The sequence below is a fragment of the Daktulosphaira vitifoliae genome, unplaced genomic scaffold, assembly GCF_025091365.1.
Source record: "Daktulosphaira vitifoliae isolate Bord-2020 unplaced genomic scaffold, ASM2509136v1 Scaffold_4, whole genome shotgun sequence".
NCBI classification, from domain to species: Eukaryota; Metazoa; Arthropoda; class Insecta; order Hemiptera; family Phylloxeridae; genus Daktulosphaira; species Daktulosphaira vitifoliae.
The window spans coordinates 1,467,359-1,539,447 of record NW_026099575.1 but is presented as its reverse complement, the minus strand read 5'-3'; the positions used below and the strand labels follow the sequence as shown (position 1 = coordinate 1,539,447).

Below are 72,089 nucleotides of genomic sequence, written 5' to 3'. Positions count from 1 at the left end.
TAATTAATTAAAAATTAAAAAGATATAAAAAAAAATTTATTAAAATAAAAAAAGGTTTATAATTGGAAAAATGTACATACCTTGTTTAGGAGACGATTGAGGTTTCTGGTTCATGGTTTTATTTATACGTGTAAATTATTAAATTTATTAAATAATAAATTGCAAGTTTTCAAAAAGCCAACTGCACGTCAATAGTAATTAAAAACAAATGTGACAGGATGAAAAGTGTTAAACCGGTTATATAATAAAGAATAAAATGTGTAGGCGTGAACACCACCAGTGGTGTCATTTTTATCATTCAATACATAAGACAGTCATTGTTACTGTACGGTGGTACCTTTGATGTTGGAAATATGCTTACCTAAGCGTCTGGTAGCAGATGATAAAATTCTTAGAAATTGTAGCTGTACATTTGATGTTGGAAATATGATCACCTAGGAGTCTGATAGCCGACAATAAAATTCTAAGAAATGATTTGTACATTTAATATTAATAGTAGACAGACAGCGCCACAATTGTTTTCTTGTAAAATTACAGACGCTTATGAGCGATATAATATAATGATACCTTTGATGTTGGAAATATGCTTACCTAAGCGTCTGGTAGTCGAAGATAAAATTCTTAGAAAACGTTTACGTTGGGTTTCATCTTCTCCCTCCCCCGCCATTAGGTTATTTTACGTTGTATTTCGTCGTCGTCCCTTCCATTGCATTAGGTTAGTTTACATTGGGTTTATCCCTCCACCCTTCCTCCACCTCCACGGATAGGAAGGTAGGCGAGGGAGGGAACCAGCTCTCTCTATATTACCCTATTAATATAAAATATCAGAACCTATAATATAAGGGATGTACAACGGGTCGCTTTACTCGATAGACGGCAAATATACGAATAAATTGTAAACATGTATACATAATAGGCTGCATTGAGTAAAACAACATAATCGAGAAAAGAATGTGTCTCTTTTGACCTTGTACTATACTAACATAAGTAAAAATACATTAAACTATTATTTTAAATTATATATCTGTACCCAGTGTGTTGTTTAATAATATCAACACTCTCCCTTATACAATACACCCGTATATAGTTAATTAAAACAAAATTATAAATCTATATTTCTAATTCTTGTTATGGTTCTGAGTTTTTGAAATTTTGTTCGTGATGACAGCTTTGCCCAGATGTCAGGTAACTGCTCTTTACTGGTCAGTGGTCACACACTTCAGTGAAAATATCTTTGCATTGAACTTCTCACGAATATAATGATAACAAATATCTATATGTTTAGTTCGTTTATGGAATTCTGGATTCTTCACAAGGAGAGTGGGTGAGACGGGGGGAACCATCTTTCTCTATATTACCCTACTTATATTATATACTATTATTAACGAATAATTTCTTAATCATTTAAATAAAAACCTATTCCATCTAATAATAATATTAAAAGCTACCATTTTATGTTGCCATGTTCGGAATGTTCTCGATTGCGTGTTTTTCCGATAAATTTCAAATTTTAGTTCCCCTTCTACTCTTTTAATTAATAAATACAAAAAAATGCCATTTTCCTTCTACTTCCTGTTCATATATAAATTATATATATACAGAGTGTTAAGTAAGTAAGGAAACAGGCTAATTTTTATAAACAATAAGAACAATAGAAACCAGTTTCCTCACTTACTGAACACACTCTCTCTCTATGTATATATATATATCTGTACCTTATAATTTTGTTTGGTCAGTGGATTGGACTAAGTCTACCATCAAAAATAAGGTTGAATCTCTTCAAAATATATATTTTTTAAATTTTAATGTTTGCATATTTAATTTTTATTTTTAATGTAAGTGGGAATGCTTAACATTATTTAATAAAATCTATAAATTATATGAGGCTGTAATAGCAACATAATTTTGTTTATCAAGCTAATTATAAGTTTATTTTTCCCTCACTAATCCTGTAATCGCATAGGCCAACCGCAACTGTAGAAGTCTATTAGATAACAAGTATCTTATATAATGGTATTACACCTTTATAGATTGAATAACACCGATTTGTCTGAAAAAACCTTAAGAATTCAGTAGTATGTACTGCGCGTAGCATTTTATTATATCTGTTGTGTTATTTAATTGGTACTAGGTAAGTAAACTTAAACTTAAATCAATTTACTTTTACAAGTTTTACTTACATCTTATTTTAAAGGTAGTTATAAATAATGGCGAACTAAAAGATATTTAGCTTACTCCACTAAAAATTATTCGTCCCGCATGCTATGTTAACTGGCTCAAGAATTAACTTTATTTTGTTCCTATCAATTCAATTTTTCAATAACAATTTTACAATTTTGGGAATCACAAAGTTAAACCCCCTAATTTTTTTATAATCTGTAAGATCAATTGACTTAAATGAGCCCTATAAAACATTTTTAAATTCTTAACATAAAATATTCTAAAAAAACTAGGGTAATTTAATCTTAACATTTTTATTTGTGATAAATTATAATAAACTACTTAACCTTTTCTTTTAAAGCGAGTTCTTCCAACATTTTTTTTTTTTTTATTATTATTTCTTGAACTGTCGACAAGCTTATTAAATTTAATAAAATATCATCTTTAATGAATTGTACCTTGCAAAACGGTATCACACTATAGTTTTCATTCTCAATGACTGATTTAAATTTTGCTAAATTCGTCTGTAATTAAATTGTATCATTCTTATTTCTTAGATAAATAATACAGAGTGATTGTTTAACCCAATTCATATAATACATATTAAATATAATATAATTTTTTATTATCGGAATTGAATAGTGTCCTACGTTATATAATTTCCAAATAATGTTTGGCCCTAAAATTTTAGTTTTTTAAATAAAAGCATATATGTTTAACTTATAAACAAACAAATTATCTATCTATAAAAATGTGCGGTTAAAAATTATTTAAAATTAAAACTTTATTGAAAATATTATTAATTTAAAACTAAAATGATTAACACATCATAGTAAAATTAATACCTTCTCAGCTTCACATCGAAACTAAAAATATTTATTTAAATAAATAATATTTTTAGTATAGTTTTAATATCCCGCTTGGGGTATACTTCACAGGATAACGGATGTGACAATCCCGCGGACCTCAGTCAGGTGGTGTAGCCCGAAGGATGCTTAGGATCGTCTCAGGTAAGTAGGTGTACACTAAGATTGACACTGAACTAAGGTGACACTGAAGCACCAACACCACCACTCAGTTGGGCCCTTCATTAATGGGGGTTGACGTTGGGCCAACCACCCAACTTGTATAACCAAAACAGGTTCCGAAACAAAACAAACCTCAGCCTCGGATACACAGTAATAAATTGGAAAAGTTGAGTTTAGGAACTTGGAACAGGCGCTTTGATGACAGTCGTTTCAGCAATAGAAACGTACAGATTAGATATAGTGGCCATTCAAGAACTGAGATGGACAGAATCAGGAAGTATAAGGTCAAATAACCTTATTAAGTACTTAATGTACTTAAGTAGTACCTTTTTCCCACATAAGAGAATACACAAACAGACATGGATATCACCAAACGGAACCACAAAAACCAGATTGACCACGTAGCGACAGATAACATAATAAAACATTGGATCCAGGATGTAAGAAGTCACAGAGAGGTTGGAGCCCATTCAGACCACTTCCTAGTTAAAACGATACTCCGATTAAAACCACCAAGATAATAGACGCGGAAGCCTAGAGATAAAACAAAATTTAACGTAGAAAACATGAAGAAGGAGAGTATAGTAAGTAAATACAAACAAACAATGATGACTCAGCTAAACACCATAGAACAGTCACAAGATATTCAAAAGAAATGGGAAAATCTAAGAACCATTATTAAAACAACAACGGATGAAACCATTGGAGTAGAGCCCAGGAGAAGACAGAATAAATGGTTCAATGATAACTGCAGAAAGGCAATAGAAGACAGAGACAAAGTAAGACTCGAAATATTGAGGTCTAATACAGAAAAAAAAGGCAAATACTAGCACAAAAACAGAGATCATTTAACAGGTAATAAGAAGGGAAAAAAAATCTGGGAAGAACAAAAAATAAAAACCATTGAAGAGGAATACCTGAATTCCCGCACCTTTTTTGGAATAACAAATGAGCTAACGAAAAAATGTAAACCAAGAACCATGATAATGAAAGATAGCAATAACGTACTGATCACAGAAGAAAAAAAATGGCGGAAGAATTCAGAGAGACGTTTAAACAGTTATTGGGAAAACCAGTGGATACAACCGAAGAGAGTACAACATACCAAACTGCATAACCTGAGGATAAAATACCAAGTAAAGAAGAAATAGAAATAGCCATTAAAATGCTTAAGAATAATAAGGCACCAGGAGAAGACTCTCGATCATGGCTGAACTCCTGAAGAACGGTGGACAAAAACTAATGCAGGAAATATGGGACCTATTAAAAGAAATATGGAAAACTGAAAGGATTCCACCAGAATTGAACCTATCGATAATATTCCCCATATATAAAAAAGGGGACCCCATGGATGTAAAGAATTATAGAGGAATATCCTTACTTAACACCGTATACAAGATTCTATCGAACATTCTACTAAACCGATTAAGACCATACGCCAATAACATCATAGGAGAATATCAGAGTGGATTCATGTCAGGCAGATCAACAATAGACCATATTTCCACGCTTAAACAAGTAATAGAAAAATACTATGAGTTCAACAGACCTTTACATTTAATCTTAATAGATTTTAAACAAGCATATGACTCCGTACAAAGAGCATCAAATATGGAAATGCTTAAAGCTGTTAGGTGTCCCATCAAAACTAATATCGATGATAAGAGTTTAAAAAACTTATAATTTTCATAAGGAATTCCTTATAATTTTTATAAGGAAGGTTCAAGATGCGCAGTCAAATTTGGTCACGAGAAATCAGAAGAATTCCAAACAACAACAGGATTAAAACAAGGTGATGCACTGTCACCAATACTATTTAACATAGTACTAGAGATGGCAGTAAGGGAAGTACAAGAAGAATATCAAGGAATTAACTGCGGCTGAAACCTTCCATTACTAGCATATGCCGACGACGTGGTAATATAAAGCGAAATTGAGCAGGATATTCAAAAAGCAAAGAAATTACTGATACGAAGTGCTAAAAAACGAGGACTCAACATTAACGAGACTAAAACAAAATACATGTGAATAGGTAGGAACAAAGATCAGATGCGAAATGCAGCTGGATTACAGGTCAGAGGATATATGTTTGAGGAAGTAGATAACTTTAAATATTTAGGCACTAACTTAAGTAGCACAAACGACAACCACGAAGAAATAAAAAAAACGCATGACATCAGGAAACAAATGTTTTTACGCCCTCTCGGGGTTGCTGGGGTCGAAGCTACTGTCGAAAAAAACAAAAGAACGACTTTACATAGTACTAGCTAGACCAGTGATAATGTATGCATGTGAGACATAGCCCATGACCCAAGGAGATGAGAATAGACTAGCTATCGTGGAGAGGAAATTCCTTAGAAGCATTTATGAACCAAAAAGAAACGAAGACCAAACATATGAAATTAGGACTAACAGAGAACTGCAGGAATTATTTGGGAAACCAGACATAATAGCGGAAATACGCCACAAGAGACTAATTTGGCTTGAACATGTACTAAGGGCTAAGTCAATAGCAAATGCGGTATTAAGATGGATTCTTTAAGGAAGGAGGCTAATTGGAAGACCGAAACAGAGATGAATGGACAAAAATAAAAAAGAACTAAATCAACTTGGGATAGACAATATTACTGAAGCGACTATGAACAGAGACAGATGGAAGGAGATTTGTTTTGCAGCAATGGGCCTTAATGGCCTTTAAAGCTGGAAGAAGAAGAAAAAGAAGAATAGTTTTAATATTTAATAATATAAGCAACAAGTGATCAATTTTTTATAATACAAAAGAACAACTTTTGATTTAGTACTTTAAAAAGTATAATTATTTCTATAACAACGCAGAAAAATTGCAGTTCATTAATGCCTCTTCTTCTTCTTCCTCGCCTTAACCCCAACTACTTGGGGTCGGCCACCCTTATCCTAAACTTCCACTTGACACGATCTCTCACATCATCTATGCTCACATCAGCTATCCTCATATCACATTCTATAGCATCCCTCCATCTCTTTTTTGGTCTTCCTCTAATTTTAGGTTCATTAATGCCTAAATATAAAAATAAACAGACCTACCTTCCACCTTCAGTTATTATATTAAAAAGTTAATAACTTCAAAAATATAGTTACAAATATTACTATCAACCTTTTTCATAGATAGAATATTTTCTAGTTTGTATGTATGTTGATTAATCATATTTTTTTTCATATAAAATACTAAGGTTGATAATATTTTAATGAGAGAAAAGAGTGGATATGTTAAATTTTCTTTTGAAAAATACAGAAAGTAAGATAATATTAACTTTTAAGTTTTAGTCAGTTCGATGGTATATTTAAATACTGCAATAAAACAAAAGAAAAAAGACAATACCGTAATACTATAAATGTTTTATAAACCATATAACGAGTATATTAAAAGTAACAGAATAAGTTAATTTTCAGTTCAGAGAAAAATATGGCCAAAGACAGTTTATAGGAACGCGTAAAGGCACGTAAGACATCTTAAACCAGAGAGAGCCTAATGTACTCGATAAAGTTGAAATTTGTCTGTCGCCCATAATATAGCGAGATACTCTGTTTCTATCGCAGCGTACCGCTTTTGCGTCTACGACAATTTTTTGCTAGCGTAAGTGATTATTTGCCTTTTTTCAGAGTGGTCGACCATTTAGAAAAATATTGCTTCGACTTCTATCTCGCTAACATTAGTTTGAAGACAAAAACTTTTTGAATAGTCAGGAGAAGATAGTTATGGCGAGTTACATATGGAATTTTTTTTCAAAGCAATCTATGCGACGGACGACCAAGACCATTTATTTCTTAAATTTAATAAATCATTCTGGGGTGCTATGGTGTTAGCACCGTTGTCTAGAAATTTACTGTACCAATTACAGGCTTTTAAAAGTTTTGCGGAGTTCTTTTACGTTTCAAGGGGATGGAGAAACACGTATGCCCTCCAGTTTTTCCGGATGCTTTTCGATCCCGTCCGCGTTTACTAAATGACCGAGGAAAATAATTTTGGGGAATCTGACTTTGTATTTTTTAACTTGGCATGTTGTCAATATCTTTTTAACCACTCGAGTACTTTTTCCAAGTGATTTAAATGATCATCCAGGCTATTTGAATATACTACTATATCATCTAAAGAGATCTGTACGAAGTTACCCAAATATGCTCTAAGTACCTCGTTCATTAGGTAGACAAAAGTCACAGGGGGGTTTTTAAGACAAAGGGTAAGATTCTAAATTGATAAAGTTCTCTTCGGGTCAAAAAGTACTAAACTTGCAGGCGTTGGAGTTAAGGGAGATCCGCCAAAATCCGCTTTTCAGATCAATCATTTTAAATATCCTACCTCCACGCTTATGCCTGATCATATCGCTGAGGTTAGGCATAGGATAAGCATCTGAAATAGTAGCCTCATTCAATTTGCTATAAACAACGCAAAGGTGAAACAAACCGTCCTTTTCCTTTGCCAATACTATGGGGTGACGAACAGGGAGGTACAAGGTTTAATTAAATCTTAAGTTTTCATGTTCATATATATATATTCTATGATCTGCTGTTATTGCAGTGGTTAAAGATATGGTTTTAAAGTGATAGAGGTTGAGATTTTTAGAAGGATATCATGCTAAATCAGTTTAGTGAGCCTTACGATATAAAGACTTCAGGGTAGCACAAAAGTGTTCGAGTCAATTGAATTTATGCATCCGGGTCACCTGTAATGTCTAATTGAGAGTGATCGGGATTAGGGGTTGTAAGGGTATGGCTAAATTTCCAACAGACTGTTCGCTTATTCGCGCCAAGTGGATGCGACGTAATCCCAAGATAATTTTTTACGCTGACAAAAAGTCATATTCTAGTAATATTTTGCAGTATAATTTATCTAAAATAGCCGCGGTAAACTGAATATCTAGTTAAGCTATTTTAGTGTTAATAGATGCGGTCCCACTATATTTTCAATAATGCTGATGTTTTGGTAATACAAGTACAAGAAACCTATGTTCCTATTAACCAAACCAACCGACTAAAAATTAATGGATTTCAGCTAGCGAATTTTTCAGATCACTCAAAACATGATATAGCAACATATTAAATCAGAACTGGCATCCTCGTCACGTATCTATTATCATAATTAATTAACACTCGATAGGAATGCGTTTCGGTAACCTAAATATTTTTAACATATAAGTGTCCATTAGAAAGCTGGTCATTACAAGTTCTTCTAAGTAGCAACCACCCAAACGTGTGTATTGGTGATATTACTTCGCATAGCACAGGGTGAGGATATAGAAATAATAATTACGATGGAGAAGAGCTATTAAACTGGGCAAATATCAATCACATGCATATTATTTACAATGACAAACAAAAAAACACTTAACTCTGGTAGGTGAGGTAGAACTACGTCTCTTGATCTATGCTTTGTCACTTAAGACCATAATAAAACACCTTTCAGTGCCCAACGCCGAATAATGAATATATTTCCCAAGAGTCAACATCGATCGATTATTCTTGATGTAAGGTTAGTTCTGCCTAGGATAAATAAACCTCCCGTTTCGCTGCGCTACAGTGTCGGTTGGATCGGGCTCTACGGGGATACGAAACGTCGGCACGAGCGCAGTTTCCCTAGCTCGGGGAATCGGGCGCGTCCTCAGATTGCGGATAGAGGAACGGCCTGCAGATATGCAGGTTAGCCGCGAAATAAGCCACTCCTAGAGTGGACGAATAAGCGGTAGCGATCGAGGGTAATTTCATAGCGGGTGGGTGGGCCCGATAGCCTGGTAAGGCGACCACCTAGGTGAAGGCAACACTGAAAACAAATCCCCTGGCGGTAGGTAAAACGCAGGGAAAGACCCGTAAAACCAAATATGGAAGGACACCATAATAAAAACACAGTTACGGCTCCAGGAATTTCGGAGACTCTAGGGCCGGCAGGGAAGAGTGTAGTTGCAGGCTCGACCCGGTCGTTATCCAGCGACTGCATCGAAACCGTGGTACTGGTAAGGAGGGTCCAGGGGGCGTTCGCGCCCAAGTTCCTGCTGGAGGATGTGGTGAGCAGGCATCCTCCGGTGGCCTTAGGACCACCGAGGTTACTGCCGGATGCGTAGACATCAATCATGAATTGGTGGAGGAGTGGTAGGGCATAAGGGCTCGTTTTACCAACGAGATTCCTATGTTCACCTCTGAGTACGAATGATGGACAGAAATCCAGCCGCGTTTGGAGAGCGAAAGGTTGGAGTTTCTACCGCACGGTGGCTTCCGGTCCCCCGGGGACTTCCGTATGTCGGTAAACTCCATCTTAAGCATGATGCGTGAGGACCTTGCTGCGGGTGGTGTGTTTAGCTCAGAACGAGTTAAACCTTACGATCCCTTAGAGGGAGTGGTGGAGAAATCGGAGAGGGCGAACCTGATGTCTCGCTGCGCTTCTGCGCTGAGGGGAAACGTCGACAACGCGACCGATTGATAGTTGCCCTCAGCGAGATCCTTTCTCGGCACAAGAGTGACCTCACTCTTGTGGCCGCAGGTATGAGTCTCAAAGACGCAGTTGAGGCATACGATTATGCCAGCTGGCTAACTAAAAATAGAGTTGGTACGGGAAACATGCCCGGGGAGGGAACTAGTCCGCCCGAGCTGGTCAGCGGTGATCTAAATGAGGATGAAACTATGAGGGGAAAAAGAAAGAAATTGTCCCAACAACGGTAGGACCGGAGGTGGTCGTCCTGGACGACACCCCCCAGACGTACCCATTCCGCTGGGGAATACACCCGGCAGGGCTCCAGGAAATAAGAAGAGAAAGTGTGGGAGCTCGCGGCCGCCGACCTCTTCCACGAGGACGGTACGCCGCGGTCTAAGCTGGACCGGGCGAGTTCGAGGTCCGTTTTCACGGCCGGTCTTGTCCTAGCGTGCAGGCAGGTACGATATTTAGAGAACGTGATTCTCGGCGTGCCTCCTCACGATCATGTGAAATCGGCTGCGAGGGACCTCATCAGGAGCGTCCGCTCCATGAATGATCTAGAACAGACTCGTACCCCGGAGGAGGACGTTCCGACCGTCGATTCGTTGACGCAGACGGACCCTCCGGAGGCTACGGCCAGTGTCGTGGACCCGGACACCGAATCCGTCGTGACGATGAGTCATAGCGCAATTGCGGCACCCGTCAACCAGCCATCCACCGCGAGGACTGGTAAATGGGTCCGTAAGAGACGGATGAGACAGCGGAGAGGGGATCCCGTTGGGGAGACTGCCCATAAACCGGTGACGGTAGTGGCTCTTTGCGCACCAGAACCGCTGCATCAAACTGCGGTAGCGGTAGTGCCAGTCACCTGGTCGGAGACCACGTCGTAGAGGCGTTGACCACTATCCTCTCAAAAATTGGAGTGATGGCACTCGTCGGTTCGGTGTCAGTCCGACTTCACGGGAGCGGCAAGGTCCGCTTTGCGTGGTGCGAAGTGCCCATTAGGGCCTCGCAACCACTGATCAGACTGGCACGACTCAGGGTGGGATGGAGCACGTGCCGGATAACGGATACCACTATGGGATCCGGCTAACGGGGGAGGCCACGTCATGTTGTGAGTTTTAATGCGACGTTGGGCGCCCTGAAGCAATACCTCACGGTAGTTCCAAAGCGTCCAACACTATGTCGACCGCGGAAAAAAAAAAAAAAAGGATAAATAAACCTTAAACGAAAATACGGAATCTTCGTAAAGCAGACTGGATTGTTTACTCAACATATGTTGAGGAGAACATAGACCGTATTAAACCGATATCAGAAAACTATTATATATTTGTGAAGTTACTAAAAACAGCTGCAGATAAATCTATGCCTAAAGGGCATAGGAAAAATTATATTCCTTGCTTTACGAAAAAATGCAAAAAACTGCATAATGAATATGAGCAAGATGTTAGTGCAGTAACAGCTAATCGTTTTTTAGCTTTACTTGATGAAGAAAAAACATAGAGGAGACAAACAGCTATGGATAAGCAAAACTTTGTTCACTCAAGTAGAAAAAGATGGGCACTGCTAAGGAAATTAGGAGCAGTACAACCAACGCGTTAGGAAAACTGTGTCAATGCAATCGCAATATCGGCTAACCTTTATAAAATCTACAACATAAAACCGTCTAAAATGGAATCAATCAGGATCATACAAAATAGCGCTTAATTCAGTTGATGAACGAATTTACTATAGATGAGAATAAACAAAATAAAAAATGGGAAGACTGTTGTAAATGATGGTATCTTACCAGAATTTCTAAAGAACTTCGGCATTAAAGATGAAACTTGGCTTGCAAATTTTTGTACGTCGATTGTTAATAAATGAAAGATCCCCAAAGAAAGGCATTAGGCTATTTAAGGATTATTACAATCCTTAAATCTAATAAACCCAGAGTTTGTTCAAACTAGAAGCTATAGGTCAATTTCACTGCTTTGAGTGTTCTACGAGGCCTTTGAAAGACTTCTTTTAAGTAGATTTATAAATAAACTAGAGAATATTATGCCAAAGGAGCAAGCTGGGCTTGTCAGAAGCAGAAGATGCAGTTAACAAGTGTTGTCATTAACCACACATATAGAGAATAGGTTTCAAAACAAGCTAAAATCAGGGGCAGTCTTCCTTGATTTATCATCTGCTGATGAAACGGGGTGAAAAAATGATCTGCTTCTTAAATTAGTGAGTCTTAAAATTAGGATATTATGATATTATCAAACAGAAATATTATTAAATAGAAATATCTGAATATTATTATTGTTAGTAATAAAACTTATTCTCTTCTAAGTTATAACGCCTATCAAAAGAATAATATTTTGCTCAGATTAAGTGAGAGTTAAAATAAAGAGTTTGTTTAAAAAAAAAATGTTTATATATTTATATTATTTAAATAAATTTCGATTGTGAAAACTAAAATAAAAAGAGTATATTAATACGCTTTATTCTCATTAAGAGATATATAGGGTATTTTATCCGATTACAAAGGATGATTACAGTATCGTCATTTTTCGTCACTACCTCCACGTTGCGCGCCTGCTGCTTTCCTTGGATGTGGTAGTCATTTCTCAGACTCCATCTCCGGAATCGAATCTTAATTCCCCTTTACCCGTTACAATCATGATATTGATAGTAACTACTATCATAACATAAAACTAAAAAGTAAACAAAAAAGTAGGTCAAATGAGAGCTGAGAAAATAAATGATAGCTACAAAAAAAAAAACCACATAGTAAAATAATATTAATATGAATTCCTTCTTACGAGAGGAGACTACAGTAATGGAATCCTTGATATTTATTGAAGTTATTGAATCTAAATGAGATAAAAATCAAATGAGTTACACATTTTTTTTTAACTCAAAAAGAAATAAAAAAAAAACCCACCACAGTGGGGTCGCGGTACAATGGGGACGTGGCATAGTTGGGTCCAGTATAGATTTAATCTGACAGTGATTAAAATCACTATCATAAAAAACGCTTCGATGAAAATCTGAAGATAGAGTTTAATTTTAAAAGATTGGTGGATAATTCCAATAGTAACATCAACTTATATTTCCTTAATTATATCCAGATTAGTAATTCTTTTACTTATATATTATATAATTTTTATAACTAATTGTTTACAAATTATTATTGATTTTAAATATGTTTAAATTAATCATTTTTAACCTACTTTTTTTTGTCCATAAAAGTGAAAATTTATAATAAAAAAAAAAAAAAATGAATTTATTACCATAACTTTTAGCTCGATTTGCAAGTTTCAAATTGACATCATTAAATAGAAGAAATGGTATTGTCAAGATTAATATGCAATCAGGAAATTTTATAATTACTAAAAATTATTTTTTTTTAGATTTATGATTTATATAGCAATATATATATATTTATATATTTTTTTTTGAAAAAAATTAGAACGTTATAGACTGGTAGTAGCACACACAAATAGAGTAAAAAAATTAATAAATATCAAAGTAAAATTATATAATATCAAATCTAATTCGACAATATATTTTAAAAATATTAGAAATTAATGATTTTAATTGTTTGTATGGATAAAGCTGGTTAAGCTAGTTGTTAGTTGATTAAGGGATTTTTTTTCAATTTTTGAGGGTAATATCTTCAACTAAATACGAATTGCAATCAAAAATTCCCTCATTTACGGGGAACGAGAGAATTTTTTTCAATTTTAAAGGGTAACAATCTCATTAAGATATGATTTGTGATCTTTTGACATATTTTCCATCAAAATCAGTCCAGTAAGAGCTGAAAAAAGTGGCATCAGACACAAAAAATAAACACATCATGGTAAAATTAATACCTTCTCAGCTTCACATAGAAGCTAAAATACAATTTTAATTTGCCGTTTATCATAAGACCCAATATTGCATCAACATTATTTCTTATAAAACACAGCTCGCCACTAAAAGTATTAAAGTTACAAAAAAATGTATAAACACTTAAATTTAGCAAATGTAATTTCAAGTAACTTTTGTGTGAAATATTTTATTATGTGACGAACAGTTGGTGGAATATTTTTATACTTAGGAAAAAAAAATTTTTAGAGTAAAAAATAAAAAAATGACTTTCTTAATTGTTACGGATAAGTATTTACTTTTTCTTTCTGTATATTTTATTTTATTGATTAATTTGACTTCATTGGCCATTTTTTATTTTATTTTGATAGTTAAATTATAATATTAAATACATTTTAATAATTGTTATACTAGGTTATAATTGTTATTTATAACCAAGGCTCGGGACTTAGCATTTGCTAGAAAATGCTTTTTTTGCTATTTTTGATGATTTTTTCAAAAAACGCTTATTTTCAGTTTTTTCTGCTTTTTCGATGATTTAATAAAAAACAAATGCTTGTTTTTTGTTTTTTCTATTTTTGTACATTAAAATAATTTCTTTATGACGCGCCTAACCAGGTTTTTTTTATCGGTTTTTGATAGATCTAATAAGGAAAATAATTCAATTGCCTTCCTTGTTTGTAGAGTTTTGTCTTTGTTATCTTATCTATTTGATAGCCAACGCCGTCCTCGGCATCGTTAACTTCTTTAGCTATGGTTGAAGTGTCATACTAGTGTGGTACTTGGTTGATTTCCTTTTTATAATGGATTTCTCGGTAAACAATATTTTTAGAACGTTATGGCATACTGGGATATCAACACAAATTTATATTTAATTTTTCAAAAAATCCATAAACAAGATATTATTTAACATTTCTTGTCATTCAACTTGAAAGTCAAAGTCAGACATCATTTTGATTCTTTCAGAGTTAATTTTTTGTATATTTTTTTTTTGTATTTTTAATTTTAATTTATAATTAAAAGAACAAATTAATTAAATATCCGTATTTTTTTTTCAATGAAATAGTTTCATTTTAATGGTATTTAATCCTAAAGTCCTAAAAAAGTATATTAAGTATATAAAGTATTAAAAGAAAATTAAGAAATTTTGGGGATTTTTTTATTAATTTTTTTATTTATAATTGCTTATTTGAGTGCTTTTTTTTATGTTTTATAGTGCTTTTTTATGCGCTTTTTTTGATGATTTTAAGTGCTATAAGTCCCGAACCCTGTTTATAACCTTTTTCCCTCTGGGATAAGGTCCAAAATCTATGGTGTTCTAGTTTTGCCTTTGGCTTGCCTCAGCTCATGGTGGACCCTCTTGGGGTTCTTCTTAAAGTTAAGCTGGTTAATTATGAGTTTAGCTTACAGAGTTAAATGGGTACTCATATCCTCTCTTATAACACTATACCGCAAGATTTAAAATACAAACATAAATAATTGAAACAAAAATAAAAAATTGTAGCAACACAAAAAATTGTGATTTTTTTGGATCATTAGAATAATACAAAAGTACAGGAAAAATTCGAAAATTTGCAACAAATACAGGTTTTTAATATACATTTCCCGTATTATTAATTTAAATTAATTAACGCTAAACTATAATACAATCTTATTTATATTAAACGAGAAAACAATAGCGTCTTTAGATTTTAATTAAACAATTGTATTAATCATTTATACAGTTCTAAACATTTAAAGAAGCACCACCAAAGACTGTGGGATACTACCATGATAGCAGATTATTGTTGAGTGTTAGGAACAATGTGAATAGATGCAAAATAATTTTAAAATTGTGATAAGTTGGATATAAATACATAATCCTATTTATAGTTAAAAAATTTATAAGATGTAATACAATCTTTGCTTTAATTATTTCAGATTATTTATACTGATAAAGTAATAGAAAAACCAGCATTTATAGTAAATTTTCAACATTTTCTTGCATATATTGTATTGACAAAAAAATGTTTACGATTTATATTCAAAATACACAAAATTAATATTAATTAAAATATTATAATGTTCTTTATTTGTTTGATATAGATTCATAATTGTAAGTTAAACCAATATTGTTACACAACGATTAAAATCTTCCGATAAATTTCTTTCTTGAAATCGCTGACATTTATGGATGATAACATCCAGGTAATCGAGAAATTTTTTCAATATTTTAGTATAATTGAAATTAAGCACACTTATTGTATAACAATATATATGTACGTGAAATCGAGCAATTGTTTAGTTGGTTAACTTCCACTATACCAGTAGTATTAATTAATTCTTGTTTTAGTTTTAGATTTTGTATTTTTTTCGATCTAATTTGTAAATGAATGTCACACACCACTCTATTGATATAATTTTTATAATCTCCATATTTTTTATATGTACTCTTTCACTCAGCCTCGACACAAAAAAGACAATAGATATTGAAATAAATGTATAAAATTTCATTGTAAAAATATATGAATATAAAAGATAACTTGTTTGAAACTAAAGAAAATTTAAAAAATGATAATATACAATTGTATAATTATTATTATTTATGATTTATAATATAAAATACCTATAAATATAAAACTATTTTTAAGACGGTAAGAATATATTGCACGCATTATAGTGAGTTTTTTTCTAATAAATTATCATGGGAATGTAAATACTATTATAATCTAAAAATTTGACTAATTTCCTCTTTGAAATTCATGCTTATAACATCAGTGGCTTACAAGACTTTTTTACTATATTATTTAATAATTTTAGAGTATGGTTAGCTAATATATTTATTGACAGTGTAATATTTTAACTGTAATTTTGTTTTCAATAATTAATTTCAATCAAGCTAAAATGCAGTTCTTCAATTTTGAAAAATGTAACATCCTGTAATTATTATTATTTGTTTTGTGTTTAAATTTATGAATTTCAATATATATGTTAAAACGTTTTTATGAATATCTATATTTCAACACGAGGAAAGAAATTTTATATATATAAAAAAATATATACAGAGTGTGTGATGCAGCTACTACTGATTTATATTTATAAACCGTTCCCATTTCATACCCACTCTATGTATTAAAATTCTTATAACTCAATAAGTATTTGTCTAAAAATTGTTTTTAACACATTAATAAATAGGTCAGTCAACAAAAAATAAAAATGGTGAAAAAATTTCTCAACCAAATTTTTTTTTTTTTTTTTAATTTGAATTAAGATATGTATAATGACATACTAAAAGTCCTCATTGATTGGAATTGAGCTTTTTTTTACAGCCTTACAAAAGTTCAAAAATATGAGCTCTTTTAATTTTCTCAAAAAATATTTAACTTACAAAAAAAAGTTTCGTACAAAAGTTGTTTAATAGACAATTATAAACAAAAAAATTATCTTATATATTTTTATTTAAACAAATATTTTTCAAGTTACATTACATTTAATATGAGTACTAAAATTTATATTCCATTTTTTTCATTTTACAATTACTTTTTATCATGTTATACTTACATTAGGCACAATGTTACAAATGTATATGGGTGTATGTGTGAGTTTATTTATTTATAGTATCATTAAAGTGTAGTGTATATTAAGATACAACCAATAGAGTAGGTAATTGATTTGACGTTATATTGTTTAAACCCAACTAAACGCTAAATTGTACACTCCCAACAACAATCATATTATGTCAATTGCCACCGGAATTTCTGGTAATATTTTTCTTTTTCTTTGCCTTAATCCCAACTACTTGGGGTCGACCACCCTTATCCTAAGCTTCCACTTGACACGATCTCCCACATCTTCTACGCTCACATCAGCTGTCCTCAAATCGCATTCAATAGCATCCCTCCATCTCTTTTTTGGTTCTTCCTCTATCTCTTCTTCCTTCAACATTCATTTCTATAACTGTTCTTACAGCTTTCGATTCTTCTTTCCTCATACCATGACTAAACAATCTAAGTCTATTTTCTGCCATCTTATTCACGATTGACGCAACACCTATACTTCCTCTTATATGCTCGTTCCTTATCCTATCTTTTCTAATCACTCCACTCATCCAACTAAGCATTCTCATCTCTGCTACACTTATTCTCTGCTCTACTTTTTTATCAACCGTCCAACACTATGAACCATACATCATAGCTGGCCTCACAATTTCATACTAAATTTAAAAACTATAATTAGTATTTATTCATATATTATATTTTAAAATCAAAGAACTACTAATCAGGATATAATTAAAGAAATAAGAGTTGATGTTGCTTTTAGAATATTCCACCAATTTTTCTAAAGGAAACACTATCTACAGATTTGCATCGAAGCGTTTCTTATGATGATTTTAATCACTGTCAGATATCATCTATACTTGTCCCATCTATGCCTCGTTCAAACTGTGCCTCAACCCCACTGTGCTACCGTTATTTTTTTTAAAGTTGATCAATACACGCCCAAATATTGTTCGAATAGAAAAATTTCTCTCGTTTCCGTTAATGAGGGAAATGTCCAAAAAAATTACAATTTTTTAAATCGCTAAATTTCGTCATTTTTTCCACTTTTTTTTCTTAAAACTGCCATAAATTTTTCAATTATTAACTAATCAAAATAATATTTTTGTATATTGAAACCTCATATATTTTCCTTTCATTTGATATCATTTTTTTGCAAATCTAACACTTATTCTACTCACAGGGGGATTTAAAATAGCAACTTTTTACAATAACTAACTTATTCAACTTAATTTTTGAAAATGATATACTGCGTCCTTTAAACATATAAAATTATAGCTTAAGTCATGTACAATAAAATGAAAAAAAAAATCCGACGACTTATCTTTTATGCGCAAATACTTGTCGTAGTTAAAAATTATGCAATTTTGGTGTTAAAATTTTCGATTTTATTTTTTCAACTTAAAATAAATTTGTGATAAATGTATGGATCAATACAATTTTTTTTTCATAACTACTTTATGTTTACTTTTTTCATATGACATACTTTTTTGGTGTGGTTTAAAAACATACGTATAAAATGTAGATCTTTTTCAATTTAACTTTTGAAAATGTTCCGGAAATATTCACAGTTTCATTTAATCTTAAATTAAAGCTTATATTATATAGTTTACTATGAAAAAAAAAATTCAAAATATGTATAGATATTATTTATTTTTATTTACATTTAAATTTATAACTATTACATTTATTTATATAATATAAAAATTATAATTATAATATTTTTATATGTAATTATTTATTTATATATTTTAATGTATGGGTCGGCCTGTTCCTAGTGAGTAGAAACGTATGTTTCGGCGCACAGGGTCCTGGGTTCAATTCCCCGGGTGCCAACGATATTTTTCTTTTTATTTTCTCGTTGATGTTGTCTAGTCTCTGGTGCAGGTCGGCCATAATATCAGTGCCGTATATCATTTGGCTAGCCGAAAACCATCTTTGACTCCCTAACGTGTAAAAGACGGCCACCACCCTCTATAGCAGTTCGTTAAGTTCGGAAATAGAAATTGATCTTATTTTTTCATTTATATAAATAAATGTAATGCCTATAAATTTTATTATTTATATGTAACATAATATAATAAATTATGTTCAATCATTATTTTTTTAATTGTATTATTTATTTTTATAATTTAAGTATACTTATTTATTCTAATTAATAAAACGTTTATCGAGCATTCATGGTTATCAAAAGTACACGTTTATTAAACTTTTACTGTTCATCGAACAATAAAATTTTTATCGTAAAATAATAGAACCCCTTTAACGATAAGTTACGTTCACGGAACAGTAGAAATTTAACCTTATATCTAATAAAACAATAGAATCCGTCCGTGACGGCCAAACGTTACAGCCGAACATGATGCCTACCGTGACCCTCAATTATCTTTTTTTTCGGACCTCTGTAAAGAAATTTCACTTCAAAAATAACATCTTCTTTTTCTTCTGCAGTATCCAATCTAATTGGTTTGCAGCAACTTCCATGTTTCTCATGTTTAATTTATGTGCAAATATAATGCGCAAACAGAAACCAATATACAATATTACACTAAATTACTTTTTTAAAGAAAACAGTCTACTATAAATTTCATAGCATATTATACTACTTAAATAAATACTGAAATTAAAGAACTCTAGTTTAAGAACAATTATCGTTGTTTTTTACCTAAGTCTAATTACCACTAATTGACTAGTAATTGTGGTGCGTACTAATTCTTAGTATATCATCTTAGTATGACATGAACATACCTTATTAAGTGAGCTGTTGTTAACGACACAATTAAGATTTCCAAGGTGAATTTGTTCAGTGAAAAACTCTATTTTATCACTAGTTTGTGCTGTTAATTATTTTATAACAAATTAATTGAATGAAATACTAGTAATACAATGATACACTTTTTAATTTACTAATTTAAAAACGATTTTACATCTGTTTTTTTAATGGGCTTATCACATCCTTTAAATTTAACCAAACAAATGTATATTTTATTTTTGGGCTAGTCTCAATTGTATACATTGAGAGTATTTACATAATCAATTAAAACAAAAAAAAACCAGCACAGTAGGGTCGGGGCATAGTTGGGTCCAGTATAGATGATACCTGACAGTGATTAAAATCACTATCATAAAAAACGCTTCGATGCAAATCTGTAGATAGTGTTTAATTAAAAAAAAAAATTTGTCAAAATAGTAGGACAAGTGAGAGCTGAGAAAATAAATTTTAACTACAAAAAAAAACCACATGGTAAAATAATATTAATATGAATTTCTTCTCACGAGAGGAGACTACAGTAATGGGATCCTTGATATTTATTGAAGATATTGAAACTAATGAGATAAAAATCAAATGAGTTAAACATTTTTTTTTAACTCAAAAAGAAAAAAATCAGTACTACATGCGTGAAAGACCCAAGTATTACCGTCTCAGAAACCATACGTCGCATACGTCATTTAATAAAAATGGAAATTTAGCTAGTTCAAATTTTAAAGTTATTTTTCTCGACTTCAAAGAAACAAAAAAATTTAAATATGTTTAACTTTTTATACTATGTTAATTAGATTGATATAATATTTATGAAAATCAGTATAATCCTCTTATAATAAAATAAAATACAAAACCAAGAATTTTAACACAAAAATAGAATATTTTTGAATACGGTTGCTATTTTCATCATGAAAACAAAATAAAGTCCAAATTTTTTTTTTTTAATATTAAAGTATATTACATAAGCTTTAATTTAAGATATCTATAAAAGTGTCAGTATTTCCGGAACACTTTCAAAAATTAAGTTGAAAAAGTTCTACTTTCTATATGTATTTTTATATTTTGAACCCCCCCCCCCTTTATTAAGGGAAATGGTCCGATTTAAAAAAAAATATGTCAAATTAAAGAGGTATATAAATATTATTTCGCATAAAAAAATTGTATTGATCCATACATTTTTCAAAAAGTTATAGCTTTATAAAGTTAAAAGTATAAAAAAGAATTTTTTTACAGAAATCGTATTTTTTTTAAAGATAACTGTGAAATCTGTTTTCACCATAAAGATAAAATTAAGTCCGAAATTTTTTTTTTCCATGATAAGGTATATTAAATTAGCTCTAATTTAAGATATATATATAAGTGTCAGTATTTCCGGAACATTTTCAAAAGTTAAGTTAAAAAAGTTAATTTTATGTGACAAAGTTGTTATTTTGAATCCCCCCCTGTGGACTGGTAAAGGGTCAAATTTATAAAAAAATACATCAAATTGTAGATAAATATATTATGCATCTATAAAAAAAAATTATATTGATTTGTTCATTTTTGAAAAAGTTATAGCAGTTTTAAGTAAAAAAAATTTAAAAAATAAGCGACTTTTAAATTTGTAATTTTTTTGGAGGTTCCCCCATTTACGGGAACGAGGGAATTTTTTTCAACTTTTGAGGATAATGTCTTTGACTGATACGATTTGTGAACTTTTGACGTATTGTTGAAAGAATCGGTTTAGTGAGAGCGAGAAAAAGTGGTAACAAACACAAAAAAGAACACATCATAGTAAAACCAATACCTTCTCAGCTTCGCATCGAAGCTAAAAATAAAATTGACACTCCTATAAGAAATAAGGGGTAACTATAAAAGATATCAAAACAACTAACTAACGAAACACAACAAAGAATTTCACAATAAAATTATTATTGAAGAGAAATCAAGAGACTAGCGTTAAAAGGATCATGTATCAATAGCATGTATCATGTATAGCAATATCTATACTCAATGGTAATATACAAAGGGTTCGTTTAATAATTCAATTATCTACAATATTTAAAATTATTAAAATATTGTAGATAATAGGAATATGTTTTTAGCTTTTTAGTTAAATTTTTAAATGTGTAAGTCACCAAATTTATTTTTCATTATTATTTAATTTGTATAAAGAACTTTCTTTCTGTTATTTGACTTAAAATTGCTAGTAATTTAATTGAGACAATTTGTTTTTGCACTATAAAAATATTCAAAAGTCTTCATTTACAATTTTTTTTTTGATTTACTCTCCTAAATAATTACTAAAACTGACATTTATTTTTGGAAAAATAGACACAAATATTTCTAAATTTATCAATTATTATATATTTTTATTTGTCCATTCCTAATACCTAATAAGTGTGTCAACATTTTTTTTTTCATAATAAATTATACTTCAGTAAATACTTCAGTCATTATTTTAAACTATTATTATATTATTAAAAAGTGTTGATAATAAGGTACTCTCGAGTGATGATGATGTGAAGAAAAAGGTGGAAAGAATATTTTGAAAAATTACTGAATGAGAAGTACCCAAAAGACACATTAGAGGATATCTCGTGGAATGAGGGACTGGTAGATTTAATTAGTGAGAAAGAGGTATGGGACGCTGTGGCATCAATGAAAAAGAATAAAGCAGTGGGGCCAGATGAAGTGTCAGTAGAAGTATGGAAAATATTAGACGGTGTTGGCATAAGGTAGTTGAAGGAAACTTTTAAATAAAATCTTATTAGAAGGGAAAATTCCAAATAAATGGAGAAATAATATTGTGGTGTCGATATTTAAAGGTAAAGGTGACGTAAAGGAGTGTGGAAATTATAGACTTAGATTATAAAATTATGAGTCACAGTATGAAAATTTGGGAAAAATAATAGATAAGAGAATAAGAAATGAGACATCGGTATCTAAAAACCAGTTTGGATTTATGCCTGGTAAGTCAACAATGGAGCCATTATTTTGAGTGAGGCAACTAATAGAAAAGTTTAGGGAAAAGAAGAATAAGCTTTGTATGGTATTTATAGATTTGGAGAAAGCGTATGATAGAGTATCGAGAGAGGTTTTAAAGTGGTCATTAATGAGAAAAGGAGTCCCGAAAAGGTACATTAATATAATAGAAGATATGTATGATGGCACTTGTACTAGGGTAAAAAGCATAAGAGGAGTAATAGAAGGTTTTCGGGTAAGAGTAGAAGTGCACCAAGATTCTGCTTTAAGTCCTTACTTATTCTCTATAGTGATGTATGAAATTACTAGAGGAATACAAGGAGAGGTGCCGTGGTACATGTTGTTTGCTGACGATATAGTGTTAATAAAAGAAAATAGGTAGGAAATTAATCAAAGGCCAGAAGTATGGAGATCAGCTCTTAATGAAAAGGGTTTAAGACTAAGTATAAGTAAAACAGAGTATATAGAGTACGAGTTTGACAAAGGAGAACACGAGGTAGGTGAAATGAGAAGGTCAGTGACAATAGGCGAGGACGTGATTGGAGAGCCGGAGAGTTTTAAGTATTTAGGGTCAGTTGTGCAAAAGAGAGGTGGTATTGACTAGGATGTAAGGCACATGATTAAATGCGAATGAGTAAAGTGGAGAGAAACGTCTGGTGTGTTATGCAATAAAAGAATTCTAATGAGACTGAAAATTAAATTCTACGATACTGTAGTGAGGGCAGCTATACGTATGGTTCATAGTGTTGGGTGGTTGATAAAAAAGTAGAGCTGAGAATGAGTGTAGCAGAGATGAGAATGATTAGATGGATGAGTGGAGTGACTAGAAAAGATAGAATAAGGAACGAGCATAAAAGAGAGAGTATAAGGTGTAGCGTCAATTGTAAATAAGATGAAAGAAAATAGACTTAGATGGTTTGGTCATGTTATGAGGAGAGAAGAATCGGAAGCTGTAAGAACAATTATAGAAATGAATGTTAAAGGAAGAAGAGATAGAGGAAGACTAAAAAAAAGAAATGGAGGGATGCTATTGAAGCGATATGAGGACAGCTAATGTGAGTGTAGAAGATGTGGGAGATCGTGTCAAGTAGAAGTTAAGGATAAGGGTGGCTGACTCCAAGTAGTTGGGATTAAGGCGAGGAAGAAGAAGAAGATTATAGACCAGTCATTTTCACAGTTATATTATTTTTATTTTATAGTCTAATTATATGTATATTTAAAAAATAGAGGTAACACGCTTGTAAAATATAAGGGATGAATTAAAAAAGTAATTTATAACTGAAAAATCAAGAAATATATGAAACTGAACTATACCAAAAGTAATATTCCTGAAATTATTATTATTTTGTAAATAATTAAGACACCCCTTATGACTTTTTCATGCAATTGATTTTTTCGTTTTAATTTTTTGTCTTTTTAATATTAAACATTTAGTTTCATTTAATAGTTCCTATTGTATTGATATCAAATCATAAATTTTGCCTGAATTACGAAATATATTATATTTGACTATTATATCTCATATTCCTGTGTAAAATTATGATTTGATATTTATTGGTAATATTTTACTCTCAATAGACACACAAAACAATAATTTATATAATAATAATAATACATGCAAAATAAAAAATAAATTAAATAATTGAGTTTATCATGAAGAAACTATGTTATTATAATTTTACAGTAAAAATGAAATAATTTTTACCCCTTTTAAATATAATCATTGATGCTAATATATTTACTTAATATTTTTTTTTTTTCTTCAATAAATATTAATATTTGTTGGTTTCTGTTCAACATCTTTTCTATTTCATTTTTCAATATGAATAAGCTCATCTTTTTTTCTTCTAACTTGTTTTTAAAAATCTCTATTAACAATAAACATAAATATATGAACACAGGGATACAATTATTTTAAATTACAATGTATAAGAGGATAAAATTTTAAATAAAATTAAAACTATACAAAAATATTTTTAATTTAAAAACTAAAAAATATTAAACTCAAAAGCCACAAAAAATTACTGAAACGTCGCGGATACGTATTTTGGAAACAATGTTACTATTATCAACGCTAAACACATACTGACACCTCGACTAGAAAAAAACTCAAGTGATCAATTTTTATTATAAATATTTTACTATAATTATATCAATATGTTGTAATGTAATAAAATAATGTTGTGTATAAAGTCACAGGTAAATATATTCAAAAAATGCGCGTTGTACATTTGTAGATTCAGTGTTACACATATACACACAGATTTTATTTAGTAAGTCAATGAATTGTTCTACAACTTATGTTTCCCTTATCCTAAATACTACTATATTTATCCACGGGCAACTAACGCTATCGCTACACTGTCCACTTCCCACTCCCAGGTGATAACAAACCGGCTTGGTAGATGGGAAATAGTATGGTTATGTTCAAAAAAAAGTACATAACTTGGTCAATATCATTATAGTCATCACGTTACTATCAACTTCTAAGATGGAGTGGGACGTTTTCAATTTGTCTTGGTAATAGTAATGTCACCGCATCAAAATCAAAATGATCTTTTAGGATACCTCAACAATTGTATAGTAATACAATATTTTTTTTTACACTATGTGCTCATTTAAAATTATTTATTTTATCTTTTATTTTGGTTAACTGACCACGTGGTCTGGTTATTATTTTGTTAGTTAATTACTATATATTTTAACTATTTTTATCTTCAGAAATGGTCAATTTCCATTATTTTTTTCCATTCCGTTTTCGTGAGCTGATAGGTCCTCTAGATCGCCTAAGAAAGGCAAATAGCACTCTGCACACCCTCTCCCAGAGCAAGACATAGGACCAGAAGCGAGAATCTTTGGAGTTCCGACTAGAGTTCACGTTCCGAGTCGGGTCCGTGGTAGACCTGATATTGGAGAGCCGGGAGACGTGGAGGCTCATCCAGGCGTTCACCGAATCTGTCCTGAAAAAGAAGGAAGAAGCAAAATGCCTGAGACAGAAGCAGCCACGCTTTCTGGCTCCATAACATCAGGTCCACTTTACTACTTTTTCCTCAAAAATTAATTTTACGACTATAATTTTCTCACTTTGCCTAACTACTTTTACTACTTTACTTTTCTTCTCCTCATTCATTATAATCCACACACCATTCTTTGTATTGGTCTTGCCTGAGTATATTATTTTATAAGCCTCACCAATTTCCCTCGTTTTCCACTTAGTTTCCTGCTCACAACAAATATCAACTTTTCACCTCTTCAATACTTGTACTAATTCTTTACCTTTATCAGTTAATGTTCCAATATTTTACGTACCTACTCTTATATGATATCAGGCAAGAGTTGAGTGATGACGTCCCTACACCGTTGACACTACAAACGTTGGGTAAGCCTGTACACATGGCTGGTGAAGCAGCTAAAACACGTTGTACGGCTGGTATCAAACGGTTTATTCTTTAGACCTTCTTCATCTCTCACTACTTTAATTTCTCTTACCTGATGACCCCGCTTATATCCAAAATGGGACCATTTGCCTAAGTTCTGTTTAAAATATAACTTTACTTTTTCGTTGATATAAAACAATAATTTACTTTATTATATAATCTCTCATAAATAACTGAGGTACACGATTCCCTGTGTCTCTTTTATGTAATTAAAACTCACGTAAGGAACTAGGGACAGTATTTGGGCAGACATCGGGTAACTTCCGATTCTTGGTTTTGACCAAGATCCACAAGTATTAAGCAAACCCTAACAATTGTCTTTACTTTTATGTTTTAAAAATATTATTAAATAATTTATTTTTTGAACATTTGATAATTTCATTTTCGTATCCTTTTGAATACCTAGTGTCTTATTATTTTTTGTAGCTTGTGAACGGCATAAAATAAAAAAAAAACTTAGGGAGCTAAAATTTTATATTCTTCTCACAAAAAGATATTTTTTATTTTACAATATATATAATTTTTGAAAAGTGTGTGAGGGGATAATGGCATTAAGGACAGAAGAAGTTAAACGTTCTAGACCCTATTTGAAGCTTTAATTCTTAATCAGCGAAAATGATGTAAACACGCCTATAATTATTACGTTTGCAAGAAAAAGGGAAATTAAGTATAAATAACTATAGTATTCATGTTAAATTATTTTATTTTATTACTTTTTTTTTCCTTTTCAAATAAAAGTCTATTTAGTTTTGACTTGTATTCAGTTATTTCTCGCTCTTTACTTTTATAATTATTGTGCACTTCATTAAGTTTGATAAACATATACTTTATTATTTTTACGATTTCATCATGTGTTAGCTTAAATAAAGAACCTAAATAACATAATTAAATTAATTATATTGTATAATAAATATTTATTAACATTTTTATTCAAAATAATTTAAAGGAAAAATAGGTAATTAAGGAAAGAAAGGTACATAAATTAAAGTTTAAAAATGTTCATTAATTATTACTAGATTAATATTCTAATTAGCATTTTGAGAGAATTCTGAATGCGCCTTGTAATTTTATCGAAGCCTACTAAAAAATTAAGAAAATTTAAACAGAAATATTTTTATTAAGGTGTAAAATTAAGTTAGATCCATCAAATATTTTATTCAAATTATTCCTATGATTATTTGTTTTACCTTATTATATGGGCTATAAAGACTAATTTGGATTATGCTATTATCCAATTGATTATATTATAATCCAATAAAGACAACTTCTGCAGATTATAAATAGGTTTCTTAACGTGTTAGTCTCTATGATGTTTGTAATGCTTATTTGCTTACTAGTTTTAAACGATTCACAGCAATTTAACTCACAAGAAATTTTTGTATATGTGAATTTGTTAGATAATTCATTGATAATATCTATAAAAAAATTTTCTTTGTAAAAAATCATGTTTAATGAAAAATGTATTTCTATAAGCTATTATATCCTCTCATTTAAATTAACACTATTTATATTTTTGTTTAATTACTATGGTTATATAAATTAAAATTGACATCAATTGTACATAACGCCTTATATGTCTTTTAATGCCTTGTATTATTTTGTATGATAGATTATGATAGAGTAATAATTCAAATACATAAAATAAAAATGGTTTTATAACCAGGATCCTTGTATCAACTGTAATCTTGCAAATCTGTAAATAGAGTTTGATTTGAGGTATAACTTGGTGGATCAACTTTGCGTAAAGCGATCGTATGATCCGGCTTATCAGTGACGCATAGCGACATTTTATTGACCAATATATCAAAAACTTAACTTTACTTCAAATAAATCGTTGGTTTTACGTTTAATGATGAAATAACATTTGACTTATTGGGCACATTTTTATTTTTTTGTTAATACTACATATCAGAATAAGTTACAATTTTGCCGGCTGGTAACAAAAATACCCTCTTACATGAGCTTAATGCTCAATTTCAGGTTGTGGATACAGGTTTGTGACTGTTCACTTTAATTGCTCATCGGTTGGCAAACGCATTGAGACTACTCGTACAATATTATGCATGTTTAAGTATACTTCTGTTTCGAATTTGTTCCATAAATTTTTCAGTCTGCACAATTTTGAAACATAGTAATTCTGCTCTTTTTAACTCTGTGCTAGATAACCATTCTGTTTTCTTTGCATATTATTTCTTTAGTGAAGAGCATTCGCAGTAAATCTAACGATCCGTGACTAAATACTAAACCTATCTATCAAACTATTCTGAGATAATATTGAATTCAAGGCTAGCTTGTTTTTCTTTCTTTCTGGAATCTCAATCAGTTTATCCTTTTCATTCTTTTGCCAGGTTACTTCATTTTTCTGTAAATAGAATTGGTCACTTCATCAAATTTGAGAGACTAACGTTGAGACACATTCACAGTAGTATAGAAATAGTGTGTTCTAGAGAACAAAAGATGCCGCCATGATAATTAGTGACAAGCGTCATCTATAAGCAATAATTAAGAATGTTAATGGTAATTAAAGAGTTAATTAATGTCAATCGATATAGGTAAAGTCGTAAATCAAGTGTGTAATGATTAAAATTTCGATATTAATTTGGGTTGATGGAGGGTAGGTTGTCAGCTATAGATAAGTCATTGTTGGTGTGGCGTATACAGCAACGCGTGCCCCTCGACCAGCAACATCACAGATGTTACGTCATACAAATGCCCTTTTATGTCGATTATATCCCATACAATAATGTTAAAGAATCTCCCCCTGCCTACATCCTACCCTGATAATTGTACATCAAACAGTTGCACGATATATTGCATAATCGATGTCCGTCGACGTAGACGGAGTATAAGTCATAGGTCGTGTAACCGCCCTGATGACAGCGGCGTAAATCGCCATAGTTTCCACCTCTTTAGTGCGATAATAATACGATGCACGCCGTCGGGGTAGCAGTAAGCTTATCCCTACAGTGTGCATTGTATCAAGTATGATATATCAAAATTAACCCTACAGTATAGCCAGTTATTTTAATTTTAGATAAAAATTGTACGTAACATTTTGATTTTGTGTAATTTATTAATAAAAACTGAATATATTTATTATTTATTTATTTGTTTGGATTATGACACAGCGGGCGGTCGGCCATATAGCATACATGAAATATAAGTTTTTTTTGACGAAAAAAGTTTTAGTTAATTTTTTCTTAGGATAGATAAACATTAAAAATTTGTTTTGCCGCTTTAAAATATGTTTAACTAAATATTTTCATCGAAGAAGTTTTATTCTCCAATCCCCCTTCCTTAAAACATTCATGCGCTTAATAGTCAATAGCTCTAGACAAAATATATTGTTACTATATTCCTACTGTTACTTTAAAGTATATTCTTTTAATTTAACTTTTAGAACCCCACATTTTAGATTCGATGCGAAGCTGAGAAGGTATTACTTTAACATGATGTGTTAATTTTTTTTTGTGTCTGTCACTAGTAGGGTAATTCTAAGCCCTCTCCGCTTCATCCACCCCCACCACAACACCGTAGTGATGGGGAAGAGGGGGGAGTAAATCCAACGTAAACTAACATATTGCAATGGGAGGGGCAATGACGAAAGCCAACGTAAACTAACCTAAGAAGAACCTCTCCTCTTCCACCATGTCTTACGATTGGGGTGGGGGAATGAAACTTAAGGTAATCTAACTTAATAGGAAAGTTGGGGGGGGGATGAAACACGACGTAAACTAACACAAATTGTCACGCGCCTAAATTATGCTCGGCCATATAGTATATACATAATATCGGTTATTTGACGAAAAAAAAAAATGCATTTTCCAGGTAAGCTATACGGTTACGGTGAAAAATATAAATTTTAAATGTCGAATCCGCTATTTTGATATGCGACATGCATATATTTAGATAAATTATGTACGGAAAATGTTAATTTTACCTAATTTGTAAAAAAAATTAGTTCGAAACATTGTATTGTAACATTGTATATATATATTTTGTCTGAATTATTACTGGTATCCCTCCCATTGTTATAAATCATTTCTGTATTTAACAACTGTAATTAATTATTTTTAATAAAATAATAGCTTCGACTGGACGGATTGCATTCTTCATCCATCAACACATTAGAGACGGCAGACGGTCATAATTTTTACAAAGGCGTCTGTTTTAAATCCTAATGACATATATGTCTAAACATTTCACTTTAAGACTGAATGTTTTCACGCTATTATAAATAACGATTCAATTTATCAACTAATTGTCTTGGATAGCGTTTATAAAATTTAATGTAAGTGCTGTATAACATGTAGAAACTTGAATATTTTTTTTTCAGACCACTTGATATACTTTAGTCATTTTGCTCACGATATACGATGTACTTGTGCGATTAATGACCGCGCACCACCAACATTGGTACAGCGGTTAATACAGTAACAATCCGTATTTATAAAGACATCAATAAAGATTATATTCACTCTTTGACTAAGCGTTATTAACGGCTCGTTAACATATTGCTTAAAAATATTCGGTTAAACGTAAGCAAGTACTAGTATTTATTTTTTATTTAAATTTAAAATCGAATAACAATGGCTGATGTTAATTTTACTGGTGCTGCACAAGGTAAGTTTTTTTGATTGAATATTTCGATATTTTCGATACACAAATTGTTTTATACACATTATATCATAGCCACCTCTTCCGCGACTGTTCCACACCATCATTCAGTTAAACGTAGGGCTAACAACAGTAGGGTAGAATCGAAAAGGTTGCGTATACAATTGCCGGACGCGAAAAATTTCATCGAGATTGATTCCGCATTGAAGCGAGGAGCCGTTTGGTTTTATCGGAAAAACGTGGAAAATTGACAATCGCATAGGTATCTATACTTTTTTTTTTATCTTTGAATTGACACCAGGGAGGAGTACTGCCTTTGCTTTGCTTTCCCCCGAGATGCCAACGTTTATTTATTTTAAAAACACCAATTTTATTTGCTATGTTCTTAATCTATTCTAATACTAAACATTCATTATTTTATCTTAATTCTACTGTACATTATTTCATCTATTTACAATATTACACATTTGAGCCCTGCTCCCGGATCTGTCCATTTATCTTCTTAGGTCGTCTATCCAGACCGCCACCTTCAAGTCACGTACCCTGCCTCCGCCTTTCCTCGCACTCTTTTGTCACCAGTATGTTCTCCACGTATGTCCTTACCAGATCCCATTCCTGTCTGCTCCTCAGCATGATTCGCACAATGCTCTCCGGCGTGACTTGTGCATTCAGGTATGCTTCCAAAGTCATAAGCTCTCTACACCAGCATTCACACTGGAAAAACGTGTGTTCTGCAGTGTCGAATTGGGCCCCACAGGACACGCACTCCGGACTGGCCACTCTCTTATACTTGTAGAGGTAGGTCTGAAAATATCCATGACCCGATAAGAACTGAGCCATGTGGAAATCGACCGTTCCGTGGTTACGTTCCACAACCTTTACAAGGTTGTACAAACCTTTACGAGTGGGCTATGAGTCAGCCCATGCCGTACGGTGGCTTCCGGTGGTATGAAGGAGCAGATCCTCTGGCCGACCTCCAATTGCTTTCGGACAATGGTAATACGGGACGAATATATGAAGTGGACGTATCGTATCCAGAAGAGCTGCATGACGAGCACAACGACTTGCCGTTCTTGCCTGGCAACGATGTACCACCGGGTTCCAAGGAGACCAAACTCATGGCCACTTTGAAACCCAAACAACGGTACGTCGTACACTATGTCAACTTGAAACAGGCGATCGCACACGGACTATTAGCTATGATATTAATATGTTTGTCATACAGGTGCACCGCGTTTTAGAGTTTCAACAAAGTGCTTGGTTGAAACCGTACATTGAGTTGAACACTGAAATGCGGAAACAGGCAGCAAATGCTTTTGAAATAGCGTTTTTCAAATTAATGAATAATGCCGTCTTTGGTAAGTGCACGTTCAATGCTAAAGCAGTTGTGGGTTATTCGATAAATATTTATATTTTATAAGGAAAACCATGGAGAACATGTGGAAACGTATCCGCATTGAACTAATCTCCAGGTCCGAACGTCTAAGCAAGCTCGTAAACCAACCAACCTTCAACGACTGTATCAAATTAGCTACCTGTATTTGTAAACCCTTGTGTATTATATATGTATATTAACTCAAAAATTTGAAACTTTAAATGTTTATATTTAATAAACAAATAAAAGTATATTAAAAATTCAAATGCATTCTACAATTAAATTAAAAACTCAAACATTTTATTAAATTCAAAATATGTACTCACATTTAAAAAAAAAAAGTTGACACCCTTACTAGGCATAAGGGATGAACTTAAAAAGTTTTACATAGTTAATAATTCAAGAATAATGTGTAACTAAGGATAATAAAAAAAAAAATGTTTATTGTAATTATTATTATTTTGTAAGTAATTGAGGGGTTATGATAAAAAAATCACTCTGTATACAATGTATTTTATGGTTGCATTTTTCATGTGAATTTTATTAAATAATGCGATTTTTGTTTATATTACTCAGTTATCTCAAAAAAGGTCTCACTGCATTTAATGAGATAGTAAACAATTATTATGTATCATTGATGCGCTGTAAGTTGCCTTGAAATTATTTGAAAATGCATTTTATAAATGAATATAAAAAAGTAAATGTGAAAATATGATAACATAAATATACATAACAATTTTTAATAATAAAATTTAATGATCAATTAGTAATTGATATAGTTTATATTATATTGCACATAGATAATAGTAGTATTTAAAATAATTTTCAATATTTAACTAACAATTTTTGTTTGTAAATTTCAATCATTTTTTTAAACTAATTTATGTTTTGTGTAACAACATAATTAATTGTAATAATATTTATTATAATAAATATATTTTTTTTATGTTCCTAAGTCAATTAGAAAATCTTACTCAAACTGGGGGGCCTTAGTTCCCCTATTTCCGATTATAGCTACTTCTATGAATAATTGATTTGTTTAATAAATTTTTTAATTAAAACGATTTTAATTCAAAATTATATTTTAGGTAAATATGTTTGTCTAAAAGGCAAGTGTAAGGGTCAAACCTTTCTTTTGTTATTTATGACCGTCCGTTCGACCCACCGTTCGCTAACGGACGGTTCCTGTCATCCGTCGAGAACGAACGTTTTTTATTGTTCTAAACGGTAGTCCGTTCGATGTTTCATATGTTCCGAACGTGTTCACGAACAACGTTCGCTATATGAACCTACATAAAATAAAATCTGAACGTACAAGTTCGTGAACAGACGATTCAAAAATAGACCCCCAGGTCTGGGTTTTTCACCGCTTGCACCGGTATCATTCCGATTGTTCAATGCTTACGCACGTTATTGTAGTCGTGCAACAGCGCAGACAACCGATTCACCCATTTGTACGAGACACGTGCACTTAAGTCACGCCGCACTGCGTTTTTCAGCGTGCGGTTAAAACGTTCCACTAGACACGCTTTCATCGTGGAATAAGTGGAGTAATGATCAGACCCGTATTAAAAAATTTGGCACCCCGGGTATATAATTTATACCCCCCCCCTCATCACCACAATAAATAATAATAATAATATAACACTATTTATTTCGTTCATAATTGATTCTTTAATATTAAAATCCAAAAAATCCAACTTAATAATTAATAAATGAGAATTATTTAATACTTTTTTTAATTAACAAATTATAACATAATTAAAAATACAATTTTCTTTTTTTTTAAGTATTTTTTTCCTTGCTTGATTATTGGCAAATTCTTCAATTATGTCGCTATAATTAATCTGATGAGTTAATTGAGATTCAATATTACAAATTTCCAGTGCATTTAGTCTGTCTGTGGATATATTTGACCATAGATATGTTTTTATACGTCTAAGTGTTGAAAATGACCGTTCTGAGATACAATTGGTCGCTGGAGTACAAAGAAACATACGTAATGCTATACTTACATATGGAAAAATATCCTCTAACTCATGTTTCTTCATCATGGTACTCATATAAATTATACTTTTAGGATGATATTTTATATTTTGTAGATGACTTTGGAAATGGATACACTCATTTACAAAAGTTTCATCTAAATCACTTTTGTATATCAAGTATAAATTTTCAGCTTATACATATCAGCTATACATACATATATTCCGATGTTTTCATTGTATAAAGTTTTAAAAAGAAACTGTACTTAGTTATTACATTATCATATGCCAACTTTCTAGTTGTTAATTCTTTAATTATAGAGTCACAAATTACTTAATATGTATTGACTTTGAATTCTAAATCACTAGGCAAATTAACTTCTTCTAGATCAACTATTTCATCATTTTCACGGATCAAGATTATACTATATATATACTACGTATCTTAGTTTGTAGCAGTAATACAGCTATATAAACAGTAGTTCATAACATTTTTCTAAAATACAAATTACAAAAATATTAAATAAAATGCAATTATTTTTTTTTTTATTACATTTTTAAAATAAATTTTGCTAAAATATTTTGCCACCCCGGGCATAAGCCTACCCGTACCACCCCCTAAATACGGCCCTAGTAATGATTGATTGCGTATTGTGACATCAGTTTTTGAAATTGTTTATTGTAAAATTCTTTACCATTGTCCGTTTGCAAAAGCTTAGGATGACGACCATGTTTCAGTATTCCGTTCATGGCTGCGGTAACTTCGTTGGCCGTTTTATTTTTCAACGGGATGGCCCACGCGTATTNCGTATTTTGAAAATCCATCGACACACGTTAAAATCCGCGCACGGGTATACGTCCTGCGGGCCTGCCGGTGGAGTTCGTTAACAATGTTCTTATTCATAACGCCGCTGGTACCTGTTAAATGTAACCGGCTTCCTGCAGCTCTTCCAATATAGAAAAGATTTCCGGTGAAACTCCAGTGTTGCCAGACGACCGGACTGATATCAATAAACGTAAACGTTCCACAAGCTCGTTGAGGTCGTCCCAGTACATGTAATCTTTTTTCTTGTTGTTCAATCTCAATTGTAGACCCGCACCGATAATGGATGTGTCACTGATGTTGCTGCTGCTGCTTTCAAACAACGGTAAGGAATTGTTTGGGTTACCACNCGGTAAGGAATTGTTTGCGTTACCACCATCACCGTTATCAAACAATGGTTTAATGGTGTTTACATACTTTTGCCCACCTTTATTCAATGTTCCGTCTTTATTTAAATGCACACTAGTTTTGCCGAGAATCGTTTTTTACGCATGCAAATCCGATTCGGAGTAAACACCAGGGTTTTTCGAAAACAGTAAATCCACAAGACCCATAGTCAGTGGGAATTTTTCATCTAAAACATTAATTGTTCCTCTATTGAGAAAGATATTGTCGGCTTCACCTAATGTCATTGTTCCATCTGGTGATACCTTTGGTCCATACATTTTATCTCTGTTGGGGTTCATTGACCATTGATACATGTACTGATGGAAAAACCCGTCATCGTGTTCCACAGTGTATATATCATCGTTTAAACTCTTGATAGTTTGCTGTAATTGTTCTTGTTGTTGTTNATTGTTGTTTTGCTGTTGTTGCTGTTGCTGTGACGCAATTTTATCTAATGGTTTAATGATTGGCGCCAACTGACGTTTTACGCGAGTCAACGAATCCACTTCGCCACGACGCAATTCTGTGTACTTTTTTCGAACATTTTCCCGGGCTTCAGTCAACATTTTCAGCAATATTTCCTTATCGGCACTTATATTGTAACAAATGTGTCAAACTTGTATCTGTATCGACCGTCGTCCCGCGCAAAGTCCATACAAATCACTGCGAATCCGTACCGATCCTTGTTCCAACACTCTTTGCAAAACTCTATGAATTCTCCAAATTTCATATCGCAACACACGTATTCATCGTACGCGTGCCGTAGATTAACTTCATCCTGCCGGAACAACACCACCACATTTGTGTTGTCACGTAACATTTGTCACGTCAAAAGGTTAGCAGCGTAAATGACAACAGTGCGCGATTGCGGATCGGTTTGTTGACGTTGTCACTTTGACAACGAGATAAAGACTACGGTATCATTGACAGCGGGACTTCGTCGGCCGTGCGGCACTTACTGGACTTTGCACCGCGGCGTAAAACGACGCGTGGCCGTCTCAATCACAATAAAAATTTGTTATATATATATATATATAATTGATGACACGCGCGCGTCTACGGGTTGGAAAATATTGTTGTCTACAAGTGGTGAGCGGGGTGGGGTGACTGCATTACGACCGTCTAGTCTCAAGGCCGTAGACACGTGCCGCGTGGAAAGTTACAAACATCCCACAACTCACAACTCGCAACAAACAACCCACAACATACAAGTGAAACTAATATAAGCGTGTTAATGAATGAATCAAAATGTTTTATTTTTTATATTGAAACCTTAGATATTTTCATTTCATTTCATATACATTTTTTGATAATCTGACACTTTATCTACCCTGAGGGGGATTCAAAATAGCAACTTTTACAAAACTCAACTTAACGTTTGAAAATGTTTCGGAAAAACTGCATCCTTTAAAAATATGTCAAATTAAAGCTTATATTACGTACTATGAATTAAAAAAATAAAAATTTGTCCCGACGACTTATCTTCTACGTGCAAACGGTTGCCACAGTTAAAAAAATGCTATTTTTGTGTTAAAATTTTCAATTTTCGATTTTTAATTTTCAACTTTAAATTGCTATAACTTTTTGAAAAATGTATAGATCAACACAAATTTTTATTTCTCAATATATTAAGGGATATATATATCCCTTTTATCCGACATACTTTTATTTTAAATCGAGCTATTTCCACTTATACAGGAGGCATGCAAAGCTTAGAACATACGTATAAAAAGTGGAACTTATTAAACTTAACTTTTGAAAATGTTTTGGAATAACTGCGTTCTTTAAACATATGTCAAATTAAAGCTTATGTTACGTATTATAAATTAAAAAAAAAATTCTCCTGACGACTTGCAATGACTGTCAAAATTGAACAAAAAATGTAATTTTCGTGTAAAAATGTTATTTTGGTATTTAAAACTGCCATAACTTTTTAAAATATTAAAAAATTAAAATAATGTATTTTTATATTGAAACCTTAGATATTTTCCTTTCATTTGATATGCATTTTTTGATAATCCGACCCTTTATCTACCCACAGGAGGGATGACGATTTATCTTCTACTTGCAAATCATTGACATCATTAAATAGAAAATTTTATGACAATTAAAAAAATTGTATCGTTAGGATCAATATGTAGTCAGAAAGTTTTATAATTACTATTTATTGTAAATTTATAAGAAAAGCTCAATATTTTTTTGCATTTTTATGGTAATAGATAACTTAAATAGAAGTAATAGTAATAATTTCCTAGGAACTTTTGTTGTTTGAAAAGATTCTACAATTGAAATATTGAGAACTTAATTAATTTTAATGATTTACTTTAACTAAATGAACCAATCAAAACAAAGTTGTTAAAAAGATTTACTCAATTGAGCGTATTATAAAATTTGATTATATTTGTAAAAATCAATTGTTAATTCAGGAGAAAAAACAATCATTTTTTTTAGAAATGATTTATATAGCAACATGTTACAAAAAAATTTGTAATATTATAGTCTAGTAATAGCACACAAATAGAGTAAAAAAATTATTAAATTACAAAGTAAAATGATTTAATTTTGTAGTTGAAACCTATCATATCAAACTTAATTCGTCAATAAATACTTTGAAAACATTAGAAATTAATGATTTTAATTGTCTTTATGGAGACGATGGAATAACTAACTGTTTAATTGATAAATTAGAATTATTTTTTCAATTTTTGAGGGTAATATCTTCAACTAGATACAAATTGTAGTCATTTGACGTATCGTTGAAAAAAGTAGGTCAAGTTAGAGCAGAGAAAATAAATGATAGTCACAAAAATATATCTTCTCAGCTTTGCATCGAAGCTAAAACTTAAAATATAGTAAAATAATTTTAATACGAATAAGAAATTTCTTCTTACAAGGGGCGACTAAAGTGATGGGATCCTTGATCTTTATTGAAGTTATTGAATATAAATGAGATAAATACAAACGAGTTAAAAATTTATACTAACTAAAAAAGAATTAAGAAACAATGCAAAAAATTCATTGCCATACGCGGGTTGGAACCTCGTACCCCAAGCGTGTAAAAAATAAGCTTTATCAACTCGGCAACCGTATGTTGTTACAGTCGAATGAAAAAATTGGCTATTTAAGCTAAATCAAATTTCAAAATTATTTTTCTCGACTTAAAAGAAGCAAACAAATTTAAATAAGTTTAACTTTCTGTGCTATATTAATTTTAATTTATATAATATTTATGAAAATCTGTACTCCCCTTGTCAGGTATTTTAAAATAAAATAAAAAACGAAACCTAGAATTTTAACACAAAAATAGCAAAATTTTGAATACGGTAGTCATTTTTACCATGAAGACAAACCCAGAGGTCAAATTTTTTTTTTTCAAATTAAAGTATTTTACATAAGCTTTAATTTAAGATATATATAAAAGCATCAGTCTTTCCGGAATACTTTCAAAAATTAAGTTGAAAAAGTTGTCATTTTGAATCCCTTTCTGTGGGCAGGGAAAGGGTCAAATATATAAAATGATAGGTAAATATCTAAGGTATCTATAAATAAAAAATGATAGTGATTCGGTCATTTTTAAAAGTTATGGCAATTTTAAGTAAAAAAAAATGAAAAAATATCGAAAATTAGCGATTTTTTAATTTTGAATTTTTTGGGGGATTTTACCCGTTTACGGGGAACGAGGGATTTTTTTTCAATTTTTGAGGGTAATGTCTTCAACTAGATACGATTTGTGATCTTTTGACATATTTTTCACCAAAATCGGTTCAGTGAGAGCTGAGATTGAGCGTATACAGACACAAAAAAATAACACATCATAGTAAAATTATTACCTTCTCAGCTTCGCATCGAAGCTAACATTGGTTTAGTACGAGTAATGAAGTGAGCTTAGCCCTATTTGATCCTCTGAATACGCCACTGAACACAGAATACAAAAAATTACTGATCGACGATCAGTAATTTTTCTTAATTAGATAATTTTTTTATAATACAGGCTATACAAAAACGTAACTAATAAAAACAAAAAATATTACCAAAATTATTTTAATTTTATAAGTAATTAAGTGAGTTATGATAAACAGTCTCCTGTATTACAATTTTTTTTATGTTACCAAAAAGGCAATTTTTAAATCATATACAATAGCATATAAATATGACACGATTTTTACAAAACTGTATAACCTTTTATTACCAAAACATAGCAATCCACTAAATTTACATTGTAGATCAAAGAACATTGTAAAAAAGTTAAGTCATAAAATAAGACACTTTCAATTATAATGTCATGTACATATATTATAATTAGATTATTAATTTCAAATTTAAGGCTGAATTGAAACAAAAATTATTAGAGTTAAATATTGGTATAATAACAATCAAGTTATAAATTTAATTTAAAGTCACATTATATTTACAAAAATAGAAAGAAAAAATACACGAAAATTGTAAGAATCCATATTTATAAATATATTAACTGATAATAATAATTTTGAGACAATTGCTCAAATAATAGCATACAATTATATTTTTTATTTAATTCTACATTTTTAAATAAATGGACAAAATTTCTAATATTTAAGATTCAAGTATATTAAAGATCACTAAACTGCTCTGCTAAATATACTCTAGTTGTAGCAGAAAATGGAACTTTGATCACTTTAGTTTTGGCGCCAATCATCATATTTTCTAATAATGTTTCAAGAGCAGGAACTGATAATATGTCAACATTGTCTTGTTTGTCTTTTTCTTTATCTTTCTCCAGTATTAATTCCCCTGGTTTTTGCCTCATTTTTCTTGTTCTCAATATTGGTATATTATTTGAAGTTTCTTTAGTATGAGACAATTCTAAATTGTAACCTATTGTATGTTGATTTTGTTGATATTGAGTGATAAATAGATCTGTTACTCTTAGAAGTTCATGAGTTAATCCCCAAACTAAATGTGTCAATGTTCCAGACAGTTTTTTGAGGCAATCAATTAAGTGACAATTAGTTGTAGCAGACTGAAATTAAAATTTATAATAAAAAAAAAAAAAAAGGTTACAAATTCTTACTATTTTATGGCACTTACTTGACTAACATAAGCCGGAATGATGAGTAATCCTCGAATTCCATCACATTTTTCTAATTCATCTTCTACACAATTACTGAATTCTATATTAATAAGTTCCAAAATATTAAGCTTCTCTAAACTTCTAATAGCACTGAAAACTGATTGAGCATATGTATCCCACCGTCCACAACAATTTTCTAGTCTTAAAGATCTCAAATTAATAAATTTTCTTAATGATGTTGCAAAATCATGTGGCATGCAGTCACAATCACCAATTTCCAAAAACTCTAGACTTGTTGAAACCGAATCCAAACTTTTACAAATATCTTTTGGAAATTGTTTGATTGAAGTTAATGACTAAAAAATAATTATTTATTTATTTATTTAAAAAGAATACTTAAGTATTGTACTCCAAGCTAAAGTTAATATGTAAACAAATTTCTTCTCTGTAAGTTAGGTGTATGATTTTTTTTTGATATTATGTTTTTTTAAGTAAATTAATTGTTTCACTTTTAAGTTATACTAAAGCCGTATAAAGTGCCTTAATTGGTTACAGATGTACAAGTGTAAAGGCTCCCAGTCTTTGTGAAACCTTGCCCAATAGACTACAAAATATATTTGCAATAGCCATGCTGACATTCCCACCATCTGGGTGTTGAAAGACTCTTTAGGTTGGTGAATCAGTGTACTCTGATGTAGAGACAACAACGCAACCTTATAAAAAAACTCATAGTTAAAAAACCTATGAAGTTTTATTATTATACTGTATATTAAGATGATAGCAGATAATAAGAAAGTGAAGGTTGGGAGAAAGCACATAGATAGGACAGTTAGAACCTGACATTTTACAATATAACAGAAATGTAACCAGAGTGATATACTTCATACCCTTGAAGAATGATTGATATGTACTTTTCTAGAAAAATCATACACAAATACACTTGGAAATCTCTAATTGAGGGATATATAATCGAATTGACCACATATTTATTAACAGGAGATATAGTGACAACTTATAGAGTAGCTGACCACTACTCAGTGTATGCTTAATTTAATCTAAGATGGTTAACAAAATAGAACCTAGAGAAAACGAAAGCCACACTGAAATTCAATATACAAAAATGGAATAATGTTACAATAGATGATAGTTATATAGAGAAATTTTCACATGAATTACAAAATATTGATATAAATCAAATAAAAGATAATACAGGAATTAATATGATTTGAAAATAGTCATTAATCGTGCAACAGATTTTAGGAATGTATTTAAAGAAAATTGGTTCAACAATACCTGTAATAATGGTTGAAAGAAATGAACTGAAGAAATAGACACTGCAAAACTCATCAGCAAGTGTGTAAGAAAATATGGAACACAGAGAATATTGACCAATAAAACATAAGGAAAAGAAAAAAACCAACCCAGCACAGGGGGGTTGCGGCACAGTGGTGACGTGGCATAGTTGGATCAAGTATAATGATATCTGACAGTGATTAAAATCACTATAAAAAAAAAACGCTTCGATGCAAATCTTTAGATAGTTTAATTTTAAAAAATTGGTGGATTATTCCAAAAGCTTCATAAACTGCTAGTTCCTTATTAATATCCTGATTAAGATAAAGTATGTCAAATGAAAAAGGGATTATTAAAAAATAGTATTTCCCATAAAAAAATTATATTGATCAATACACTTTTCAATAAGTTATAGCATTATAAAGTTAAAAATGTAAAAAATAAAATTGAGAATTTTCACACAATAATAGCATTTGGTAGCCATTTTCACCTTGAAGATAAAATAAAGTCCGAAATTTTTTTTTTCCATGATAAAGTATATTACATTAGCTTTAATTTAAGATATATATAAAAGTGTCAGACTTTCCGGAACACTTTCAAAATTTAAGTTGAAAAAGTCAATTTTTTGTGAAAAAGTTGTCATTTTGAATCCCCCCCTGTAGGCAGGTAAAAAATCAGATTTATAAAAAAAATATACCAAATGATAGGTAATGACATCATGCATCTATAAATAAAAAGAATTATATTGATATGTTTATTTTTAAAAAAGTTATAGCAATTTTAATTAAAAAAAATTGAAAAAATTTTGAAAATTAGCGATTTTTAAATTTGTAATTTTTTTGGAGGTTTCCCCCATTTACGGGGAACGAGGGAATTTTTTTCAATTTTTGAGGGTAATGTCTTCGACTAGATACGATTTGTGATCTTTTGACATATCATTGAAAGAAATCGGTTTGGTGAGAGCTGAGAAAAAGTGGTAACAGACACAAAAAAAAAAAAAAAAAACACATCTTAGTAAAACCAATACCTTCTCAGCTTCGCATCGAAGCTAATATCTACGTAAAAGAAGAAATAGAAACATTAAATACAAAGAAGTTTTTCAAAATGATAGGGGAAAAGAACGTTTGTTTGAAGCCACAAAAAGGAATAATACAGGAAGCACGATCACAAAAGAAAAACTAATCATAAATAATTTTATAAAAAATTTTCGAATACTTTTTAATCACCCACAGTAGCACATGATTTACATCTAAATATGAACTGCTATATAGAAAAAATAGATAGAGATACAGAGATACAAAAAGATTGAGGTTTTAGTTAAAAAGCTTAAAAATAACAAAGTGTTTTCAAAAATTGAGAAAGCTTAACTTGTGTACAAAAATTTTTTTGAATTCATCCAGCGGGCAGGTTTAGAGTCAGATTTTCAAAAAAATTATATCAAATGAAAGAAAAATATTTAAGGTTTCAATATACAAAAAAATAATTTTAATTTGTTCATTTTTCAAAAAGTTATGGCAGTTTTAAGTATTAAAATATTTCATATATAACAGTGATTTTTACATAAAAATTATAAATTTCGTTAAATTCGACGGCCATTTTCCTGTAGAAAAAAAGGTGTCGGGACAAATTTTTTTTTTTTAAATTTATAGTATTTATTGTAAGCAATAATGACATATGTTTAAAGTATTTACAGAAAATTTTCAAAAGTTAAGTTGAAAAGTTTTAATTTTTATACGTATTTTTTAAATTTTGAAAGCCCCCCGTTTAAAGAAAATTGTCTAATTTAAATAAAAAGTATGTTAAATTAAAGAGGTATATATAAACCTAATAAATAGGCATTTAGAAAAAAAAAATTTGTGTTGATACATCATTTTTTTTACTTAAAATTGCCATAACTTTTTTAAAAATAACCAAATCAATATTATTTTTTTTAAAAATCTGACCCTTTACCTGCCCATAGGGGGGATTTAAAATGACAACTTTTTCAACTTGACTTTTGAAAGTGTTCCGGGAAGTCTGACACTTTTCTATATATATTAAATTAAAGCTAATGTAATCTACTTTATTATGTAAAAAAAAAATTTCGGACTTTATTTTATCTTCACAATGAAAATGGCTACCAAATGCTACTTTTGTGTAAAAATTCTCGATTTTATTTTTTACATTTTTTACTTTATAATGCTATAACATATTAAAAAGTGTATGGATCAACATAATTTTGTTATGAAATAATATGTATATCCCTTTTTCATTCGACATACTTTATCTTAATCAGGATATAAATAAGGAAATAGCAGATCATGTAGCTTTTGGAATAATCCACCAATTTTTAAAATTAAATACTATCTAAAGATTTGCATCGAAGCTTTTTTTATGATTGTGATTTTAATCACTGTCAGATATCATTATACTTGATCCAACTATGCTACGTCACCACTATGCCGCGCCCTCCCTGTGCTGGGTTTTTTTTTTATTGAAATCTTAGATATTTCTCTTTCATTCGTAATCATAATTTTTTGAAATTGTAACACTTAACCTGCTCACAGGGAGGATTTAAAATAGCAACTATTTTACAAAACTCAACTTCTTATTGAACTTAACTTTAGAAAATGTTTCGGAAATACTGTGTCCTTTAAAGATATATCAAATTAAAGCTTATCGTGTACTATAAATAGAAAAAAAATTTGTTCTGACACCTTAACTTCTGTGTGCTATTTTCGTGTTCAATTTTTGTTTATTTATTTTAAAATGCCTTATAAGAGTTTGCCATAGTAATGAGTACCCCAATAAATAAAAAATTTACATGAATCTAACTTACATTAAATAATAATTTATACTCATTTTGATTATTTTGCCTCTTCAAAGTTAAAAAAAGATTTTGGGTAACTTAAAAATTTGTATAAGTAGAACTATTTTAACTTAACTTTTGAAAATGTTCTGGGAATGATGCGTCTTTTAAATATACGTTAAAATAAATCTTATTTTATGTACTAGTAGTTCAAAAAAAAAAAATGACCTATTTTCTATGTGCAAATGGCAGTTGAAGTATTACAAAAAATAGGAGATAATTTTGCTTTTGATATAATCCACCAATTTCTTAAAATTAAACACTATCTACAGATTTGCATCGAAGCATCTTTTATGATACTGATTATAATCGCTTTCAGATATCATGTCCCACTATACTACAGCTTTTTTTATTTTTATTTAATTAGGTAATTTAATAATTTGTAATGCACAAATATTACCAAGTAAAACCCATGGTTCGCCGCTTTTTATTTTTAAATAATAATGTTACTCTACTTTAGTGGCTTTTTGCAAATGTAAATTTTTTCATATCACTCTCCAAATTTTGCAAAAGTTAATAGTAAAATACTTACTAAAGTTTTCAAATTAACTAAATTTTCCATGGATGAAATTGTTGTTAATTTTATTCCACTTAATCCTTTTAATCTTATTTCAGTTAGATTGGTCATTTGGCCTAAATATTTCAGACTTAATGCCATAAACTCAACAGAATTTTTTGCTTCTTTAATTAAGTGAGGATTTCTAAAATTAAAAATTCAACATGACATCATAATTATTAAATTAATAGATAAAATTTCAAAATATTAAAATATGAATGCACTTAGATTTTTAAATAAACACCATGATAAAATTTTGTGTTAAAATATAATAATTAAAAGTATATCAATGAAATAAATGAGATTTTTGAATAAATTAATTTTAATAATTAATAATTATTAACTACTAATTATAATTAGTAAAAGTTTTAAAGTTAATTTAATTTTCTGAGTACTTAATTACTTTATTTCCTTAAAAAACATATTTTACATTATTTATATAATATTAATACATTTACTATTTCCCAAAAAAGAATATATCAAAAACCTAAAACTCAAAAAGATACTTAATTTTGACAGTGATAGGACTATTTTATTTGAATATAAATAAGTGAAAACCTAGTAAAACATCCTAAATATAGTATTAGATATTTAACAATAGCAATAAAACTAAGGTGTAAACACTTATGTAAAGAAACCAAATTAATATAATTTGGTAGAAAGTAAGCACAATGGACCTACCAAGTCTGAGTACATGGCATAACTAAAATTAAAATGGTGTTATGGTAATATGTAATTAAAATACAGGGGTATAATAAAATAAGAACTCGTATATAAAGTAATAGATTTTAGATGTTTATTTTCTTAAAACTATTAAAAATGTTACATTTTTGTAAAGAGAAAAAGTAATTGGTTCAAAAAACTATATCATAAATGTTGTCAAATTCTCTTTTAGCACTACAAAAATAAAAAGAATAAAAAAATGATAATAATACAATTTTTTGTAATTTTTCTGTCTATCATGTCATTGAGTCAAAAATAATAATACTTATATTAATAACTTAAGTAGGTTTATTGTCCCAGAAGGGATGAAAAACAAAATTATTTGATATTTTGAAATTTATAATATTTAATTAAAATAATTAATATTTATTTAAACATTATAAAATATTTTGAACCAAATATTTTTTCTCTTTATGAAAAAAATTAAAAATGATCATCCTGTATTATGGTTGTTATGTTTTAAGCGTGCTTATAACACCAAAAATTAAAAATTTTCAATGGTCTCATGGCTCATTTTAAATATTGTTAACAATTAACTTATTTTTTAAATAGGGTTTTTTTTTAATATGTTTTACAACAATCCTGCACTGTATATTAATATTGAAAATTATTAAATAATTTTTATCTAAATAATATTTTCAGACTTATAGTCTAATTATATCTTATTCATTAAAAAATATTGTTGTTGTTTTTTAAATGACTGCTTTAAATACAACTTTATAAATATATATCTTTGAATACTCTAATGCTTTCTACCAATTCTCTGGTTCAACTAAAATCTTTTATATCTCTAATAAATGGATAATTAAATTAATTTTATAGGATTTACTTTATTGAAGTAGAATTTAATACAGCAAGTTGTGGTAATGCATAAATAGCATCTTCAACGACATGAGTTGGACATCTATAAAGTTCAATAACTCTCAGTTTTTTAGCTTTTTTTATAGATGCAGAGAATTTTAGCCAAAAACTTTCAAAATCATCTGTTTTTGTTGGTATGAGCATACGACGTGTATCCAATGATATGGTTCCTAAATTATCAATGGTATTTACAAACTTTTCCCAATCATAAACCATTGAATTTTTCAAGCGCACATTTTGCCACTGTAAAGATTTATAATGTTAAATTGAAATATTGAACATGTCATTATTTAATTTTTATAACTTAATTACCAAAAGTCTATTCATTGCTATAATATTCCAAGCTGTACACACTCTAGATGCTGATAGAAGCTCATGTGTTTTTAAATGTTTAAAAACATGTCTCATAGCATTTACCATGTAATTAAATGATTGCATAGATGCCATTGGATGAGAAGGTTCAGTAAGTGTTCCATTAATTTCAGAATTTCTATAATTATAAATAGTTTAGTTAATTTACGTTATTATGTTAATAAAATGTAATAATTATATTTTTTAAACTTTAAAGAAGGGTTTATAAACTTTATTCTCGACCAGGCACATATAAAAACCATTAGTTTTGAATATGCTAAAATCAAGGTATAAAAATATATAACATATTAATTAAATTAAAAAAAAAATAGGGGTGGAGAGGAAATCAAGGATGTAGATTTTCTGCTGATATCTGAAAAAAAAACATAATCAAATAGTTAAAAACAGATATAAATAAACTTACTGTTTCAAATGAAAAGACTAATGACCAATGCTTTTGTGTGCCTGGTCAAAATAACATTTACCTTCATGTATGACAAAAACTATTTTTACTTACTCATCTAAAAATTTGGGTTCTTGAACAACACAAGTCATTAAACTAGGACCTCTTGTTTGTTTCATTTCATAAACATATTGTTGTTGAAAACTATCATCTACCATAGCAGTTTTGTAACTAGCTCCTTGACAAATGACTGTATTAGTTTTACTATTATTTTCTGTAGAATTTATATCAATTGACTCATGAGAGGACTCTTCAAATTTTGGAGTTCGATCAATAAAAAAATTAGGACTATTTGTTGTTTGTTGAACTTGACGAATTCGTATAGGTTCAATACGCAATTTCTCTGGTTCAGATGCACCAACAATAATTGTGTGTGATGGTTGAGAACGCTTATATTTTTGATTTACAGATGATCGACAATTCTATCAAATCATCATTTGATATAATTTTTATAATTTTACAATAATACTTAATTTACTTAAACCAATAAATACTTACAATGCAAACATAACCAACAATTTTAAGATTTGGATTTAAATGAACACACGCTGGATGATAATAGACCAAACATTGTGCACACATTAGAGTAGCTGGTTCATCACTATTTGGACAACGTAAACCACATGGAGCTTGCATTATAACTTCTCCATCTGATACTGACAACCTAATTTATCCATTCACGTATATGGTTTGAACGAGGAAGGATAATGAAGGAAGTGTAAGGAAACAACCCCTTAATTTTGCATTATACAAGTAAAGCCAATGTAGCAAACTAATAAGCCAAAAATTGTTTAAAATTAATAAAAATGATTAATTAAAATACCGTCTTTTGTTGATGATAGAATTTTTAGGTTCTGTATCATTAATTTTCAATGGAGAAGATGTAACACTGGACTGTATTGCTTGCCAATCTTCATCAATATACTCTGGAGTTGATAATGAGGTGTTCACAGTTTCTATATTAGCTAAGATAAAATTAATTAATTTTGAGATAATGAAATAAATTTTAAGTGTAAGTGACCTATATTATTAGTATAATGTAAATATATGATAAAATTATAAAATTTTTAATTTACTAAGATGACTAGAGTCCAGATTTTCATAATTTTATTAAGGGTACGCAGTTTGGTGGTAGTAAGGAATGTCAACAATTATTAAAACAAGAAATTTATAGGAAGAAGTTTTCATTGCATAAAATTGTACATTTTATGGTCAAGAGAATATTTAGATATTTTGCAAAAATGTAGGTAAATTAAGATGTTTTAAAATTAAAACATAAAAACCGAGAACAGTGGAGATATGGCAAATAATTTGGAACAAATAGATAGTATTTAATAGTAATTAAAATCACTATAGTAAAAAATGCTTCAGTGAAAATCTGTAGATAATATTTAATTTTTAAAAGGAATTGTTAAATTATTATTAAATCAACTCCTAAATTACATTCTGATTACAAGTTGTATTATTTATTAATTATTATATTAATAAATACATATTATTTAAATTAAATTTGTATAAAATTAATATTTAATATTTTGTATTGTAAATTCACAGAGAAATTATAAAACTGTTGTATAAATTTGTTTGCTATTCCTAGGGCAAAGTTTAAGCCACTTTCCAAAATGAATAGAAAGTTTTTGAGCTCATACCAAATCACTAAACATAAAGAAACTGATAGATATATATAAAATGATTAAAAGTGGAGTGCATAAGAATCAAAACTCTAATGATAATATTGTATTAAGACACTCATACTATTTTACAAATAAAAATAATAAAATAATTCTTAACTATTAAATACCTTTTTCTTTTTTGGTTTTTGCTCTGGATCCTTTGACATTTTTAAATAAAATTTTCATCTTGCTAGATGATTTATTGTTTTCATCATCTGAGAACTCATGATCATGTGACTGTCGTAAAGGAGTTTTTGTCTTTTTAGATTTCATAGAAACACTAACAAACGAATCTTCCTGTAAATATATATATCAATAATTTAACTTTATTTTAAAAATAAAATGTGTTAATAAATTGTTACCTTGGAAAATTTAGTGTTTGCATCCCTTATTATTTCTTTAGATCTGTCATTTAAGCCTAATGGTTGTTTTAAAAATGTAAAACTTTCTATAGTTAGAGAACTATTATCAATTGTATCTAAGTGTTCTTGAATTTCTCGTAGTGATCGAAGTTTTTTATTACTTGGGGAGTAATAATAAACATCACCACTTCTATTAGATTTATTAGCAGCAGTTTCCCCTATGGTTCTATATACTAATTCTCTTTTCCAACCTAAAATTAAAAATAATGGAAAAACATTTTAAGAACTTATCTAAATTTTTACTTACCAAATTCAAACGGAAGTCTATAAATAGGATCACTTATGTCAACATTTGCTTTTCTTCCAATACTTTTTCTGTTCTTAGGTGTAGAAGTAAGATTGAAAGTTGGAGTTGTTAACTCTAAACATCAATAAAAATAAAAGATAAAGGTATTTTATACTATCAAATGAAGAATAAGCTAAATAAAAGTTGACTGATTAATAATCAGTTTAGTACAAGCAACATCCAGAAAGTTAAGTTAAAAATTTTCTATAGGCTACAGGGTAATTTTTTTTTCCAAAGTTTGTCTAAGTATCATTAGAATTTGAAAATATCATCACAGAAAATAAGAATTCCAAAAATAAGAACAATTTAATTAATTGTGATCTTGGTCTACTGAAAAGTTCATTATCTTGTGTAAACTGGCATAATTTGATAATATTACTTAGCAATAACATCACTAGATGATAACGGGTATATAAGAGGGTTTTTTTTTTCGTTTGAGGTGTCAGTATGTATTTAAGTTTGATAATAGTAAGATTGTTCTCGAAATATATATCTAATATTTTTTAGTAATTTTTTAGTGGCTTTTTGAATTATATATTTTTTATTTTTAAATTGTTAATATTTTTAATATAGGCTTAATTTATGTTCAATGTATGAACTACTCTTAAATAAGCCTAACTCGTAATTTGAATTTTGATCAGACTGAAAAACCAGACCACTATTCTGATGACAAAAATTATGAAAATGATAACTTATAGAACCACTTCCAATAAAAAGAAAAAAAGGCAATTAAGACTTAATTACGAGCGGTTAGAATCAGTCTTAGATGAGAATAGGTCAGTGACAGAAAAGCAATACATTTAATTACAGCCTTTGCTGACTCATTTAATATTGATTTAAATGATTATGTGATTAGTTATAGTTTGATAAAAAGGTGCTGTTAATATTTTCTAAGTTAAATAACCACTGATATTAGAAAAAGATGTACTTCTTTAAATTTCTCTTTTGTAGTATTTCATTGAGATTAAAAAAAATTCTCCTAATTTAACTAATATGGAAATTGTTGACAGGTTACCAATAATTATTACAACTCCGAATACTAAACAACTTCTCGGAGTACCTGGACTAACATCAGAAAAAAGTAGTCAGATTGCATCTGCTGTTTATGACACTCTAAGAGATTGAGAGATTTTGAAAAAATTCAGGTATTTATATTTGATACAATGACTTCTAATAGTGGTCATTTAAATAGTTCTTATATATTTTTTAGACTTTATAAATTAATTTAATTTTTTTTTACATGTCGACATCATATGTTTAAGATAATTTTACAAGCTATATTTTTTTTACTCTAAATTAATAGCTACGGCTGGTCCTGATCACTATTTTTAAAAAAATTAAAAACTGGTAAAATGAATGAAACTGATTAAACAAATTTTTGTTTATTTTCTAGTAATATAGAGATCAAAAATACATTACAAGGTGTAACAGATGATATTTTAACATTTTGTATAAACATTTTAAATGGAAATCTACCAATAAAATTATTGTAGTTGACATTTTTAGGTGGGATACCACCTAAAGGCATTATTTTTCGAAAACCAGGCACTTACCATTTGGCTAGATGGATTTGTAAAGCTATTTATTACCTTAAAATATTCATGTTCATAAAACAATGTCATCTCATTCTATTTGAATTAAAATCGTTAAAAATAATGTTGTTTTGTTGTAAAATGCTATGTAAAATTTTAGTTTATAGCACCAATGCTATTGAAACTTCATGTAATGATATTTAATTCTTAAAAGCCCACAATGAATAGAGATCTGATGGTACACAAGTAGTTGAATTAGCTATTAAAAAAATTGTAAACCATTTATGGTTTACCTTGGAGAGAAAACTTCAGTATTATCTATTTTTGACAATAATATTCATTTAGATATAAAGAGATGAATGGGCAACAAAACCATGGGCATAAATAAATGACAAAAAGATGTAGAATTTAAAGCAGATTCTCAAAAAAAAAAAAAAATTTTTAAAAACTAACAATATTACAAATTTTTAAACAAAGACTTCCCTTTTAGTTAACTATCACCGAATTCAAAACAATTTTTCCAAAGGTTTCAAACCTTTTTAAATGAAAAATCATAATGTTGGAGCACAAATGAACATTATATCAATGGAAAAAATATTTGTAAAGGCTTAGCTATAGTTAATGAAGCAGCAGAACAAAATTTACTAAAAATGAAAATCAACAACAATACACTTAACATGTAATTATTTAGAAAATCAATTATTATTATACTCTCTATTATTATTCATTAATTAATAATTTATTTATTATATAGGTCGTTCGTACAGAAAAAAATTCACTTAAGCCAGTTTAATAAAGCATTTTTCACTGCAATAAATTGAAGTTTAAAAATCATATTTAAACAATAATATTGAAATATTCATATTTTTTTTTTTAATTTTTATAGTGAAATTGTAGTATAAAATAAAATAAGTTTTTAATTTTTTTTTTTTATACATATACTTGAAAATATTTTCATAGATGCAATATTTTTGTATTTGCAATATTTATAAAGAAAAACGTTAGACCAAAAAATTTTCACGGAAAATAAAGTTAAAAAGTTTTTTTTAGTTGTGACATTGAACAATCAATGTTACAAAAAATTCGTAAACACTTTTTTTTTTACATTATTAATTCTGTGGAATTTTTTCTATTTATAGTAATTAAAATGATATAAGTAAAATTAATTAGCCACAAGTGATCAATTTTTATTATAAAATGATATATACAAAAAAACTAAATTTCTACATCTTTTTGTCAATGTTCAACCTCTTTTGGCATGTAAAAAGGTTGATATAGGACGCTCAAAATTCTACAATATATTCTGGATGCTGTATAGAAAAGAATTCTGATCACTAGGTATTAAATTTTCAAACTTGCAAAATAAGGACCACCCTAGTATATATCTATATTTTATAGATATATACTATTTAAATTTTGATTTAATGAAGCAAAATAATTAAACACTATAATTATTGGTAAACAATGAAATTAAGTCTGATTTGATAAGATAAAAGATTTATATATTGTCCAATAAAGTCAAGTGACGGTAAGATTAAAATTTATTATATTCTGATAAAAACAATGGAAAAAATTGTAGAATAATAAATATGTAAAGAATATTTTTCAAAGAACTCACAAACAAATTTATATAATATATAAATAACATATTATGTTATTAATAATAAATGTGAGTTTTAATTAATACACCATTTCCCTTAAATCATTATGCAAAACATAAAATTCTGATATATGGATTTAATAGCTTTATGGAACTATAGTAAAACTACTACTATAATAATCATCTTGTATTTGGTATACTGAAACTGAAAATAATTACTTATGCAATAATTTAGTTATTTACCTAAGCCAAGTTGTAAATTACTAGTCTCCAAATTTTCACTAGGTCCATTTCGTGAATTTTCTTTTTTTAATCTTTTATTAGCACTACGTTCATACTTAGTACCAGAAGATTCAGGTGATAGTACTAAAAAAAAATATATAAAAAATATATCAATAAATTAATGTTTTTTTTTAAATTAAAAGTGAAACAATTAATATTTAATGATAAACATAATTTTTTACACAACATATTATTTTAATAAATCTAGTAAATTAATCTTAATAAAAATAAAAATAAGTCACAAATATTCAAGAGAAATTAAAAGAATAATAATCAAGTTTATGTATTGTTGTTAATTTCATTCAAAATAAAATCATGTCCCTAATGAAAGTTGTAAAGGTTTTGAGGATTGTCATATTGCTTGAAATGTGTACAGATGTATCCTTGTCAGCTCATAACTGAACACGTGGATACAACTCTAAACATTTCAAGCAATTATTTCCCCTGTTTCAATATAGAGTACTTTTAACTTAACTTATGAAATAAAATAGTGGTAAAAATTGTTATTTAAAAAAAGAAATCACTCATTATTTTTTAGCTTCGATGCAAAGCTGAAAAGGTGTTAATTTTACTATTTTTTTTTATTGTGTCTGTTAACACTTTTCTGAGCTTTCACTGAAACCATTTCTTTCAACAATATGTCAAAATATCACAAATCATATTTAGTTGATGACATTACCCTCAAAAATTGAAAACATTTTTCTCATTCCCCGTTAATGGGGGAAATCTCCAAAAAAAATTACAAATTCAAAAATCGGTAATTTTCTACCTTTTTCAAATTTTTTACTTAAAACTGCCATAACTTTATTAAAATTGATCAAATCAAAATAATTTTTTTTTATAGATATGTGTAATAATTACCTATCATTTTGTACATTTTTTTTTATAAATCTGACCCTTTAACTGCTTTAAGGGAGGGATTCAAAATGACTTTTTCACAAAAAATTAACTTTTTCAACTTAATTTTTGAAAATGTTCCAGAAATACTGACATTTTTATATATATCTTAAATTAAAGCTTAAGTAATATACTTGAACAAAAAAAAAAAAATCAAAGTTAATAAAAAAAAATAAATAAATAATGCAAAAAAGTTTTAGAGGACAATTCGAGATTATTCTTTTTTCAAAAATTATGTGATATTACTACATAAAACATTTTATTGTAAAAAATGAAAAATAAATTTTATTCACTTTTTTTTTTTTTTTAATAATTTTATTTAACTTAACTAGCAAAACAGAGTTTAAAAAACAATTTCTATTCTAAAAATATTTTAAAAATTATTTTTTTTTTTTAATCATATAAAATTAATTTTTGTACTTGTTGCAATAAAGCTTTACAAGCTTAATGATATTATTAATATTAAATAACTAATTTGAAGGATTCATAATGATATTTTAAAGGTAATTTATTCTTACATTTATTAATTTTTAGAGTACTTAAAACACATTACGTAACTAACAAATTTTTAGTCTAATTCAATCACAAGTTTTTCCGTTCATAAATATAACAACATAATTTAGTGTAACCCATTAAGATGTTAAATTATGAACTATACTTAATTGATAAAAACCCAACCCAACCTATATATAAAAATACTTAATATAACACTCAGTTTCTTTAACTGTATTTTTTTCTACCTTTAAATTACATCCAATAGTTATTTAAAAATTCAACTTACAATTTAATTTCGGTTTATTTTTTTGGTTAACATTATTGTTATTCACTAATAATGGACTCTCTGATACTTTGTCAACTTCCATTGGTTCATCATTAACTTTATTCAGTTCGACTTCAACAGCTAAAACATTTTTATGAAAACTAGAATAATTAATTTATAAAATCCAATTACTTTTACAATACTTACATTTTTTTTTATTTTCAAGAACAATTAATAAACCATCATCAATATCAAATCCTCCAAAGTTGTCTTCAAGCTTTGGTTTATTATCAGAATCCTATAAATTTTCAGTTCCATTTATAAATAAATAATTATGTTTTATTTCAAAATACTTAACTATTACACTTTTATCAAAAAAAAAATACTTACATTGACTTCTTCAGTGTTCATTGCTTCACATAATTCCATGGTTACAATCTAAAAAAAATACAGTTAAAACAAAATAGAAATGTAGTATTATATATAATATAATATTAGGACTTTTTATATTTTTTCTAAAATAATAATAGCAATAAGTTAAAAGGTTAAACATAATTCGACCTTGATAAGTATGATATTAGCCCATTCTTTTAAATTATAATATCTCAATACACATCTAATTAATAAATGGAACAATTCTCTGTCACATGGTGATAAACAGTAATTATTGTCTAGTTAAAATTTTTAAGTATAGTAATATTTATTGAAAGTGATTATAAACCTTCTTTCTTAAGAAATTAACAAAATAAAAATTTGCTTATTAGTATAGCATTTACATTGTATCAGTGGCATAGCCAAAACAGGCATAGGAACGTATAGCCCCCATCCAATAGTCGTGTTAAACTCAAATTATACACTGATTATAATATATTGATGTTATGATAAATGGTCAATATTATATATATTTTCTCATATTAAATTTTTTTCATCGTAATATTCATATATGGTAATATTTATATATGGTTATACAATAAATGTTTATCTGTAAATTATAGTGAATGACTATACTTTATAGAATTTGGTCATAATATATGTCACATGACACATATGATAAAGGTTAAATTAAATCCAGAGAAAACTGATTATACCCAATGTGGTATAAGCTTTGATAAGATATGATAATTTAGCATATATCTATGGTGTTACTAAAGTGAATTTTAAAATTTGATAATTCACTACCTAGTCACCCAAGTAACTTTAAGTGATTAAAACATACTCGCTTGAAACATATTGTAATGTTGAAGGTATTTTAATAAATTGATGTATATGATTATAATATGTATATAATTTAGCTTAATTTATAATAAAGTAATCTAATAAAACTCATCTTATTGAACTTGGTATTATATTATTGACGAATCTATACTTTTAACACCATAGAACCATGATTACATAATTATGCAGATCTCAAAATACTTTCATGCTACCAACTCGAAACTATCATTTTATATATAATATCTATAATATATTAATCTAGTAATACATTATATCTAATACAAAAATTTTTCTTTTTTTTATGAGAGTTGCAAGGGGATTTATTAGTTTATATAAACTACTGATACATTCTTTCAGTAAATTTAATACATCAAAATATTAATCCATCTCTATGACAAAATTCTGAATACACCACTGCATTGTACATACAAAAGGTTTCCATTAGTGACAAAAAAGTTAAAATAGATGACATAATATTACTTAATTGAACAACTAATATGCTAGGATAATAAACAAAAAGTGGATTTATAAATTTTAATGTTAAGTTATTCCAAACACATCAAACAGAACAAATTTGTTGTTTTGATAGACTTGAAAACAAAATAATATATTATAATATATTTGTTTAAATGAAGTTATAGTGTAAGGATGATTAATGGCATATTGCCTCCTAAAACGAAAAATACTTTTATGCTTCTATATATTCAAACAACAAATTTGAATCTCTTTCTAATAGACAGAAACAAAATTTTGAAATGTATATAAAGCCGCTATCTAAAAATAAATATTTAAATAATACGTAGAATACAAAATGCATTAGACAGGTAATACATACCTAAAGGCAAGTAAGCAGCACAGTTTACATGTGTACATGTATTTAACTCAAACTTACAAGTTTATATTTAAATGGGCAGATAATAACAAACACAAACTACTAAAATACAGTCGATACTGTGTTATTTGACAATCTAAATAATCAAACATTTGTAGCGGGAACTGAAATGTACAAGATACTATGTGATGGCGGAACTGTCAACTGAGTTCCCTAGCGGGATTCTAAAATGACGCTACATGAAGTGTTAACCGTTACTCAAAGTGAGGTTACTCTATCTAACATAATTACAAAAATCTATTTTATCTTAAAAATATTAAATTGAATTTTAGGAAACTTATCCAATAAATATTAAATTATTATTTGTTTATTTAGCGATTTGCTTTTTAAATTTTCATTATTATTGAAAAAGGAAATATAATTATGATAATTTTTTATATTAACCTATAAAACATTCCCGCCATAGAAATATTTTATTTAAATATTAATTATCAAATGATATTAAGAAAAATGAATATTTTATTTTTTTAATTTTAATATTTATAACCTTAGTTATTTTATGATAATATCAAAGCTAGTTTGTAATGATATTTATTATAATGATGTTATTCCAGTAAGTTTTATAATTAAATCTTGGTTTTTAGTTTTCTAAGTGTAATAACGCTTACCAAGTATGTCGGAATATAGACTTTTTGATTCTTAATAATTTTACTATTTAAAGTTATTTGTACTTATTTGAACTATTTATAATTATAATAGGATTAATTAAAATATTAGATATTAATAATATTAGCCATATTATTAATTCATAATAAATTTATGATTCATAAATTACCAAATAGATATTAACTAATATTTGTTTTGCATAATTTACTAACTGAAATTACTGAATAATATTTTAATGATATGAATTATTATTAAATATAATTTAATAATAATTAAAATCATAATTTGTCATTTTTTATGAATCCTTAAGTGTATTGTCACTGGCTACATGAAATTTATATTATAAGATATTCATGTAGTCAGTAGTTGAATTAATCCAAATAATTATAACACTATGAACATAATATTAAACTTAGACCAGTGAAGTGACTAAATAAGGGGTTACCCAAAGAATCTCAAAATAATCTTTGAAACTTTGAGGGTGTCGTCATAACCAATGAACCTAGTAAAACTTTGTTAAAAATGTATATTAAGTTCATGTATAATTAAATATTTTTCATTTTTTAATAAGTAAAATACTAAAGTTTATAAAAGTGGTATTTTTCTACGAAAAATTTTTTAATGACAACAAAAAATTTTAGGGGTCATCAAATAAAAACCCTTATTATACCACTGTCTTAGATTATGATAAGAATTATCAGTAAAGTAGTATAATTTAGTATAGTGTAAATGTTAATGGAACATCAGTTTATTTTTAAATGAACCAGGCATCAAACTAACCATATTAAGTAATTAGAATTATTAAAGATTTTTAATATTATTTACTAATGTTTTATATTTCTATGAAAAATAAATAAAAAGTCTATGTATTTACAAAAAGAAAATTATGTGTGTTTCACAATTGTGGAACTTTGTTTTTTATTATTTCTATCTACTATTGTAGGTTTATGATGGATACACTGTGAAAAAACTACCATGCATTAATACTAGTTAATGTGATTCCAACATGACCCTAAATATCAAAATTTTTTCCAGTTTTTTAGTAGACTTAATAGCAAAGAAAAATTTACATCTAAAAATTTTAACTACTCAAATTTGACTAACATTTTTATTATATACTCAAAAGCTCTATCTGATGGTCTATCAAGAATACTTCTAGATTGTGTACTTAAAAAGAAAATATAAAAAAATTATTTTGCAGATAATGCTTTTTATTTCAAATTCTTATGGCATGATATTGAATATTTATAATCAATATCTCATAAAAACAATTTAATTATTCATCTAATCATTGGATGCTAATGAATTAATTTTTTTTTTTTTTTTGTCACCATAAGCTTTTAAATTGAAAAAAATTAGTTTGTCATTAAAAGTTACACAAATAATTCCTAAGATTTTAAAAATTATCATTATAATTAAAATTTTAGTTTTGCTATAAAATATTTTTTTTTTTCACCTATGTCAAAATATGAAATTTAAAGATCCATACACCAAATTTCTCATCATCTCCAAATAACTCTCAGACCAGATCCGGAATCAATAAGCAACCTACTGAACTTCCTAAATACAACACAGTTAGCCAACCTTCTTTAGTATAATCAAAACATATTATAACAAAACTCCTGTAGATAATATAAATAACTAAATGTTCAACAGCTAACCAATGAACTATGATCGCAGTTATTTAAAATATATATATATAGGTGATTTACTTATCATCAATCACTTAATTAATCAAAAAATAAAAATAATATTAATGTCATTTTTATTGGTGTCTTGTAGTTCAATGTTTTTCTCGATTTATCAACCATATAAGAAATATAATATTCATCCCTTATACCTTATAAGGGTGTCAATTTTAATTTTTCAAATGGTAACTCAAAATTAATTATATGTTCATCTCTTATATATTAAGAGAACAACATAAATTTTTTTATAATTGATACATTGAACTAAATAAACCAATAAAAAGTTAATAATGTTTTTATTTTTCGATAAATTAAGTAGTTCAGAATAAGTGAATCCCACTGTATATTAGAAAACAAATTTAAAAATTATCTATTAACAAACTTGAAATCAGTACAAAAAATTAATAATCAGTATAAAATAATTTTAATTAATCAAAAATCGTTCATTAATGTAGCCTAAACTTATACTGAACCATGTTTTAGAAGTGTACATTTTAAGTATTCTCTAAATTAAAACAACTATTTTGGTATATCAATTAAAAAAAAAATGAAAAAAGGCATATTAATAGAAAAATTATATTAGCGACCCTATTATATATATAAAACCCTTAATATGTACCTGCCCCAACTGATGTCAGTAATTGCTAAAAACAATTTAGTAACTTTCTATATGAAAATGTATTTTGCGAACCAAGAATTAAAAAAAATATTGTGACTGTACAAGTATTTGTGTTTAAGTGTTTATTAATATATAAACACACAATTTTCTTGTGTTATCCATGTTATTTCTTATTTAGTTTAACTTTATATTATGAAATTTAACATTTTATTTGAATTTTATATTAATTATATAATGGTTCAAAATGAATTAAGAACATTTTCCTACGAAATATGATATATTTCTGATCAGTTAAACATTTAACCATGTGAGGATTAAAGTTTTAAAAATATATGATATTGAAATATTTACTAGTAATAAATTCCTTATTTTTGGAATATCTTACTCTAAACTTTTGGTTCGCAATGACAAAAAATTATTCAAGCTTACAAATTATAATAGCCAGTAGTAACATTCAGCAGTGGACGACTATTATTGATTTGAAATAAAGCTAAGAAGTATTAATTTTACTATGATGCGTTTTTCTTTTATTTTGTCGATTAATACAAGTTATCAACATTTATTGGGCTGATTTTTGTAACAATACATAAAAAAATCACAAATCATATTCATTTAAAGACATTGCCTTCAAAAATATCAATTTTGTTAAATAATAAATATTTTTGTATAACTATTAAATTAATTTATGATTATTTTTAATAATATAAGTTATGAAAAATAATAAAATTATGCGTGACAAAAATTATATAAAATAAAAGATATTTTAAGGATTTTCCATCAACTTTTAAATGTAATTTAATCATCAAGATATTAAAAATTAATTTACTGAATAATTTTACTAAAAAAAAAAAAGTAAGGCTTTATTTTTATCATATTTTTTTAGCTTCAATAAAAAGCTGTTAAATTATTAATTTAACTATGAACTATGTGTCTTTTATTTGTCTCTCACCACTTTTTCTCAGCACTCATCGGAAAGATTTTATTCAACAGTACGTCAAAAGATCAAAAGTTGTATCTAATAGAAAACATTACCCTTAAAATTTTTAAAATAATCCTTCGTTTCCAGTAAATAAATCCCACAAAATATAAAATGTTATAAATTGGTAAATTTTGAAGTTTTGACTTCGATGCAAAGTTGAAAAGGTATTGATTTTGTGATGTACGTGTTTCTTTATGTCTATTCATAAATATATTTATCTCTCTCTAGGTTGATAATGGTAATCTATACGTCCAAAGAATCTGAATTTAATGTAATTGAACCTATCACCGTTAAAAGTTTATAAAATCTTTCAATTTTAAGAGTTTATAAATTATCTCAAAATTATACAACCGTAAAAAAAAAAAAAATTTTGCATTTTAAAACTACAAAAAAATTAACTCAACTTTAGTTAATTATATTGATTAATATTTTTTAAATGCACTGATAAAGTTTTTTATTATTATTAATTTAGTTAGTATAATTATTTCAATATTCAATGCTGGAATAATAAAATTATATAATTGTTTTAGCTTCGATGCGAAGTTCAGAAGATATTAATTTTACTACGAGGTGTGACAATAAAATAACGAGACTTTTTTAATAAAAGTTATTTATTTTTGAAACTTTACAATTTAATGATTGTCACCTTCAAAGTACCTTCCCTCAGCATTAACACACTGTTGCATACGTCGCTGCAATTCTTGAAAACAATGTTGCCAATCGTTTTCAGTTAATTTCAACTTGCTCATTCGTGCTTTCTTCATTCTTGGGGCAGTTGGTGGTGTCTTCCAATTTATGGATTGCCTTTTAGTTTCAGGATCATATGTAAAAATCCACGTTTTATCACACGTAATGATATTATTTATAAATAATTTCTTTGCGATTGAATTTTTGATAAATAGTCAAATTTTTAGGGACCATTTTTATAGCCACACTTTTTTCATATTTAAATTGTCAACTAAAATTTTTCGAACACTTTCTCTATCAATATTTACCATCTCTGCTACAGCTCAATCAAAAAAAAACACTTAATCGACGATCTTGCTGAATGATGTTGTCAATTTTTTCAACGTTTTCGTTTGTTGAACATGTGGTAGGACGTTTAGAACGATCATCGTCTACCACGTCCTCTCTTCCATTGCAAAACCGTTTGAGCCATTCAAAAACTCGAGCTCTTGATAAACATTCTTCACCATAAACTTCACTTAACATATGAAATGATTCCGCGGCAGTTTTTTTTAATTTAACAATAAATTTAATGTTAACACGTTCGATTTTATATCTAACATTTTTCGGCAGTATAGTCCAATTCGCAATAATAACAAGGTTACTAACGTATAAAAAAATTAACCGATTTCATCAATGTTTATAGTACTTTTAGATAAGTGTTTCCTAATCATATTTCAATAATCGTTTTATAAATAACGTTATTAGTTAAGGTTATATTTATAAAGTCTCGTTATTTTATTGTCACACCTCGTAAATATATATATATATATATATATATTTCTTTTTATTATTACTTTTTTGTTTTTTGTGTCTGTTACCACTCTTTCTCATCTCTTATCGAACCAATTTCTTTCAACGATACATCAAACGATCACAAATCGTATCTAATCGAAGATATTTTCTGAAAAATTGAAAAATTTCCCTCGTTCCCCGTAAATGGAGGGAAACCTCCAAAAAAATTACAAATTTAAAAATCGCTCATTTTTTCAATTTTTTTACTTAAAACTGCTATAACTTTTTTAAAAATCAACAAATTAATTAAATTAATTTTTAGTTCGATGTGCTTTAAAAGCGTGTTTTTTAGTTTTTTTAAACTATATTTATTTTTATTGAAACCTTAGATATTTCTCTTTCATTCTACTACAAGTAGTCGTGGATTTTATATCAAAAAGTATTTTATAGGGTAAATAAATGTAAACAAAAATATTATTATAATTTTTCTACATACAGTAATAATTGATTGTTTATTTAATCAATAGAGAGTAATGATAAACAAGTTTAAAAATATAAGCGATTTGAAATTGTAATTCATCAAAGAAGTTAACAGCCTAGCTGAATTGTGATCGATAAATGTAGCATGGTGTAACTACGCGCAAGATAATCTAAAACACCAAAACTACACAATGAACAAGCAATCTTCTCACTAGTTTAACTCCCCTTCAGATCGATAAAAGACGAGATTAAATTTTTTCATATAGTTACCATGATGCGCATAATCGAACAAGGAATACCTTTTATCGATATAACGTTTGCAAATATTGAAGTCAAAATGTGCCGTTCAAAATTTACTGTTTATCATCGCGTGGTTCGACAAATTAAGTTGAAAAAGTTGCCATTTTGAAACCCTCCTTATGGGCATGTAAAGGGTCAAATGTTCACAAAAATATACCAAATTATAGGTAAAGACATCAAGCATTTATGAAAAAAAAAAAATTAATTTGTTCAATTTTAAAAAAGTTATAGCAGTTTTAAGTAAAAAAAATTAAAAAAATAAGCGATTTTTAAATTTGTAATTTTTTTGGAGGTTTCCCCCATTTACGGGGAACGAGGGAAATTTTTTCAATTTTTGAGGGTAATGTCTTCGACAGGATACGATTTGTGATCGTTTGACGTATTGTTGAAAGAATTGGTTCGATAAGAGCTGAGAAAAGTGGTAACAGACACAAAAAATAATAATAAAAAGAAAAAAAATATATATATATACATAGTAAAATTAATATCTTCTCAACTTCGCATCGAAGCTAAAACAATTATATAATTTTATTGTTCCAGCATTGAACATTGAAATAATTATACTAACTATAATATATAATACAACGAATTTTTATTATCAATGGTTTTATACCAAACTATATATATAAATATTATAATAATTATCTTATTATTTAATAAACTGCATTTCAGTAACTACCAACTCCCCTTCCAAATGTTTATATTTTAGCTTCGATACGAAGCTGAGAAGGCATTAATTTTACTATGATGCGTTTTCTATTTCATTTATTCATTTTTTTATGTCTGTAAACGCTCAATCTCAGCTCTCACTGAACCCATTGCTTTCAATGATGCGTCAAAATATCATAAATCGTATCTAGTCGAAGACATTACCCTCAAAAATTGAAAATTTAGACCTCGATCCTCGTGAATAGTAAAAATCCCTCAAAAAAATAAGATTTCTTAAATGGTTAATTTCGACACTTTTTTTACTTAATACTACTATAACTTATTAAAAAATGAATGAATCCAAATAATTTTTTAGTAAAAATCATTGTCTGTTAATTAATATAATTAAAAATGTAAATAGATTTTTTCTATTCATTTAAAAGGAAGCAATACAGGAACATTTTTGGTACATAAATCAGACATAGATTAAATTTTGAAAGAAATCCATAATGACATAATGAATAAGGAGACAATACACTTTTTGCTCAACACCACATGGTTTGGTTTCATTTTTCGTTATGAAATACTACCAAATGATTTACGGGACGAATGAATGAATTAAATTGATATGTGAACTTAAAAGCTTAAAAATCGTAAAATTTTATTTGATTTTACTGTCAACAAATTACATTTTATATTTCCACAACTAAAATTAGTAATTACATATATTAAATTTATTTTATTGGATGTGGTAAGCTATAAAATAACTAAAATGGAGTTTTTTACAATGACAATTAATTCCATTATGTGTTCCAAAATTAAAAAAAGCGAGAATGCGAGTTCCTTTACAATATTCTATAGTATTGTCATTCAAGACATCAAACTACTAACTGGCTGTAATAATAAAATTTCACATAATTACCTAAAAACTAACTAAATTCATATTTCTCCAAAATATATGATTATATACAATTCACACTGTTACTAATATTAAATATTTTACATACAACAAATATATTTGTATATACTTTTTTTGACTAGTATTGCTCCTATTGTGATTCTTAACCATGTTATTTTAACATTACTAACGCGACACTCACCAGTCTTGTTCCAAATAGGATCAAATTAATTTTAATTTTATTTAATAATAACAGAATAAAAATTTTATTTTATTTACTAAGCACGAAAAATAAAACTTCTAATTAAACATTTTATGGAAATATGCGTAAAAAATTCACAATTTTTCAAAATTTTGTAATGACAAGATAAAAATGAAATTTTCTTGCAATATTAATACTAATTATTTTCAAAAAGGAGGATGAATTAGAAAAAAACTTTAAATTTTACTTAAAATTGGTAAAAAATAAATAAATTAAAAATACAAGTTATATTCTTCATACATATATATTTTTTTTTTACATAAGAATTAACTAAAATAAAAAAAGACAAACAAGAAAACAATTAATAATCTTAATTTTGTCTAAAATTTCTAAAAACTATATAGGGGAAAAGATTCTCTGGGAATACATAGTAATTTTTTCATAATAATTTAATATTGACATTCTTATGAAATAATATTACATAATAAATTATAACTAATATATACAAAAATAATTTATAAATGCATAATATTTACTATAGACCATAATTCAGCCTAATATTTATAGATAGTTGTTGAAATCACCATGAGGTGTATTTTAAACTTTTTATTATATATACATTTTATACTTTATATAAAATTATACATAAATAATATCAATATTGAAAGTTTTGGATAATTTATGTATCCCGTTCTTTTTTAACTTTAAATTCTTCACCTAAAATAGTAGCTATTTCACCTTGCATAAAAGCCCAAGGCACGTTTGAGTTGGCAAGAGGACATTTTTCACCACTTGGACAATAAACCTATAAATTTTTTTTTATATATTTGAATAGATAATTTAAAAGATATTAAAGTTATACTAATTTTTTTTTTTACCTCGGAGCCAGCTCCTTGTCTTTTAATACTATCCCTTGAACAAGGAAAGCAAAATTTGTGATGAGGAACTGATGGACATTGAACAAAATGGGTGTCTTCTAGTCTTTCTTGACATAGAGTACATTTAAGAGTTGCAACATTCGAAGCATTTGCTGAAGCATTAGTTAAAGGTACTGCTGGTGGGACTAGAGGTACAGTAGGAGTACCAGTTTCTAATGGAGTATTAGCAGTTCCTTCTGAGCCGTTTGGAACAGAAGCATTTAGTGTAGTTCCTGTACCATTCACAGTGGTCGCACTTGTTCCTCCAGCAGCTGCAGCACTAACAGCTCCAGTACCATTTACCTCGCTTGATGTTACAGTTGTAGAACTCACATGTCTGCTACCTGATGATCTTCGGCCACTGGCTGTACCACCTATAATATAAGAACACTATTAAATAATATAATACTTCTATATTCATCTAAGTTAGGTAATTTTTAAAAGTACATAGCAAAAATCTCACTAAATTAAAAATATCAACACATAACCCAACTACATAACTATAATAATAAGATGAAATTAATTGAAAAAGTTATATATTCTAAGAAATTTTAATATCACAAATTTTTTGAAAATTAATGAGATAATTTTTATATAACTTTCTTTTACTTGTGCAAGAAGGTTTTTTTATTAGAATCTTTAAAAAATTGATCTTTGAAACCTATTTTTATATGTTATTGTAATATTATTAAATGAAAGTATGAATCAATTTATAAGAAAAACGAGAACTATAGATATTGAATTTTTTGTTAGAATTAAATTACTGCATTATTAAATTTGATGACTTGTGATTAATAATATTTAACTAAAAAAACTACAAAAAATAAGTATATATATATTTTTAGCACTGATGATGATAATATTGTACCCAAAATACTAATAATTTTGTAAATTATTAGATATAATTGAAATGTAAAAATTTTATGTTGATAAATTGAAATATTTTACTACAAAATTACATCATTTATAATACATGAAACCTTAATTGTTTAGGTTGTAAAGAACTATTCAAAAACATTACCTAAAACAAATTGAACTAGAATATAACTTTTTTCAATTTCTATGTGAAAGGGTTTTAATTTTGATCATGAAACTAACTTAAAATGTAAAGCTTATTTCGAAATTCATTAATGAAAATTTCATATCGAACAAAAAGATAAATTTGTTACACATTTTTAACAAGTTTTTAAAAATTAATTAAATTAATTTTACATTACTAATTTAACTTTGATTTTACTATACATTTCAAAAAAGAATTAATAAAATTATTGTACAATTTGAATGCACATATAGTTGTAAATATAATACTATTGTTTAAAAATTATATTTAAACTTAAATTTAAAAAACTGAAATCCAAGAAATATGTTTTAATGAAATTCATTGGTTAAAGTTTCTATAAAACTGATGCTACTAATATAAATAAATATTTTTTCAAAGTTTATTCTTGGACATTAATATTAATAATTTTTTTTTTAACGGGTATTTGATAAATAAAGTAATTAAAATATACAAAAAATCAAATAACACCCAGTGAAATATTCACAGGTTATTATAATTTGATACATAACAATTTAGCTTTTAAGTTCTGTAAATTAAATATAGTTTTTAATTAGTAAATTATATATAGTTTTTGGCATGTTTACAATAAACAACCATTTAGATTTCTCTTATTCCCAAAATGTGACATGTTTCTCAAATTGATTCCTCTCATTTTAATATAAACCAAGCTTACACTGAAGAAAATAATTTTACTATCCCTTGAATTTTTTTGGGGGAATTTCTAATACTTTGATCATTTATTTTAAAAATTTTTTTTAATTCTAGTTTAAAATTCTCTTTGAAGCGGTTTTTAAGATGTATAACGTAAGATATTATCTTTTGGCAGATAAGTATGTGTTGATCTAAACCCTAACTATGTTTGATCTTTCCATGGTTCAAAACTGCTTAATAAATCTAGTCATTAGAAGCCATTAAGAAAATATCACAACTAGAAATTCCAGTACTCGAATCAATAAAATAAAATAAATTTTATTAATTATTATAATATAGTGTCGAATCAATTATAAAAACAAAAAGTTGCCAATTGAATTAATGAAGAGCTACGAATACTTTATTAAAAACAAGCAATTATTTCTAGAGGGATGCTGCTTCTAATTAGCAGGTTAAGCAAAAAGCCAGTAATAGTGCAATAGTCAAAGTAGTTTAGCTTCAAAAACAGCTATTAATAAGATTCTGAAATAAACTCCAATGACCTTGCATGTTTAAAAAATGTGATAAATACATACCAGTAGAGTTGGGAGAATGTTGAGATCCTCTAGAAGCAGATCTAGGACCACCAGGTTGTTGAGCTGTTGAACCAGGTGGACTACCCCGTGCACTTTGTGGTGATCCGGGTGGTAGATTATCAGTAACACTCATTAATGCCGCCATCGGATTAGTTCCATTAGATTGATTCTGCGAGGACTGTTGGCCACCACTGCTACCACCAGTTGTCTGCATAGATGGCGGCCCATCAATAGGAGAACCGGCGGTCCTACTGGCAGGTAATGATGATCCAGTTGCCGGACCACTACTGTTATTGAGACACTGTTGTGCCACTGCAGTTGCCGCAAATCCACCTAACGCACACACAAGGGACAATAAGTACACAAACAAGACAAAGGCAAACGCAAGCTTACAACAAAAAGCAAGATCGAGTTTTATTCTAGGAACCTTAAACAGATTTAAGTAAAAGGAACTAATGCAACTCTAAAATTTTTTTTCAATAGTACAAATAGGACAAAAACAGTGACGAAGCCAAGATTTTTGTTTAGAAGAACTAAAGATCTTCTTTTTTTTTTTATTATATACTCTTATTAGAGCTGAAGTCATATATAGTAAATAATAATTGTACACCACTAGTGAGCTATGGCCTCGTTAGCCTTTCCTTAGCTTCACACCTGGACAAAAGGTAGATTAAGTATGTAACGGATACTTAAGTACAAAGGCGATTAAAAAGTTTTAACAATAGTTTTCAGATACATTTAGTACATATAATATAAGCAAAATATATATGTAAGAACTACTTTTTATTACTCCGTGATCTATTACAATAAAATATATCAGCAGAAGTCAGTGATGTAAAAAAAAATTAAAGGGTGTAATCATTTATGCAAATGGTAGTTAACTAGAATATCTCATTAGTTAAGCATGCCAATTACAAGGTTAAGATATGACAACAAAATGAAGACAGAAGTTTAAAATCAGTTAAAAACAATGTAAAACTTAAATTAACCATTTTCAGAGAAAATAACATTACTTTGGAAATATTAAAATTTCAGGAGGGAGCTACAATTTCTGGACTATGCTAATAAAAATTGATGACCACTGATAGAAAATAATTAATTTCTATTTACAAAAACAATACTTTTTCGTGTAAATATTACATATTTCCACAAAAAAAATTATGGTTTAGAGTAAACATCGATAATTTCAAATATTTACTGTTTATACTTAATTATATAAGGATAAAAACAAGTTTCAAGATTAACTTAAAGTAATTATCGTAATAAATTATATAGGTTGAGGAAGTCTGTGCTATAAATTATTTACTATTAATTGTTCTTTCAATAATATACGATGAATCATGGTTCATAAAAAAAAATATATATATATTGGTTATATACTTCTTAAGGAAGACGGTCAAAAACTTATAACGATATTGCTTAATGAAACGTCAATAAATCGTTGAGCATGGCAACAGTGCACTACCAATCGGCCTACACATAGGATCAATCGTTAGATCTGTCATGAAATGCTACGCATGCGTGGATGATTGTTATGAGCGTGCGTGACGTCACACGCTAACCGTCAGAGAACTGAATAAACGTTGCCAAACGTATAGTGAAACGTGGTTAAGTTCACTAATAATTTTTCCAAAAGAATAAACGCAACGTGTTTAACATGATTAAGCGTCGTTGAGAATACCTAGACAAGATTACAGGTGGATTGTAAGAATTATACCAGGTCGGGGAAACTGATCGTATGACGTCACATTTGTTGGGTACTTCATTATAATTGGATCATTGGCGTTATCGACGATTTTGTTCGCGAAGGTCCCCGTCACCTTTTTTGTCATAACCCATAATATCCCTCCTACTAATCTACTACGTCACAGCGTCTACGCTACAATAAATACAACACAACTAGGTATTTCAGGGAGAACTTTCGATTATCATGCGTGCATTAAGTGTTAGCGTGTAGCATTTAAATTGGAAGTTGTACTTCCTAAAAAAATTAAAAAACTGTAAATTCACTTACCAGCAGTCTTAAATGTAGACGTATCAAAAGACGTAGTCCGTATAGGATGTTTCTGTTCGGCAGTTTTGAAAGTTCTTTCTACAAAAGGTACCGCTAAACTAACAGCCGGCAAAGAATCTCCACGTTGTAAAGGAGGCCTCTGTGGCGGTTCCTCCATCATTCGTTTATTACCGCTTTCCGCATGATGATCATCATCCTCTACTTGTGAACTTAGACCTCTTTTTAGTCCTTGGCCAGCTTGAGCTCGGCTAGGGATATGATGAGTCATATTATGCTGCTGCTGGCTCTGTTGTAAACGAACTGACGTTCGGGCCATTGCTACTTCGTGTTCAGTTCCGTGAGCTCCAGGACGACCAGGGTATTCCATAAGAGATGCTCGCGAATGATGAAGAGTAGCATAATGCGTAGCTGCTGCTGTAGGGGGAGGAGGAGGTTGTTGAGTTTGTCTTGCTGTCATTTGATGAGCTTGTGGTGGCAAGCCCACTACTTCTAAACCACCATTTTCATGACGATGCGAGTTTTTCGAGTGGTGAGCGTTCCCTGTTGACGACGTTCCACTACTTCCGGTCGACCTGGTAGCCGATTCCTGAAATCCATGAGCCCGTTTCATTTGACGGGCCGTTTCTATTACTAATTCAATACGGTCTGCACCCTCGTAATTCACACACCCACGACACACGGGTTCGGTAAAATCGTGTAACATTGCCCACGGCATGCGAGGTAAATCACACAGATAACAATGTTGTCGTTTACCCAGCATGTTTTACGTTAAAAAAAATCGCTCGTCTCGTTCACAAATAAATCGTTGATCAAAAAAAATAATTGTAAAAATTCACTGGAGACGTTTTTATAATTATTAATATTAATAGCTAATAAAGAAAAACCCATAAATTAAAAAAAAAAAAATTTAACACATCTACACACATAACAATTGCGGCACGAAGATCGTTCACAGCACGTAATCACCAGTTACAAACACAACTAGCGCGACAGACAGCCGCATTCGTAGTGACGTATCTACAAAATCTTCGATAATAATGGGAAAGAAGGTAGTGGTGTAGGAGTGGGACGCCCGGGAATGGCGTTCGTAAGAGTACGCGAGTGCGTGCGCGCACCATACGCAGTACAAGAGCACAGCGCTACTAACTTCGAGGCCACAGCGACTGACAAAGAGAGAGGGGCTACAGAGAGCCCGGTGCTGCGTGACGTATACCTCCTCCTTACTTACGTACGTGATAATACACAACTACACCCTCAGCACGTTAGTGTAGTTGTGTATTATTTTTATCATTGATCCGAGTACAACAGTCATTCCGCACCATCCCCACTTAACCATGACCAGCCACCGGATCGGGTCAAACAACACACTTGCATAGTGATGAAGTGCGATACATACGTCACGAGATAAAAACCAATAATAGCTAACAAACACACGTTATAAATTAAAATAAACTCGCCTTACACTTATGCTGACTGTGGGGGACGATGCCGTTAAGACAACGGTTATAAAAAAACACGTCAGACATTTCTGTTTCTATACACATGTTATATGCATTATTAATTCTCAAATATAACTTTAATAAAAACTAAAAATAGTAATCGTGTAAAAAAACTAATTATCTATCACACAATAAATAATCATGTTCAATATGATAAAATGGATCTTATCCAGAATGAGGATTCTAATATTTAGCTAGAATTTCATTGAAATTCCGATTGACTGATGATGAATGTAGTGTATAGTCATACTTCTCGTGTAACGGTCCACTAATTAGAAAAGTGAGAACAATACATGTACTATGAAAATTACTCTGCTAAATATTTAGTTTTACTGATTTATGAACAGGTACATCTTTAGGTCAACTCTGTGGAGGGGTGAATTTAAAATATTTTTATCAACTAGTTTGGAAATTGTTGGCACAATATTGT

The 72,089-nt window shown here is 28.9% G+C and overlaps 2 protein-coding genes and 2 long non-coding RNA genes across 10 annotated transcripts; 2 read left to right on the top strand and 2 right to left on the bottom strand.

Moving 5' to 3' along the window:
- The first annotated feature begins 28,667 nt into the window (after positions 1–28,667).
- LOC126903872 (uncharacterized) lies at positions 28,668–32,819 on the top strand. The gene is made up of 3 exons (XR_007703624.1): positions 28,668–31,932; positions 32,014–32,146; positions 32,210–32,819. It is a non-coding gene; the product is annotated as an uncharacterized LOC126903872 (long non-coding RNA).
- A 6,564-nt stretch (positions 32,820–39,383) lies between these two features.
- On the bottom strand, positions 39,384–61,175 carry LOC126903861 (uncharacterized). 7 transcript variants are annotated; one of them, XM_050682387.1, is made up of 16 exons: positions 61,008–61,175; positions 55,346–55,393; positions 55,163–55,253; positions 54,977–55,096; positions 53,260–53,382; positions 49,846–49,959; positions 49,539–49,789; positions 49,305–49,473; positions 48,327–48,468; positions 48,002–48,167; positions 47,558–47,925; positions 47,002–47,179; positions 46,658–46,932; positions 45,082–45,250; positions 40,426–40,764; positions 39,384–40,357 (listed from the first exon to the last, which is right to left on the bottom strand). In XM_050682387.1, the coding sequence occupies exons 1-16, from the start codon at positions 61,158–61,160 to the stop codon at positions 39,947–39,949; spliced, it is 3,117 nt and encodes a 1,038-aa protein (XP_050538344.1). In that variant the 5' UTR covers positions 61,161–61,175; the 3' UTR covers positions 39,384–39,946. The 7 variants fall into 7 exon arrangements, with proteins under 7 accessions (XP_050538344.1, XP_050538345.1, XP_050538347.1 ...); XM_050682388.1 differs by having other exon boundaries at positions 48,327–48,459; XM_050682390.1 differs by lacking the exon at positions 61,008–61,175 and adding an exon at positions 60,925–60,949.
- Positions 61,176–62,534: 1,359 nt separating this feature from the next.
- Positions 62,535–64,480, top strand: LOC126904004 (uncharacterized). The gene is made up of 3 exons (XR_007703648.1): positions 62,535–62,866; positions 62,943–63,362; positions 64,287–64,480. It is a non-coding gene; the product is annotated as an uncharacterized LOC126904004 (long non-coding RNA).
- LOC126904003 (interferon regulatory factor 2-binding protein 1) lies at positions 64,480–71,329 on the bottom strand. Its single transcript, XM_050682621.1, has 4 exons — positions 70,161–71,329; positions 68,147–68,479; positions 65,822–66,234; positions 64,480–65,748 (listed from the first exon to the last, which is right to left on the bottom strand). The coding sequence occupies exons 1-4, from the start codon at positions 70,918–70,920 to the stop codon at positions 65,623–65,625; spliced, it is 1,632 nt and encodes a 543-aa protein (XP_050538578.1). The 5' UTR covers positions 70,921–71,329; the 3' UTR covers positions 64,480–65,622.
- Between the last annotated feature and the right edge of the window lie 760 nt (positions 71,330–72,089).

What these genes read in the sequence shown, in the direction of transcription:
- LOC126904003 (XM_050682621.1), bottom strand. Translation starts at nt 70,920, where the DNA reads ATGCTGGGTAAACGACAACATTGTTATCTGTGTGATTTACCTCGCATG. An exon ending in GTCTACATTTAAGACTGCTG is followed by an intron (nt 68,480 to 70,160) that starts GTAAGTGAATTT and finishes TGTGTGCGTTAG; the next exon opens with GTGGATTTGCGGCAACTGCA. An exon ending in ACATTCTCCCAACTCTACTG is followed by an intron (nt 66,235 to 68,146) that starts GTATGTATTTAT and finishes CTTATATTATAG; the next exon opens with GTGGTACAGCCAGTGGCCGA.
- LOC126903861 (XM_050682387.1), bottom strand. Translation starts at nt 61,160, where the DNA reads ATGAATAGACATAAAGAAACACGTACATCACAAAATCAATACCTTTTC. An exon ending in TTATTTTAAAAATTTTAAGG is followed by an intron (nt 55,394 to 61,007) that starts GTAATGTTTTCT and finishes TATTTTTTTTAG; the next exon opens with ATTGTAACCATGGAATTATG. An exon ending in TAGCAATGAATAGACTTTTG is followed by an intron (nt 46,933 to 47,001) that starts GTAATTAAGTTA and finishes AAATCTTTACAG; the next exon opens with TGGCAAAATGTGCGCTTGAA.